Source organism: Ochotona princeps, chromosome 2 (genome assembly GCF_030435755.1).
Source record: "Ochotona princeps isolate mOchPri1 chromosome 2, mOchPri1.hap1, whole genome shotgun sequence".
NCBI lineage: Eukaryota > Metazoa > Chordata > Mammalia > Lagomorpha > Ochotonidae > Ochotona > Ochotona princeps.
The window spans coordinates 133,398,651-133,469,519 of NC_080833.1; the positions used below are offsets into that span (position 1 = coordinate 133,398,651).

A 70,869-nucleotide genomic window follows, 5' to 3' on the forward strand; every position below is an offset into this window, starting at 1 on the left:
CTCAGAGACGTCTGTGAAGACTTCTCTGAACACAATGTGCAGCTAACTCAGAAAAAGTGGACAGGACAAATGCACTCAGTGGCACTGAAATATACAATATTACCAGCAACAACAAGAAGAGAACACTGTCAAAATATGGAACCATGGGTAGATGATGTAGCCTTCAGTGTCAATATCCCACATGAGGGCTGGTTCAATTCCTAGCTGCTCCATTTCCAATGCAGCTCTCCACCACAGTGCCTAGGCAGCAGCAAAACATGGACCAAGTTGTTAAACCCCTGCATCCAGTGCTAGAACCTGATGGAGTCTCTGGCTCCTGGCTTTGGCCTAGTGCAGCCCTGGATATTGCAGTCATTTAGGAATGAACCAGTTAAGATATCAAAGTGTAATGTTAGCAAAAATGTGAGATGCTATGACTGGCCAGAACTGATCAAAGAATTAGCCAACCCAAAAAGTCAACATGGATTGAACAGAGGGTTCATGGAGGAGTTCAAAGAGGATTTATAGGTTAAAATCCGTATACTTGATTATGTAGTAAAAGAGAAGCCAAAAGCTTCCATGGCAAAAATGAGGATATATTTTTCATATCACTTAACTGGAAAACAAACTCGCTTCTTCTTACAAACATCTTGTTCTGCTGAGCACCTCTCATCTCTTTGCTTCCAGCTCCCTTTCAGCACAACAGCAAAGGATTCAGATGCAGGGGAGCTTGCTGAGCCTCTGTCCTCACAGTCCCAAACCTGAGTTCGAGGCCTCAGTAATTTCTAGGCTTGTTGTCATCCTGCAGCCAAGATTCTCTTGTGACAACAATAGGACCTACAGTGGTCACCTCACCTCTGAGAGTTCTTTAGGCTACATCAGTGGATTTGCTACATGTTAATAGATTTTTTTTCCTCTGTGATAACACGAAAGAGTAAAATACACAGAAGAGCAAATTGAGCTTCGTGTGTGAGTCATGCCCTTGACATACATGAAAATGTCATCTGAGTTTCCAGAGGACATATGTGGAATATTTAAGTTTATTATTCTAGATCCCTCTTTGAGACTGATCATCCCTACACCATTCTTGCCCAGTTGCCCCAGAAGTTTCCTGTGGAGGTTTGTTACAAATGAGGTATAGCTTCACAGAAAGCAGGCATTTTAGTCTTTGGCTAATATTTTCATTTTCATTCAATAATTGATTTGTTATATAGTTTCCTCAAGCTATACTCTACACTCAAAGAACTGCACATATTTAACCTATAAAACTGGGTGAAACTGGACCAACAAAGTCAACTCCCATGTACACCTTACAATAGTTTTCATCTTGACTGAGTTGCTTTCCCAGGTCTTTTGCAGTAAATAATAACTGCATAAATTTCTGGGATAAGGTGATGTTTTGGTAGGTGTATGCATTGTGTAATTAGCATTTATAACACCTAAAATGATTATTCTTTATGCTGAAACATTTAAAATTTTGAAAGATTTATTTATTTTTATTGGAAAGGTAGATATAAAGAGAGGAAATATAGAGAGAAAGGTCTTCCAAGCACTGGTTCACTCTCCACGTATGCACAACAGCCAGAGCTAAGCCAATCTGAAACCAGGAGCCAGGTGCTTCTTCCAGAACTCCTACGTAGGTGCAGGGTCCCAAGGCTGTGAGCCATCCTCTAATGCTTTCCCAGGCCACAGTCAGGGAGCTAAGCAGGAAGTGGAGCAGCTTGGAATGAGCCAGTGCCCATATGGGATCCCAGCACAAGCAAGTAGAGGATTCAGCCACTAGGCTGTTGTGCTGGGCTGAAAACATTTAAAATTAATCACAATGAGAAATCACTTCACTCTTCTTGGCATAGGTATTATCAAAAAGACAAAACAGCAAGTAGTGGTGATAATATGGAAAAAAGGAAATCCTTGTACATTGTTGGGGAAATGGAAATTAGTTAAGTAAAACAGTATGGAGTTTCCCAAACTTAGTAAAAGAACTATCATATAAGCAATTCCACTCCTGTGCATGGAGCTGAAGGAAATAAAATAATTAGGTCAAAGAGATGTCAGGCTTATTGCACTATTAATCACAATAGTTAAGACATAGAACCCACTTAAATGTCCATCAATGGATGAAGGGGGAAAGAAAATGTCGTAGGAAAACAGAATTGGGGACATCAAAAAAGTTTGTGGAAAACACGCATTAGTTATCTATTTGAACTATTTGAGGTACTCTCACACACAGCAGAATACTGTTCAGACATAAAAGAGAAAGCTTGTATTTGCACCATTGTCTTTTGTTTGGACAGCTAAAATGGCTTGGTAACTGTTATCCCATGACCCCTCCAATGCCATGTCCACACTGCAGAGCCATCTCCCTAAAATACAAAGCAAATTATGCCACTATCCAGCTTCCGTGGCTCCCACGGTCCTTCCATGTATCCTTCCTTCGCTCCAACTTGATCACCAAATCTTGCCTCCTGTTTTCTTTTTTTTAATTAATTAATTAATTTTTATTTTAATTACATTGCATTATGTGACACCGTTTCATAGGCTCTGGGGATGCCCCAACCCCTCCCCGCTCCCTCCCCCCATGGTGTATTCCTCCACCTTGTTGCTGTATTACATTTTTCTGGTTTTGTTGTTGTTGTTGTTGTTGTTGTTGTTGTTGTTGTTGGCTTACATTGCATTATGTGACATGGTATTATAGGCCCTGCGATTCTTCCCGCACCCCGTGATGTATTCCTCCACCTTGTTGCATCACCACAGATCAAATTCAGTTGAGATTCTTTCATTGCATGAATCTACCAGGCAAAAGTCCAGCATCTTATTGCCCAGAAAAGCTCATCAGTTTCTTGGGGAGACCATCTCTGGTCTGAAGGTAGAGCTGGCAGAGTGGTTTTGATAGTTCCACAGCACTGTATTGCTGCCACTCTCACCACTCCAGGCACAATGCGGTCGTTGGAAAATCCACTGATTGATATAGTCCATCCGATAGTCATCTGTTGCCCCGTTTTTTCATTGCCAACATATAGCTGAGGTGATTGATTGATTTGCTCTGTCCTCTGTCTTTTGATGTTTAGCGTTCAGAGACTGAAAGCTCCATTGGGAGGATCCCAGAAGAAACTTTGTGTGATTTGTTCCCAGACCAGATTCCCGTATGCACCAGCAAGCACAGGGCCCAGCACAGTCCATCGTCCCCATCAGCTGGTGGTTGCAGTTGCTGGGTTGGTTCCGCCTCAACCCTGTTTTCCACTGGAAACAATGGGTGTTTGCTGTCCAGCCAGGTTCTGCCCATCACATACTGGGCCCTTGTGTAAACCAGTGGCCCTTGCGTAAACCCAGCCTAGTCAAAGCGACCCACAATAATCGCAACCAGGCCCGCTCTCCACCCTGGCCCGCCAGTATGTGTAGCAGACTAGTCCTGTCTGACACTTATCCCCTTCTGCTCTCATACACATTAATGGGCCTCAAGACCTTGTCCCATCTATCCAGTTTAACTATCCAGCCTTCACGGATGATGCTGAGAGTCACTCTGACTAGCTACCCCACCCCATTCTAGTTTTTGCGCCCTTCCATGGGGGTGGTAACCCAAGAGGGGGATGTCCCCTCTTTCCCTCCCAGGCCACTCCCACATTCTGCGCTCTTCAGGTGGTTCTGTAGTTTAATTTGACTGAACTGGCCCCCAGTGCAAGCTTCTGCCAGCGGATGCTGTGGTTAAGCCCCAACAACCCTCACCCACTCTAATTGTAGATTGCACCAGTAGAAACAATCACCCCAGCCTGTTTTTTCCCTGGTCTGGTCACATGAGCCACAAGAACCAGAATGAGTTGAAGGCTTGTTGGGAAAAGACACTATTCCTACTAGGAGAGAAAGTGAACTGAGCAGCGCTGGCTCATGGACCCACTGGTTTGCGTGAAATCTTGCCTCCTGTTTTCACCCCAGCTTTCTGAGACATTCAAACAAAATTGAGAACCACTTGTAATCCCAGTGTTCTCAACTAGGTGCCTAAAGTGGACAGGTAGAGCATCCACTGAAAATTCCAATTTTATGTTACAAATGAATTCTTCTTTCATCACCAACAGCACTTGGATACTATGAATTATCCACCTCCTCACTTGGGCCCTGCAGCCATTGATCCTTAATAACATCACAATGTGGTTAGACTAGAAATAGAATATGCTTAGAACTGGATAAGGCCTGCCTTTCCTCCTGAATGCACAAGGCAGTCCCTATGGAATCTCAACTGGTTGGTGTAATTAAAGACAACTATTTTCATGATGACCTACATGATCACCTGCACTTTTCATCTGGTCAGTATCTCCTTTGAGGCATTTTCCAGTATATTTAAAAACCATTTTCATGTCTTCCGTCTTTTGAATAATCTTAGCTATGTTTTTTAAAATATATTTTTACGGCTTGAATAAATCAAAGCTCTTATTTCTTCCAGCTACTAGAGATGAAAATTTTGATACCAGAGGCTTGGAGTGGAAAAAGAAGCATTGCATGCTTCACTTAAACCTTGTATGCCTTCATTCAGGCAGATGCTATTGGCAGGGAAGAGGAAGGGGAAAATTCATTGAAAGTCCTGTAACTTCTTCTTGACTGACGCCATGGATGCTGGGTGTGTGGCAGGATTGGGTCTCTCTCAGAAGACCCTAGGAAGGTTCCTTAATTCACTGAAAACCAATATAGCACTGGATTACAACCAAGATATCCATGGGTGGAAGAATGAAACTTCAGCTGATACAAAGCCCTTCATTCTAGGGGCCCTTTTCAATTATGATTCCAACTTAAACTAACTCCCCTGGGAAAAAAGCTTCAAGAAAGTCTTAACTCACTCTACCTCCTCATACAGGCAATGCATCTGGGTATTTGTTTATATGTGGACACCCTCACTTTCACAAAAGATCCTTTTTTTTTTTTATTGATTACATTGCATTATGTGACACAGTTTTATAGGCACTGAGATTCCCCCAAACCCCTCCCCAAACCCAACCCATGGTGGATTCCTCCACCTTAATGAATTAATACAGTTCAAATTCAGTTGAGATTCTCTCATTGCAAGCATCTACCAAGCATAAAGCCCAGCATCTTATTGTCCAGATAAATTCAACGGTTTCTTGGGGAGACCATCTCTGGTCTGAAGGTAGAGCTGGTAGAGTATTATCCCATTCAATTAAAAGCCCCGACATTACATCACTAACAATTTATAACATTATGGGCCGCAGGGGAGAGCATCTTGCTCGGATCCCGATCCCAGCCAACGTGTGCTCACGCTGAGCTGGGCCCGGGCCCACCTGGATCCAGGGGCTGCTTCCTCTCCGGTGAGTACTCCGAGGGGGAGTCTCTGGGACTGGGTGGGTCCGGGGTCACCCACCACCCTCATTGGGCAGCGGACGGGATTGGGGTGGGGCGCAACCTTGGGCCTGTGGGTTTAAACGTCAGTAGCCAGGAGGCTACTGGGGGCCACAGGGAAGAGCGTCTTGCTCGGATCCTGATCCCAGCCAACGTGTGCTCACGCTGAGCTGGGCCTGGGCGGCCAGTGCACCATTTGGTGCCAGGCTGTGCCTGCTGGCCACCCGACCGGGGCGTTCTGGGGTAATGGATGTCCGAATCGCTGCTTAGATAGCTCTAGGATGACCCCACTGTTTCTGGGATCTGAGTCAATCCTAAAGATTCCCAAAGCCAGTAACTCTTCCTTTGACGAACTTCTAATCACTTAATAATGCTGAGCTTTGAACACCTATCATGCAAAAGATAAGCTCCGGCTTGTCTAGCAGGATATTTTTTTGCCTGACATGATGATGGTTCAGGAGACTGGTCACATTAGGCAGGGCCATAATATTAACTAGCACTCTAGAACCTTATCCTGGGGTGGATTCTGTGCAGGATGTGTGGGCCACACCCTGTAGAAAGTTTAGCCTCACTGGTAAACCTAAAAGTTTGGGTGGTTATAGACTAAGCTAGGTATGACCAAGGAGCCTGCCATCAATCACAGGTAAAGGGACCCACCAGGACTGGACTGGGCAAGGCAGCAGCACCCAAATGTGCATCCTGAATAGGTTGTGGGGTGGGCCAGGCTGCAACATTCACCAGCTCGTACAAGGCCAAATGGGAGGCCAGAGTACACCGGGCACTGGCCTAAAACCCAATGGCATGTATGTAAACGGGGTCTGGGAGTGGATCAAGTGGAGGAACTTGGGAAGCTCCCCTGGCGAGTCATAGCTCTCGCTGGTGAACACGTGGTCCAGATCTGGGGGTCAGGCAAGCAGGGCATAGTAGCTCCAAAATGTGTAAATTGGTAATGGAACGGAATGTACTGGGCAGGACTGAGCAAACCTTTGCCTAAAAGCAAAACTAGAAACCAGCATGGAGCACAGGTCATACCGAGCTAGGTTCTTGTACCTAATGGTCCTCAGAGCAACTATGGGCAGGTGCATGATTTACGGCTAGGAACAAGCCCAATCGGGGAAGTAAGGGGACACCCTAACAGGGTTGAGGTTCCCACCAAGGGGCGTGTGTGCTGGAATGGGGGCTGGGTTCTATCTCGGAAACAGTTGTAGTCACCCGAGGCACTAGTGTGGGCTGGGATTGGATGCACCAGGCCAGTTCAGATCCCAACACCATCTGGTGTCATGGAGAACCAGGGTAGATGTGGGACTGACTAGGCTGGGTCTCAATCCCCTTCTGAGCCATGTGTGAGCTGTATGTGGGTATGGACGAGCCATGGCCGGGCTGAAACATCCAACAACAAGAACCAGAATGGGGTGAACGCCAACCAGGAAAAGCCACTGTTCCTGCTAGGACAGGAGGTGAACTGAATAGGGTTGGCTCAAGGACCCCCTGGCATGCGCAAAATCTGCCATTGGGAGGGGTTCTGATGGAGGAGCCTGGGCAGCTCCTCTGGCAGGACACAGTCCCTGCAGTTAAGCGCAAGAAGCATGATAAGAAACAGCCCAGAATAGGCCATGGAAAATTTCCCACTGGCACACATTCGACATGGGCCAGGAGCAGACCAGGCTGAATCAGTTCATGTCATCCACTGGCAAATCCGATCACCAGAACAGAGTGTGGGATGTTCCGAGTTTGGTCGCGACAAAATCAGTACACATTATGGAATGCCAGGGCGTGGTTGCCTATACTGGATATGAATGCAGCACCCAACCAGCACACGTGAGATCCAGGAAAGAAGGGGCAGAACTGGCAGGGGGATTAAGGGGCTGGTCCCCTCGCCGGACAGCTACTCCCACTGGGGTAGAGACAGACCAGACTAAGCAAGGCTACAACACCTGTGCGCTGCATGTGGACTAGATCAGGTAAAAGTCAGGCTGGGCTGATTATTCCTGTGGGTGCAAGCATAAATTAGAGTGGGTGAGGGATGATTGGGCATAGCTGCAGCACCAGCTGGCAGTAGCTGGCATTGGGGACTAATTCTGTCAAGTCAAATCACAGAACCACCTAAAGAGTGCATAAACCGGGACTGAGAGAGACCTGGGAGGGAAAAAGTGGGTTCCCCCTTCTTGGGTCACGATTCCCGTGGGAGGGCATGAAAACTAGGACAGGGGCTGGGATGGCTAGACAGAGAGGCACTCAACAACATCCGTGAGGGCTGGATGGTTGAGTTGGTTAGATAGAACTAAGCTTTAGCATCCATTGACAAGAACAAGAGCCAAATGGGATGAGGGACAGACTGGTCTTCTGCTACACATACTGGCAAACCAGGGTAGGGTGTGGGCCTGGTGGGGGTTATTGTGGGTCTCCCCGGCTAGGCTGCAGCTCCCACTGGTTGATGTAAGGACCGAGTATGTGCTGGACAGAACCAGACTGGACTGCAACACCCATTGGTTCCAGTGCAACTCGGGAATGAAAACAGAACCAACCCAGCAAGTGAAACCACCAGCTGATCGGGGTGATGGACTGTGCCGGGCCCTGTGCTTGCTAGAACATACAAGAAACTAGTCTGGGAATACCTCAAAGTTTCTTTGGAGATCTCCCCAATCGAACTGCTGGACTCAGAACTCTAACCAGGAAAAGACAGAAGACAGAACAGGTCAATCATTTATCTCAGCTATATGTTGGCAGTGAAATACTGGGGCAAACGGTGACTTTATAATGGACCATGTCAAGCAGTGGACAACCTCATCGAGCGCAACTGGCAGCAATTCATAACTGGAGAACTATTAAAACCATTTGAGCAAGGATCTCAGAGCATGCCGCACATCCGGGACTTGGGTTGGGTGGGAAACTGGGTGGGGCTTCTCCTTCAACATCCCCCTTTACCTCAGATACATGATGGAAACAACATGGACATAATACTATTACCCACTTCCCTATACCCCCTGAACCTTTTTTTTTTTACCGTAATTAACTATGTAAAAATTGTCAACAACAATACAATAAAATAGATTATATATATATATAAAAAAAACATTATGGAATTAGTTGACATGACGTTGAGTATCCAATATGTTAAAAGAGAAAAAAAAAAAGAATGCAAGTTCTGAACCACATCCTGTGAGTTCTACATTGACGTTTTCAATTATTAGTTTATATACAACAGGGTTATATACACCTTAAAATGACTATAGATCACTTTTCAGTTGTCTCATGTCTGTTTTAATTTTAGTATTTAGCAGTTTATAGCCTTGAAGCATGATTTTGCTGAACCTGGCTGTTTTTCAGGTAGTCTAACTCTATAACTCTAACAAGACATATGTCAACAGTTTAAGTGAACAGTTTTAGGAGGGGTGTGCAGAGAAATCTTCAATACCCCAGTGAGGAACAAATAATCTTTGTGTCCCACCCAGTGAGTTTTAAGTGCATCCCTGTTGACCGTTTCCTGTCTGTTTCTAAGTTTTCCTCGTTGTTATCTATGTATTCCAATTTTGTTTGTTTGTTTATTTGTTTGTTTTGAGGGGTTTCTGGAGTGATCCTGATGGTCGTTATGAGAGAGGGTGGGGACCCAAGGTCAGAACCGGGAAAGGACCAGAGTAAGCTCCTCTCCCTAGTCCAGAAGGAAGTTTACTGTTCTCCTGTTTCTGCAGACTGCTCAGTGCTCCTGGTTGTCGTTCCAATGACCTTGGATCCTGCAAGTCACAAGTTGGGCTTCTTCCATCCCATGTGGTAGATCCAAATGGGGGTGGGTGGGTGACCTCAGAGTTCTTGGCCTCCGAAGGCACTCCAATTCCTAGTGGTCTCCTTGGCAGTTGGGATGTAGTCCTCGGTGCTCGTACTGATAGTCCTTGGTGAAGATCTGGGAGTCTTCAGGCTTGGGATACAAACCTCCTCCTGTATGCCTGCTCCACTCTGGGGTCCCCCCCACACTTTATGCATACGACCTCCTGTTAAGAGATTGTTAGCATTGCTCCTAATTCCTCCCATATGCCTTTGTAGCTTTGTTATTGTCTCATGCTGATTCGAGTCTGTTGTCAATGAGTTACCAGTTATGATCCTCGTAGGCTATATTTCCCATCTTCCTTACACCTTCTAGGGTGATGTAAGATTTCTCTGCTCTCCCTCCCCATTTCCAAGTAGCATAGGGTCTTACAAGCATATTAGGTTTTACAATTCTTTGATGTAGATCATAATCAATCTAACTTATATCGATTGTTGGTTCATTGGTTACTCCACTATGTCTTATTTCATGAGATACAGGCTGTTTGGGGTTGAAATAATATTACTGTTTTTTGGATTGGCATCATTTCATAATAGCCACATAAATAATAACAACAACAACAACATCAACAGCAGATTATAGCACCCTGAAAAAATAATGTGCCGCTGAGTAACCAACACATGCATGACAAAAAGGAAACACAGAAGTCTCTTGGGAAAAATGATGCCATTGTATGAGCATGTGATGAATTCTACTAGAGAAAAGAGATTTCTTGGAAGCAATCAAACCAAGATAAAAACATCAAAACACAAGGGATACGGCCAAAAAAGCAAATATACAATCAAAAAAACAGTATAGATTGGACAGTTGGAGTTACACTTTCAATGTCGGCTTCCTTATATGAGAATATATGGTATTTGTTCTTTTGTGATTGACACATTTCACAGAGTATAGTGGTTTCTAGTTGGGACCACCTGGTTTTAATAGAATAATTTTATTTTTCTTAATAGCTGAATAATACTCCATTGAGTAGATGTACCACAATTTCTTTAACCACTCTTCCTTGGACGCACATCTGGTTTGTTTCCATGTCTTTGCTATTGTAGATTGTGCTGCTGTAAATATAGGATTACAGATCCCCTTCTCACATGTAGATTTCACTCCTTTTGAGTATATTCCTAGGAGCGGGATAGCTGGGTCATATGGCACGTTTATTTGCAATTTTCCAAGCACCCTCCATACTGATTTCCACAGTGGTTGTACTAGTCTAAACTCCCACAAGCAGTGAAGCAGGTTGCCTTTCTCTCCACATCCACGCCAACAGGTGTTGTTATTCGATTTCTGAATGTAGGCCAGTCTCACTGGAGTTAGGTGGTTCCTCAACGTGATTTTCATTTGTATCTGATGGCTAGGGAGCCTGAGCATCTTTTCATATGTCTGTTAGTCATTTGAACCTGTTCTTTTGAGAAATGTCTGTTCATTTCTTTTGCCCATTTTGTTACAGGTTTTTTTTTTTTTTTCACTTCCCTGGGTTTCTAAATCTCTTTGCAAATCCTGAATATCGGTCCCCTATCACATGTGTAGTATGCAAAGATTTTCTGCCTTTCTGTTGGTTGCTTCTTCACTTTGTTAATTGTTTCCTTTGTTGTACAGAAGATTTTTAGTTTGATGTAGTCCCATTTGTTCATTTTGGATTTGATTGCCTTTGTTTTAGGCGTCTTTTCTAAGAAGTCTTTCCCTATTTCTATATCTTAGAGTGTTCTTCCTATGTTTTCCTTTAATAGTTTGATGGTTTCTGGAACCTACTCCCAAATGATTCTAATGGATGATACCTTGCCCAAGACCAAGCTATAGTGTATAGATGTACTGATAATGGTCATTATTTTGTACAGCAGAAAAAATGGTTTCCACATTTTGATGCTGAACACAGAAATGAGGCAAACAACCTTTGTTTCTTTCACTATCATTGACTAAGGAGGACAATTGGCCTCCTGGCAGCAGGAGTATTGGCCATAGTGATGTTGGTCCCATAGGGAGGCTTTGCTTGCCACACAGCAACAATCCAGAATCGTATCCATATCTTTGACAACCTTCTAGACAGTGGGAGCAAAATTAGCTACTTACGAAAGTCCTATTTCTCTAACAGTAATGGTCAAGGACAATGCACTAGATTTAAACTACTTCCTGGCAGAGCAAGGAGTGGGTGTGCAATATTACACATCTTGTGTACCTCATACCTGAGGACACAGAAATCAACTTAGAATACAATCTTGGTAATGGAGGAAAAAGTACTGTATGGAATGAAGGAAGAAGTATCCTTCCTATGATGACCTGGTGCATGCCCCTGTTGGGTAAACACACAATGTCACCTCTAATCCCAAAAGTATGTTATGGAGTTAAGAGAAAAGTCTGAGGCCAGGTCCAGGCCCTCAGCAAGGAAAAAGACATCAAAAGCTTATACAAATGCCAGAACTTGAGAGGTGAGCACTATGTAATGAGCATCTGGTGGTTATAGATTATAAAGTTGCTACCTATGTTCTAGACCCACCAAGAGAGAAAAGCCACAGCAAGTCCCAAGTTTTAAGCTGTGCACCACCAAAACCAATGTCCAGTTTGAGCCTGCCAAAGTGAAACCATAAGCTAGTCCTGCTTGAGTAGACATCACCCAATTAGAATAAAGAAAGCCTTATTATCCCAGGACACTTATTGAAAATCAACATCTTGCTAAAGCAATTTACCTTGTCGTCTCTAATAGGAAACTTTTGCCTTAATAAATGGTACACCTGCATTTATTTCCCAGTCTATGTATTGACTTAAGAACCCACAAACTTCACATATAACCATATTTTACCAGTTTTTCTCATGTGTTGCCTTTTCAAGAAAGTACCTTGGACCCTTCTACTTTACCCTCTAGACTATCATTTCTAAAAAAATGAATCTTGAGTCTGTTGCTCATACAATGCAATGTTTTTAGCCATGTGAGAGCTATGTCCACCTTTAACTAACATCTGTGATGTATCATGTCAACCCAGAATTCTGTATGATCTGTACCCTTGTTAGGGATGTGCTCAAGTACAATATCCCAACTTTCACCTCAGTGAAGGGGCCCCATGATCAAGTTTCCCTGTGAGGTACTGGAGACCATCCTCCTGGCATTTTATGCTTAAATGAAATCCCAACTGGTCATGTAACTGAGTAGTTTGGTCTTACAGTGAGCTCTGAAATTTGACTTTGGCAAGACTCCAGGTGAGGCATTGGATAGAGATTCTGCAAGCTACTTTTTTGAACAAGCTACATGCAATCTTGCCCTCACTTTTACTTATCTCCCAATCTAACCCATGCACATTTGCTTCAGGCCCTGGGAAACAAGTATACTTGTACTATTTCTAAACCTCCATGTTTGGGTACCTGATTCTGATGGACTGGATCAAGTCCAAGTCTCCTGAAGAATGTACCAGACACTTTAATTCGTCCCAGAGCCCCAGACTATAGCACAAACACCCAGGTTACAATTATGATGCTGGAAACATCTTGAGGTATGAGATCAAGTTCATTGGAATGTCAATGAGCCCTCCATAAACACCAAAGATATTCCTAAACCAAACATATCGCTCAGTAATTTAGAATCCTGTCAGCATAGGCAGCAGTTATAAAATTAGCAGAGGAAGGGCCCGGTGGCACGGCCTAGTGGCTAAAGTCCTCACCTTCAAAGCCCCGGGATCCCATATGGGCCCTGGTTCTTATCCCAGCTGCTCCACTTCCCATCCAGCTCCCTGCTTGTGGCCTGGGAAAAGCAGTCAAGGATGGTCCAAGGCATTGGGACACTGCACCCGCGTGGGAGACCCGGAAGAGGTTCCTGGTTCCTGGCTTCAGATCGGCGCGCATCGGCCTGTTGCGGCTCACTTGGGGAGTGAACCATCGGACGGAAGATCTTCCTCTCTGTCTCTCCTCCTCTGTGTATATCTGGCTGTAATAAAATGAATAAATCTTTAAAAAAAAATTAGCAGAGGAAGCAAACTATATCCCAAGCACTACTGTTGCCATACCTCTATTCCAAAGTAGTTTTGTTAGTACAATGATTCACAAGTGCGAGAATGTGCCTCTCTGGATTGCTCTGTGGTGTGAAACATTTCACAGTTCATACTGTGTTTAAAAAAACTGCTTCAGTCCAGTAATCAGAAGCAATATTGATTTTGGTGCAGAGTGGCAGAATGGATAACAACTCCTCCAAGAAAATTCAGACAGGAATGTTTACACATAGAATTTACATTGTAAGACATGCAGCTATCGGTTGAGACCTACTATAAAGCACCAACCCGAGTAGTATTGAGCATACACATATAATGGAGTCATACACATAAAATGGCTGATAACCATTACTTAGAAGATATAGCCATGGCATACAGGTGCTATATGCACAAAACTGCTACTTTCTATGGACTCTCTTGTGCTGCCTCTGTACGCTATCAAAATTAAGCCAAGCCCTCAGCATACCACTGTGTGAAGGAGGCCAACTTTCAGATAACATTTTCTTGCTATTGTAGAAAAGGCAGCGATTCCATCAGGAGCTAGGCTTTTCCTGGTGTAGCACTTGTTTCCTGTTAATACATCTTCCATGCTATTCTCTGGGGGTTCTTGCAGTGCTCAATCTACATAGAAAGAAGAATGTTATTTATGGACTGTGGTCACAGTCAAAGTGTACTGAGAGTATTGCTGATATCTGTTAGTCAAGCAATTCCTCTCCACACCAGGTATCGTCAGATACCATTCAGAATGCCAGAAAAGAGAAGTCTTCACTGCAGACACTACAACTTTGAACTTACCTTCTTGAGGCTCTATGTCAACAGGAATGTACAGATGAATTTCTAGTAGGCTGCATGGTGACAGGATCCAAGAGGACATCATCAAAAGCACTTCCATCCCTTCAACCTGTTACTGAGTTATTGCACTCAACCTTATTGCTAGGTTAACTTACAATTCAAACAAAGATGTTGCAGTATTATTACATTAAAAGTGAGAAAGAACATGAATAGGGCTAATGTGGTCCACTTGAGTATGTCCTCATATCCTTGATCCATTGCAGCTGGCCCCATGAGCAGACGCCATTGTCTGAACACCTTGTGCAAACATAATTTTCATGGACTTCAGATGAAGATTTTGTTCTCACCCATGAAGTATGGAGACTCAGGCCAGCTGTCCTTAGCCAAAGCGAATGTATGGGTAGCTCAGGAGGAGTATCAGTTGTGACTCCTAGATCACCTTCAATGAGAGGAGACACCATTTGGTTTCTTGTTTTACTTGAAGTGAAGGCAAGTAAGATGTGGATTTCCATGCTTCATGGGCCTCAGAACAGACTGCGCTGACATGGGACAACTCCAGACACCACTAGAATTTCATAAGTTTCCGTGTGCCATTTTCAACAATATTTCAGTATAGTTGGGCTATTAAGGTAGCCCTATGTGAGGTTCCCTATTTGGCGTTGTGGCCAATTAGACATCATTTATCTTGCTAAATTGCTCATATAACCCTAGTCCCTTCCTATGCAACATTTCTTTCCTTTGAAGTTAGGCCCACACTAAGGTCCAATTCTTCTTGTGGCTTCCTATAGTTCTCTACTTAGTTTTCCTCAGATGCCTTTTCTCCCTTCTCTAAATTCTAGAACAGTTAACTAGTCCCCTATTTTTTTTAAGGATTTATTCATTTTATTACAGCCAGATATACACAGAGGAGGAGAGACAGAGAGGTAGCTCTTCTGTCCAATGATTCACCCCCCAGGTGAGCCACAATGGGCCAGTGCACACCAATCCGAAGCCGGAAACCTGGAACCTCTTCCGGGTCTCCCACGTGGGTGCAGGGCCCCAAGGCCCTGGGCTGTCCTCGACTGCTTTCCCAGGCCACAAGCAGGGAGCTGGATGGGAAGTGGAGCTGCCGGGATTAGAACTGGGGCCCATATGGGATTCTGGGGCTTTGAAGGTGAGGACTTTAGCCACTAGGCCACGCCGCTGGACTCATAGTTCCCTAATTTGCAGACACACCAACCATATGGAATCTGAAGCACCTGTTAAAGGCTGAGCTCAAGAATTACCTTGTCAGGGGGTACTTCTAAATGCTTAGAGTTTTTCCAGGTAATTCATAGTCAAGGATGAGTTTCTTGCCAGAGGGTAGGCAGGTCTGACTTATTTCATACAACAACTTTACCTCATCTTGATTGGATGGGCTTCTTTCACTCCTTGAATTTTACTCACCACCCTATTTTTCCTTGTGACTCATTTGTAACCCCAATTCATGTCTTCACCTGTGCTATCACACAACACTGACTTCTGTTCTCTTGATCTAGGATTAACTCATGAGGCTGTTGCATATAGCTATCTACTAGGTGGTTGTATGCTAACTTGCAACATGATGACTGCCATTTGAACATTGTGACATTCCTCTGATAGTCTGCTACAAGTTACTACTTAAGGGTGCCTACCATTTAGCTCAACTATTTAACAGAAGTCCAAACATAGTGGCTAACCTCTCTGAACAATGCTTCTTTAATTAAGAACCTATATTCATAGATATCAAATGGGGAAATTAGCTGAGAAGGCAACATGGGCATGAAATTCTATGATGGTCTTGCCATGACTCTCTACAAGTCTGTTACAGAAACAACCTTTATACTCCATTTTAAGTCATGTATTCTTTGACAAATTCTCAGCCTCCACATTGTGTTACAGAAGAACAGCTTCCTAAAATCTTTGGTGATATTCCAACACGTCATCACCATTAGGAACCTTCAACAAGAAAGGCTAAACATAGTACCATTGGCTAAGATTAAAGGACAATTCTTTGGCTTGCCAATAGAAGTCAAATACACAAACTCCAAGTACAAAGGCTGAAGAGGTTATGTTTTACCAACAGCAGCTTTCCATTTCTTTACTTTCCATACAGCTATTCTCAGTGTTGTACGGTGTCACCTGCCCCCAGTCACACTTTGGACTCAGGTTTCTAAGATTCTTTTTTCATGACCTGGTCTACAATAGTTTTTCTAGAATCATCTCTGGAAATCAGGTTAGCAACTTCTATGAGACCCCTCTTTGGCTTTAGTGGCTTGTCCACTCCCCTTGTCTACTTATTCAGTTAATTTCTGTAGGTAGGCAAATAGGATACAAGATAAACTATTGCCATCTAGACCCATGGCTGGGAATGACCAAGGAGAAATGTAGAAAAGATTACTGGAATTTCCCCCCTATAAAAGCAAAGGTGTTTGATTAGAGAGTGGAGGAATCACCTGACATCCTCAAGCTAGAAGCCTGGTGTATTTTTACTATGTGATATCTTCATGAGATATTTCTCACCAACAGGGATCTCACTGAGGATTCAAATGGGAAATGAGGAAGTCAAGTTATCCCTGTTTGCAGATGACACAATTGTATCTATGGGAGAACCAAAAGACCCAGACTTTGGAGCTCATGTCTTTTACAAGGGGGTAGAATACAAAGATCCACGAAGAGAAATTGATGGGCTTAGTATGCACAAACAACCTATGGCTGAGAACAAACTTGTAATAATAGTCCCATGGAGAATCAAGATGGCAGAATAAGGTAAGGACACATTAAAACAGATGGAGAAACATTTAATCAGCATGAAAAAGAGAGGTCACATTCCAGGAAATAGGACAGGACAGAACAACGGCAGAGGGGTACCTGGAGACTGACAGACACAGGAAAGCAGCTAAAACAATGATGTTGTGTTGCAGGAACTGATACTCCAGCAGCATTCATCTAACAGCAATCTGAGCTCCACCAGCAGCCGGAACTCCACCAGCAACCAGGTGGAAAGGGACTTTCACTGGGAGCTTGGGAGATGAACCCAGAGAACTGTCTGTCATGCTGGTCTGTTTGATTTGACCAGGAGCAGAGATAGAACAGCAGATCCCAGATAGGCAGTGTGAGAACAGGGTGGATTTCGCAGCCCAATCATCCCCCTAGAGCCGAATTGCATGCCATTTTTATTAAGAAGTCAAAGGCAAGGGAAAGTACTGAGCATATGCTGAGCTGGGTGTGAACTCATTTCTGAGATATTGAACTGCAGCAATGCAACATTTTACACGTTCCACCCGAGATAGGTCTGGCTAGTCCTCAGACTTGACAGCCAGCATATCAAGAACTCTAACAGTGGCACATCAGATGCTATTTTTCACACTGTGGCAATAGCTTTAGGACTGCAGGGGACAACAGTGAACTGCACATGTGCTGAGCTTGCAAGACCTCATTGAGGTCTGTGGATTGCACCGGTCCCACAGAAAAATAATGCCGACTGTGGCATTGCCTGTGTCAATATAGGTCCGAGTAGCACCCAGTGCTAATGGCCAACAAGATCCGGCAAGATCTGCACCATCAAAAACCTAGCTATATAGCACACCTTGTGTCTCTCTAATCCTGGGACCTGCTCCAAAGGGAAGTGGGAGAAAGGCTGCAGAGTCGACAGTGCAATCTCAGCATGATATCACAGGACATGGAGATTGGTGGGCCAGAAGCTGGGGCTATAGAGTTCTTTGTGGAAATCTAACATAAGAACCCAGACCTGGAACTTGCTGGAGAGATTGGCACAACTGACTACAAGCAAAGAGCTCTGTACCAACTGCAATAAGTAAAATTGAACTGTAGACCTGTGGGTGACATGGCTTAGAAACCTGCACCAAGGAGAAGAATCCGATAACTAGAAGTACAATGACCAAGAACAAAAAAAGACACAAAGGCAACATCAATATTCCTGAAGACTCCCCTGCAAAGGAGCAAAACCCTATTCCAACCTCAAAGTTAACTGAGGAAGACATTGAGAAAATGGGGGACACAGAATTTGGAAAACTTAATATAAAACTTCTGATAAACAATGAGAAGCACAAAGAAGAGTTCAAAGAATTTAAGGAATATGTTACACAAGAAATAGCAGCAATAAAGCAAATCAAGGCTGATACATAAGAAATTAAGAACACAGCAGAGCAAAGTAAAAGTACAGTGGATAGTCTCCAAAATAGAAGGAAGCAAGCAGAAGAAAGAATCTTAGGATTGGAAGATATTTCTTGTCACCAGTGGGAAGCAAACAAAAAAATGAAACAGAGAGGGATCAGGCCAAAAAAAGTATTCAAGAAGTAAAAAACACTATTAAGAGTCCTAATATAAGAGTTATGGGAATCCCAAAAGGTGCAGAAAAAGAAACTGGTTTTACAAATGTATTTAATGAAATAAGGGAAAATTTCCCTAATCTGGAGAAAGAATAGGGAAACAACATCCAAGAGGGGCACAGAACTCCCAACAGGCTTGAACAAAAGCGATCCTCACCAACACACATGATCATCAAGCTCCCTTCAATAAAACATAAGAAAAAGATACTTACATGTGCACGTGAAAATAATCAAGTGACATACAAAGGAATTCCAATTAAACTCACAGAAGACGTCTCACAGGAAACTCCACAGTCAAGAAGAAAATGGAGTGACATATTCCAGATTTTAGAAGAAAAAAATTGTCGGACCAGGATAAACTATCTAGCAAAACCTTCTTTTGTTTTTGAAAATGAAATAAAATTCTTCCACGGTAAATAAAATTTAAAACAAATTTCTTCTTCCAAATCTGCCCTACAAATGATACTTCAAGACAGTCTCTTGACCGAGAAGAGGAATAGACCCAACAAAACCAGAAGACTATAAATCAATGAACAAACCATTTATAAAATGACAGGACAAAATTACCACTCATATTAATCCAGAATATAAATGGCTTAAGCTCAATCCAACATCATAGAATAGTCAACTGGATTAAAAATCAAAACCAAATTCTTTGTTGTCAAGAAGAGACACATTTCACCAACAAAAATCAGCAAAAACAATATCGCATGGGTTTTGATGTTTTCTGTTAGTTTCATCTCTTCAAAATATTTCTGATAAAATTATTCAATGACTCACAGATCATGCAGAAGAATCATTTTCTTCAACAAGGACTTTGATTTATTTGCATTTCTTCAAACCTTAGCCATTCACCAGCATGTTATGTAATTCCACAGGGCTGTTAATTTCTTTTCATTTCCTGAAGTAGATTTTGTTTTGCGGCTTTTCAGTTAAGGGAATATAGAGCAGTTATGCATTGGAGACAGTCGTATATAGTAACATGTGGTTTGAGTTCATGGCATTGCAAATTTCTATTTTTTTATCATCGATTTTCTATTGTGACTTTATTTAGGGAGATGTACAGCAACTGAAATGGACACTAATATATCCGGATGTGAGGTTATAATGTAGTATGCATATTTACTTCCAGAAAAAGATGGATTAACTATGAAAAGGGCTCATTGTATTTTGACAAGGGGATGTTGGACTCTCAACAATTGTCAATGCCCATAATGATGGACATTAGACAGTGCATGAAGAAATATACTTTAATAATGGTGTAGGAAAACTTGGGAGGGGGGGAAGGGGAACTGCAGGAGGCAATAAAGGTAATCCCAGAGGTTTAGCAAACAGTGCTTAGAAGGATAATAGTAGTAATAAATAAAAGCTGAAAAAGAACAGTCTCATTCAAGACAGGGAGTACCACCTTAGATACATAGGAATAAAACCTAAACAAGGATGTGGAAGACCCAAGAATTATTCAACGTTTAAAGAGACACTAAAAGATGGAGACATGTACCATGTTCCAGGATCAGTAGAATCAAGACGGGAACATGGCCCTGTTACCAGAAGTCATACACAGATTGAATGTGATCCCACTCAATATCCACTAACTCTTGGCGTGGATGTGGGAAGAAAAGTATTCTACACTCTGCACTGCTGAGAGTGGAGTTAGGGTAAGTGCAGCTGTGGGAAATCACCCCAGGTCTCTTGCCTGCTACCTAGGGGGTGTGACCTAGAGCTTATCTGCCCTGAGGCATACCTTCCATCCCTGTAGAGGGACTGTGACCTCTGACATGATTGGAAGGTCAACGGGATTAGGCGTGCCTTTTAGCCAATCAAAGTGTCCTTATTGGGTGGAGGGACTACCTGAAAACGCCCTCCTACCCTCCCTTTGTGTAAGCCTTTATAAACCTTGAGCTTGTGCTGGATAGACAGGACATTTCTGACCAACGGTGAGGGCGAGCTGGGGAAGATGGCGGACGTTCTCAGCGTCTTGAGACAGTACACCATCCAAAAGAAGGAGATCGTGGTCAAGGGGGACGAAGTCATCTTTGGGGAGTTCTCCTGGCCAAAGAACGTCAAGACCAACTATGTGGTGTGGGCGGCTGAGAAGAAAGACCAGCCGAGGGAGTACTACACGCTGGAATGCATCCTGTTCCTGCTGAGAAACGTGCACCTTTCTCATCCCGTTTATGTCCGCCGTGCAGCTGCTGAAAATATTCCTGTGGTTAAAAGACCGGACCGCAAAGATCTGCTTGGCTATCTCAACGGGGAAGCATCAACGTGCGCAAGTATTGACAGAAGCCTCCCCCTGGAGCTAGGTCTTCAGCGATCTGCTCGAGTCAAAAGAGCTGCAGATGAAGTTCTAGCAGAAGCCAAGAAACCGCGCCTTGAGAATGAAGAATGCATATGTCTGGATAGAGAGAGACTGGCTGCTCGTTTGGAGGGCCATAAGGAAGAGGTCGTACAGACTGAGCGGATTAGGTCTTTGTCTGAAGACATGACGGTGGAAAAAATTGCTGCAATCAAAGCCAAAATTATGGCTAAGAAACGAGCTACTATCAAGACCGACCTGAATGATGCTCTCACTGCCCTTAAGCCGAGGAGCTTTGTAGATGCTGAGGTAGATGTGACCCGAGAGATTGTCAGCAGGGAGAGAGTGTGGAGGACACGCAACACGATCTTACAGAGCACAGGAAAGACTTTTGCAAAGGATATTTTTGCAATTCTGCAGTCTGTGGAGGACCGAGAAGAAGGGCGGGCACCTGAACGCCGGCGACCAGCTCCAAATGCAGCCCCAGTGGATCCCACAGTGCGTTTGAAACAGCCTATCCTGGCCGCATACGACAGATACGATCAGGAGAGGTTCAAAGGAAAAGAAACGGAAGGCTTCAAAATCGACACTAGGGGCACCTACCACGGTATGCCACTGAAACTGTTAACGGAGGGTGCATCTGCCCACAAGACTCAGACACCTGCAGCACAGCCAGTACCAAGACCGCTTTCACAAGCAAGACCTCCCACGAATCAGAAGAAAGCTTCTCAAACTCCCATCATCATAATTCCTGCAGCTACCACGTCTTTGATAACCATGCTCAATGTAGAAGACCTTCTACAGGATTTCAAATTTGTCTCATCCGATGAAAAGAAGAAGCAGGGTTGTCAACGAGAACATGAAACTCTAATACAGAGAAGGAAAGAGCAAATGCAACCAGGTGGCACTGTAAGTAGTGTCACAGTACCTTACAAAGTACTAGATCAGCCCCTTAAACTTATGCCTCAAGATTGGGACCGGGTTGTGGCAGTGTTTGTGCAAGGTCCCGCTTGGCAGTTCAAAGGGTGGCCGTGGCTTTTGCCTGATGGATCACCAGTTGACATATTTGCCAGAATCAAAGCCTTCCATCTCAAGTATGAAGAAACTCGTCTAGATCCAAATGTTCAGAAATGGGACGTGACAGTGCTAGAACTCAGCCACCATAAGCGGCATTTGGATAGACTAATTTTCTTGAGGTTCTGGGACACACTGGATAGATACATGGTGAGCCATAAATCTCACTTGAGATTCTGAATTACTTGGTTCCCTCTTTTCTGGAAATCTGGATTCAGAAACACGGATATACGTTGCTGCAAAGACTGAGACTCAAGCTTTATGAATTTATCTGGAATCTGACCAATGAAGACGCTCACACATCGATCTTGCTATAGACTTTGTTTGATGCTTTGTGCTTCAAAGGGATGCTGCTTCTCATCCAGAGAAGCAAACTTTTGGCTTCCAGATATTTTGTAAATATTAGCCTTCTAGTCTGTAGTTGAAATTGTATATTTTGATAGAAGTGTTTTTTTTTTTTTTTTTCTCATTGGCTATATTAGCATCACTTAAGAGTTGTTTCTTTAGAAAGTAGAAGCCGGAATATAAAGGTTGTACACTTAGAGATTGCAATAAAGCTTTCAAAACCATCTTGCTTCTGATGTCTTTTATTATTTTTCTTCAAAGAGTAGCTATCTGAGTGGAGCCAAGTCTCCGATGTGTTTCTCCTTTTTTTTTTTTTTTTTTTTTTTTTTAATTTGAAAGGCGGATATACAACGGGGTGAAGAGACAGAGAGGAAGATCTTCTGTCCATTGATTCACTCCCCAAGCTGCCCCAATGGCCGGAGCTAAGCTGAGTCGAAACCAGGAGACTGGAGCCTCTCCCAGGTCTCCCATGCGGGTGCAAGGTCCCAAAGCTTTGGGCCATCCTTGACTGCTTTCCCAGGCCACGGGCAGGGAGCTGGATGGGAAGTGGGGCGGCTGGGATATGATCCGGTACCCATATGGGGTTCCAGCTCGTGCAAGGTGAGGACATTAGCCACTTCTGATTTCTTATTTCTCTGTTATTCTGTTAATGAAAACACTATAAAATCAATGGTGTATTTCCAAAAGCAAGCAAAGGAATGTGACTTGTTGTTGTTTTTGTTGTTGCTTTTTCCTGTAAATGGTGAAATGGTTAAGGACTATATTCTGCAAGAGTTTTGTGTAAAATCACTTGTTTTTTTCTTTCTTCTTCTTCTTTTTTTTTGATGATTTTTACACAGTTTATTAGGGCACAAAGGCTCAAGGGCTACAGGAAAGTGGGCAAGACTATTGTTTCCTCTCCACATTTTTTTTCCTGTATCTGGGGTAAAGGAGGAGGTAAAGGGAGAGGCCCCTACCCAGTCTTTCACCCATCCCAGGTCCCTGATGTGGGGCATGCTCCGAGGGTCCTGCTCAAGTGGTTTGGATAGTTCAACAGTTGTGAATTGCTGCCAGTCTCGCCATTGCAAGCACGATGAGGTCGCTGAAGAATCCTCTGATTGACATAGTCCATCTCAGAGTCTCCGTTTGCCCTGTTTTTCAGGGATTACCTGAAAATGCCCTCCTACCCTCCCTTTCTGTAAGCCTTTATAAGCCTTGAACTTGTGCTGAATGGACGGGACATTCCTCACGAGCTGGTCTCTGGTGGTTCACGATCGGTGACCTTGGAGCCTGTTGGCAGACTTAAACCCCAAGATGTAGCAACTATGGGAATCCATATTCAGAGTTGGACAAGTCAACATTGATCTACCACATGACCTGACTGTCCCACTCCTGGGCTTATATCCAAATGAAGTCAAATTTGCATGCCACAAAGCAACTCATATGTCTGTGTTTGTAGTCCAGCCCCTGCTGCTGTTGTTGGCGAAGGAGGTAGCGAGAGCTGCTGCTGTTGCTGCGTGGCGGGCGCAGCGGCAGGGGAGCCATCACCGTGGTCAGCAGGAACTCTACAGGCACTGGCGGAGACCAGCCCGGGTTGCTGTCACTACCGCCGCCATGGCTCAGTACAAGGGCACTGCAAGCGAGGCAGGCTGTGCCATGCACCTGATGAAGACGCGAGAGAAGCAGCGTAAGCAAATGGAACAGATGAAGCAGCGGACAGCAGCGGAAAACATAAAATCCAAGGGTGACAAGAAGTTCTATACACACTACGATGCCGTGGAGGTAGAGCTCAAGTCCAGCGCCGTGAGGAGCGATCCAAGCAGCTACAGCTGAAGCTGGACAAGCTGCGGGAGAAGGAGCACAAGGAGGCCAAGCGGAAGATCTCTGGTCTGTCCTTCACTCTGGAGCAAGAGCAGGGAGTCATATATGAGGAGGAGCCGAAAATGGAACGGGTCACCACAAAGAGGAGGAAGTTAGGGAAGAATCCAGAGGTGCATATGAGCTTCTTGCCTGACCGAGAGCGTGAGGAACAGGAGAACCGGCTCCAGGAAGAGTTGCGACAGGAGTGGGAAGCCAAGCAGGCAAAGATCGAGAGTGAGGAGACTGAAATCACTTTCGGTTCCTGGGATGGCTCTGGGCACCGGCACACAGTCAAGATGAAGAAGGGCGACACGATGCAGAAGGCCCTTGAGGAAGGACTTCCGTGAGCTCAGCTCGGCTGGCGTGGAGCAGCCCATGTTCATCAAGCAGGATCTGATCCTTCCCCATCATCACAGCTTCTATCAGTTCATTGTCACCAAGGCCCGAGGAAAGAGTGGACCGCTCTTTATCTTCCACGAGCATGATGATATGCAGCTGCTCAGTGACGCCACCTTGGAGAAGGATGAATCGCATGCTGGCAAGGTGGTGCTGAGGAGTTGGTGTGAGAAGAACAAGCACATCTTCCCTGCCAGCTGCTGGGAGCCCTACGGCCCAGAGAAGAAGTGGGATACGTACACCATCCGCTGAGTAAGAAGCTGTGTGGCTTCAAATGCCCCAGGCCACTGCGGACCACTCCTGCATCTTCAGAACTCCAGATATCCCCCCTTGCCCTAATTCCGCTCCATTTCTTGTTTCAATAAGCAAGTACCCATCAAGGAAAGGAGAAAAAAAAAATGAACGAGAACTAACTTGTAAAGACAGTCCCATTCAGGATAGGGAGAACCACCTTAGATACATCGGAATAAAACCTAAACAAGGATGTGGAAGACCCAAGAATTATTCAACGTTTAAAGAGACACTAAAAGATGGAGACATGTACCATGTTCCAGGATCAGTAGAATCAAGACGGGAACATGGCCCTGTTACCAGAAGTCATACACAGATTGAATGTGATCCCACTCAATATCCACTAACTCTTGGCGTGGATGTGGGAAGAAAAGTATTCTACACTCTGCACTGCTGAGAGTGGAGTTAGGGTAAGTGCAGCTGTGGGAAATCACCCCAGGTCTCTTGCCTGCTACCTAGGGGGTGTGACCTAGAGCTTATCTGCCCTGAGGCATACCTTCCATCCCTGTAGAGGGACTGTGACCTCTGACATGATTGGAAGGTCAACGGGATTAGGCGTGCCTTTTAGCCAATCAAAGTGTCCTTATTGGGTGGAGGGACTACCTGAAAACGCCCTCCTACCCTCCCTTTGTGTAAGCCTTTATAAACCTTGAGCTTGTGCTGGATAGACAGGACATTTCTGACCAACGGTGAGGGCGAGCTGGGGAAGATGGCGGACGTTCTCAGCGTCTTGAGACAGTACACCATCCAAAAGAAGGAGATCGTGGTCAAGGGGGACGAAGTCATCTTTGGGGAGTTCTCCTGGCCAAAGAACGTCAAGACCAACTATGTGGTGTGGGCGGCTGAGAAGAAAGACCAGCCGAGGGAGTACTACACGCTGGAATGCATCCTGTTCCTGCTGAGAAACGTGCACCTTTCTCATCCCGTTTATGTCCGCCGTGCAGCTGCTGAAAATATTCCTGTGGTTAAAAGACCGGACCGCAAAGATCTGCTTGGCTATCTCAACGGGGAAGCATCAACGTGCGCAAGTATTGACAGAAGCCTCCCCCTGGAGCTAGGTCTTCAGCGATCTGCTCGAGTCAAAAGAGCTGCAGATGAAGTTCTAGCAGAAGCCAAGAAACCGCGCCTTGAGAATGAAGAATGCATACGTCTGGATAGAGAGAGACTGGCTGCTCGTTTGGAGGGCCATAAGGAAGAGGTCGTACAGACTGAGCGGATTAGGTCTTTGTCTGAAGACATGACGGTGGAAAAAATTGCTGCAATCAAAGCCAAAATTATGGCTAAGAAACGAGCTACTATCAAGACCGACCTGAATGATGCTCTCACTGCCCTTAAGCCGAGGAGCTTTGTAGATGCTGAGGTAGATGTGACCCGAGAGATTGTCAGCAGGGAGAGAGTGTGGAGGACACGCAACACGATCTTACAGAGCACAGGAAAGACTTTTGCAAAGGATATTTTTGCAATTCTGCAGTCTGTGGAGGACCGAGAAGAAGGGCGGGCACCTGAACGCCGGCGACCAGCTCCAAATGCAGCCCCAGTGGATCCCACAGTGCGTTTGAAACAGCCTATCCTGGCCGCATACGACAGATACGATCAGGAGAGGTTCAAAGGAAAAGAAACGGAAGGCTTCAAAATCGACACTAGGGGCACCTACCACGGTATGCCACTGAAACTGTTAACGGAGGGTGCATCTGCCCACAAGACTCAGACACCTGCAGCACAGCCAGTACCAAGACCGCTTTCACAAGCAAGACCTCCCACGAATCAGAAGAAAGCTTCTCAAACTCCCATCATCATAATTCCTGCAGCTACCACGTCTTTGATAACCATGCTCAATGTAGAAGACCTTCTACAGGATTTCAAATTTGTCTCATCCGATGAAAAGAAGAAGCAGGGTTGTCAACGAGAACATGAAACTCTAATACAGAGAAGGAAAGAGCAAATGCAACCAGGTGGCACTGTAAGTAGTGTCACAGTACCTTACAAAGTACTAGATCAGCCCCTTAAACTTATGCCTCAAGATTGGGACCGGGTTGTGGCAGTGTTTGTGCAAGGTCCCGCTTGGCAGTTCAAAGGGTGGCCGTGGCTTTTGCCTGATGGATCACCAGTTGACATATTTGCCAGAATCAAAGCCTTCCATCTCAAGTATGAAGAAACTCGTCTAGATCCAAATGTTCAGAAATGGGACGTGACAGTGCTAGAACTCAGCCACCATAAGCGGCATTTGGATAGACTAATTTTCTTGAGGTTCTGGGACACACTGGATAGATACATGGTGAGCCATAAATCTCACTTGAGATTCTGAATTACTTGGTTCCCTCTTTTCTGGAAATCTGGATTCAGAAACACGGATATACGTTGCTGCAAAGACTGAGACTCAAGCTTTATGAATTTATCTGGAATCTGACCAATGAAGACGCTCACACATCGATCTTGCTATAGACTTTGTTTGATGCTTTGTGCTTCAAAGGGATGCTGCTTCTCATCCAGAGAAGCAAACTTTTGGCTTCCAGATATTTTGTAAATATTAGCCTTCTAGTCTGTAGTTGAAATTGTATATTTTGATAGAAGTGTTTTTTTTTTTTTTTTTTTTTCTCATTGGCTATATTAGCATCACTTAAGAGTTGTTTCTTTAGAAAGTAGAAGCCGGAATATAAAGGTTGTACACTTAGAGATTGCAATAAAGCTTTCAAAACCATCTTGCTTCTGATGTCTTTTATTATTTTTCTTCAAAGAGTAGCTATCTGAGTGGAGCCAAGTCTCCGATGTGTTTCTCCTTTTTTTTTTTTTTTTTTTTTTTTTTAATTTGAAAGGCGGATATACAACGGGGTGAAGAGACAGAGAGGAAGATCTTCTGTCCATTGATTCACTCCCCAAGCTGCCCCAATGGCCGGAGCTAAGCTGAGTCGAAACCAGGAGACTGGAGCCTCTCCCAGGTCTCCCATGCGGGTGCAAGGTCCCAAAGCTTTGGGCCATCCTTGACTGCTTTCCCAGGCCACGGGCAGGGAGCTGGATGGGAAGTGGGGCGGCTGGGATATGATCCGGTACCCATATGGGGTTCCAGCTCGTGCAAGGTGAGGACATTAGCCACTTCTGATTTCTTATTTCTCTGTTATTCTGTTAATGAAAATACTATAAAATCAATGGTGTATTTCCAAAAGCAAGCAAAGGAATGTGACTTGTTGTTGTTTTTGTTGTTGCTTTTTCCTGTAAATGGTGAAATGGTTAAGGACTATATTCTGCAAGAGTTTTGTGTAAAATCACTTGTTTTTTTCTTTCTTCTTCTTCTTTTTTTTGATGATTTTTACACAGTTTATTAGGGCACAAAGGCTCAAGGGCTACAGGAAAGTGGGCAAGACTATTGTTTCCTCTCCACATTTTTTTTCCTGTATCTGGGGTAAAGGAGGAGGTAAAGGGAGAGGCCCCTACCCAGTCTTTCACCCATCCCAGGTCCCTGATGTGGGGCATGCTCCGAGGGTCCTGCTCAAGTGGTTTGGATAGTTCAACAGTTGTGAATTGCTGCCAGTCTCGCCATTGCAAGCACGATGAGGTCGCTGAAGAATCCTCTGATTGACATAGTCCATCTCAGAGTCTCCGTTTGCCCTGTTTTTCAGGGATTACCTGAAAATGCCCTCCTACCCTCCCTTTCTGTAAGCCTTTATAAGCCTTGAACTTGTGCTGAATGGACGGGACATTCCTCACGAGCTGGTCTCTGGTGGTTCACGATCGGTGACCTTGGAGCCTGTTGGCAGACTTAAACCCCAAGATGTAGCAACTATGGGAATCCATATTCAGAGTTGGACAAGTCAACATTGATCTACCACATGACCTGACTGTCCCACTCCTGGGCTTATATCCAAATGAAGTCAAATTTGCATGCCACAAAGCAACTTATATGTCTGTGTTTGTAGTCCAGCCCCTGCTGCTGTTGTTGGCGAAGGAGGTAGCGAGAGCTGCTGCTGTTGCTGCGTGGCGGGCGCAGCGGCAGGGGAGCCATCACCGTGGTCAGCAGGAACTCTACAGGCACTGGCGGAGACCAGCCCGGGTTGCTGTCACTACCGCCGCCATGGCTCAGTACAAGGGCACTGCAAGCGAGGCAGGCTGTGCCATGCACCTGATGAAGACGCGAGAGAAGCAGCGTAAGCAAATGGAACAGATGAAGCAGCGGACAGCAGCGGAAAACATAAAATCCAAGGGTGACAAGAAGTTCTATACACACTACGATGCCGTGGAGGTAGAGCTCAAGTCCAGCGCCGTGAGGAGCGATCCAAGCAGCTACAGCTGAAGCTGGACAAGCTGCGGGAGAAGGAGCACAAGGAGGCCAAGCGGAAGATCTCTGGTCTGTCCTTCACTCTGGAGCAAGAGCAGGGAGTCATATATGAGGAGGAGCCGAAAATGGAACGGGTCACCACAAAGAGGAGGAAGTTAGGGAAGAATCCAGAGGTGCATATGAGCTTCTTGCCTGACCGAGAGCGTGAGGAACAGGAGAACCGGCTCCAGGAAGAGTTGCGACAGGAGTGGGAAGCCAAGCAGGCAAAGATCGAGAGTGAGGAGACTGAAATCATTTTCGGTTCCTGGGATGGCTCTGGGCACCGGCACACAGTCAAGATGAAGAAGGGCGACACGATGCAGAAGGCCCTTGAGGAAGGACTTCCGTGAGCTCAGCTCGGCTGGCGTGGAGCAGCCCATGTTCATCAAGCAGGATCTGATCCTTCCCCATCATCACAGCTTCTATCAGTTCATTGTCACCAAGGCCCGAGGAAAGAGTGGACCGCTCTTTATCTTCCACGAGCATGATGATATGCAGCTGCTCAGTGACGCCACCTTGGAGAAGGATGAATCGCATGCTGGCAAGGTGGTGCTGAGGAGTTGGTGTGAGAAGAACAAGCACATCTTCCCTGCCAGCTGCTGGGAGCCCTACGGCCCAGAGAAGAAGTGGGATACGTACACCATCCGCTGAGTAAGAAGCTGTGTGGCTTCAAATGCCCCAGGCCACTGCGGACCACTCCTGCATCTTCAGAACTCCAGATATCCCCCCTTGCCCTAATTCCGCTCCATTTCTTGTTTCAATAAGCAAGTACCCATCAAGGAAAGGAGAAAAAAAAAATGAACGAGAACTAACTTGTAAAGACAGTCCCATTCAGGATAGGGAGAACCACCTTAGATACATCGGAATAAAACCTAAACAAGGATGTGGAAGACCCAAGAATTATTCAACGTTTAAAGAGACACTAAAAGATGGAGACATGTACCATGTTCCAGGATCAGTAGAATCAAGACGGGAACATGGCCCTGTTACCAGAAGTCATACACAGATTGAATGTGATCCCACTCAATATCCACTAACTCTTGGCGTGGATGTGGGAAGAAAAGTATTCTACACTCTGCACTGCTGAGAGTGGAGTTAGGGTAAGTGCAGCTGTGGGAAATCACCCCAGGTCTCTTGCCTGCTACCTAGGGGGTGTGACCTAGAGCTTATCTGCCCTGAGGCATACCTTCCATCCCTGTAGAGGGACTGTGACCTCTGACATGATTGGAAGGTCAACGGGATTAGGCGTGCCTTTTAGCCAATCAAAGTGTCCTTATTGGGTGGAGGGACTACCTGAAAACGCCCTCCTACCCTCCCTTTGTGTAAGCCTTTATAAACCTTGAGCTTGTGCTGGATAGACAGGACATTTCTGACCAACGGTGAGGGCGAGCTGGGGAAGATGGCGGACATTCTCAGCGTCTTGAGACAGTACACCATCCAAAAGAAGGAGATCGTGGTCAAGGGGGACGAAGTCATCTTTGGGGAGTTCTCCTGGCCAAAGAACGTCAAGACCAACTATGTGGTGTGGGCGGCTGAGAAGAAAGACCAGCCGAGGGAGTACTACACGCTGGAATGCATCCTGTTCCTGCTGAGAAACGTGCACCTTTCTCATCCCGTTTATGTCCGCCGTGCAGCTGCTGAAAATATTCCTGTGGTTAAAAGACCGGACCGCAAAGATCTGCTTGGCTATCTCAACGGGGAAGCATCAACGTGCGCAAGTATTGACAGAAGCCTCCCCCTGGAGCTAGGTCTTCAGCGATCTGCTCGAGTCAAAAGAGCTGCAGATGAAGTTCTAGCAGAAGCCAAGAAACCGCGCCTTGAGAATGAAGAATGCATACGTCTGGATAGAGAGAGACTGGCTGCTCGTTTGGAGGGCCATAAGGAAGAGGTCGTACAGACTGAGCGGATTAGGTCTTTGTCTGAAGACATGACGGTGGAAAAAATTGCTGCAATCAAAGCCAAAATTATGGCTAAGAAACGAGCTACTATCAAGACCGACCTGAATGATGCTCTCACTGCCCTTAAGCCGAGGAGCTTTGTAGATGCTGAGGTAGATGTGACCCGAGAGATTGTCAGCAGGGAGAGAGTGTGGAGGACACGCAACACGATCTTACAGAGCACAGGAAAGACTTTTGCAAAGGATATTTTTGCAATTCTGCAGTCTGTGGAGGACCGAGAAGAAGGGCGGGCACCTGAACGCCGGCGACCAGCTCCAAATGCAGCCCCAGTGGATCCCACAGTGCGTTTGAAACAGCCTATCCTGGCCGCATACGACAGATACGATCAGGAGAGGTTCAAAGGAAAAGAAACGGAAGGCTTCAAAATCGACACTAGGGGCACCTACCACGGTATGCCACTGAAACTGTTAACGGAGGGTGCATCTGCCCACAAGACTCAGACACCTGCAGCACAGCCAGTACCAAGACCGCTTTCACAAGCAAGACCTCCCACGAATCAGAAGAAAGCTTCTCAAACTCCCATCATCATAATTCCTGCAGCTACCACGTCTTTGATAACCATGCTCAATGTAGAAGACCTTCTACAGGATTTCAAATTTGTCTCATCCGATGAAAAGAAGAAGCAGGGTTGTCAACGAGAACATGAAACTCTAATACAGAGAAGGAAAGAGCAAATGCAACCAGGTGGCACTGTAAGTAGTGTCACAGTACCTTACAAAGTACTAGATCAGCCCCTTAAACTTATGCCTCAAGATTGGGACCGGGTTGTGGCAGTGTTTGTGCAAGGTCCCGCTTGGCAGTTCAAAGGGTGGCCGTGGCTTTTGCCTGATGGATCACCAGTTGACATATTTGCCAGAATCAAAGCCTTCCATCTCAAGTATGAAGAAACTCGTCTAGATCCAAATGTTCAGAAATGGGACGTGACAGTGCTAGAACTCAGCCACCATAAGCGGCATTTGGATAGACTAATTTTCTTGAGGTTCTGGGACACACTGGATAGATACATGGTGAGCCATAAATCTCACTTGAGATTCTGAATTACTTGGTTCCCTCTTTTCTGGAAATCTGGATTCAGAAACACGGATATACGTTGCTGCAAAGACTGAGACTCAAGCTTTATGAATTTATCTGGAATCTGACCAATGAAGACGCTCACACATCGATCTTGCTATAGACTTTGTTTGATGCTTTGTGCTTCAAAGGGATGCTGCTTCTCATCCAGAGAAGCAAACTTTTGGCTTCCAGATATTTTGTAAATATTAGCCTTCTAGTCTGTAGTTGAAATTGTATATTTTGATAGAAGTGTTTTTTTTTTTTTTTTTTTCTCATTGGCTATATTAGCATCACTTAAGAGTTGTTTCTTTAGAAAGTAGAAGCCGGAATATAAAGGTTGTACACTTAGAGATTGCAATAAAGCTTTCAAAACCATCTTGCTTCTGATGTCTTTTATTATTTTTCTTCAAAGAGTAGCTATCTGAGTGGAGCCAAGTCTCCGATGTGTTTCTCCTTTTTTTTTTTTTTTTTTTTTTTTTTAATTTGAAAGGCGGATATACAACGGGGTGAAGAGACAGAGAGGAAGATCTTCTGTCCATTGATTCACTCCCCAAGCTGCCCCAATGGCCGGAGCTAAGCTGAGTCGAAACCAGGAGACTGGAGCCTCTCCCAGGTCTCCCATGCGGGTGCAAGGTCCCAAAGCTTTGGGCCATCCTTGACTGCTTTCCCAGGCCACGGGCAGGGAGCTGGATGGGAAGTGGGGCGGCTGGGATATGATCCGGTACCCATATGGGGTTCCAGCTCGTGCAAGGTGAGGACATTAGCCACTTCTGATTTCTTATTTCTCTGTTATTCTGTTAATGAAAATACTATAAAATCAATGGTGTATTTCCAAAAGCAAGCAAAGGAATGTGACTTGTTGTTGTTTTTGTTGTTGCTTTTTCCTGTAAATGGTGAAATGGTTAAGGACTATATTCTGCAAGAGTTTTGTGTAAAATCACTTGTTTTTTTCTTTCTTCTTCTTCTTTTTTTTGATGATTTTTACACAGTTTATTAGGGCACAAAGGCTCAAGGGCTACAGGAAAGTGGGCAAGACTATTGTTTCCTCTCCACATTTTTTTTCCTGTATCTGGGGTAAAGGAGGAGGTAAAGGGAGAGGCCCCTACCCAGTCTTTCACCCATCCCAGGTCCCTGATGTGGGGCATGCTCCGAGGGTCCTGCTCAAGTGGTTTGGATAGTTCAACAGTTGTGAATTGCTGCCAGTCTCGCCATTGCAAGCACGATGAGGTCGCTGAAGAATCCTCTGATTGACATAGTCCATCTCAGAGTCTCCGTTTGCCCTGTTTTTCAGGGATTACCTGAAAATGCCCTCCTACCCTCCCTTTCTGTAAGCCTTTATAAGCCTTGAACTTGTGCTGAATGGACGGGACATTCCTCACGAGCTGGTCTCTGGTGGTTCACGATCGGTGACCTTGGAGCCTGTTGGCAGACTTAAACCCCAAGATGTAGCAACTATGGGAATCCATATTCAGAGTTGGACAAGTCAACATTGATCTACCACATGACCTGACTGTCCCACTCCTGGGCTTATATCCAAATGAAGTCAAATTTGCATGCCACAAAGCAACTTATATGTCTGTGTTTGTAGTCCAGCCCCTGCTGCTGTTGTTGGCGAAGGAGGTAGCGAGAGCTGCTGCTGTTGCTGCGTGGCGGGCGCAGCGGCAGGGGAGCCATCACCGTGGTCAGCAGGAACTCTACAGGCACTGGCGGAGACCAGCCCGGGTTGCTGTCACTACCGCCGCCATGGCTCAGTACAAGGGCACTGCAAGCGAGGCAGGCTGTGCCATGCACCTGATGAAGACGCGAGAGAAGCAGCGTAAGCAAATGGAACAGATGAAGCAGCGGACAGCAGCGGAAAACATAAAATCCAAGGGTGACAAGAAGTTCTATACACACTACGATGCCGTGGAGGTAGAGCTCAAGTCCAGCGCCGTGAGGAGCGATCCAAGCAGCTACAGCTGAAGCTGGACAAGCTGCGGGAGAAGGAGCACAAGGAGGCCAAGCAGAAGATCTCTGGTCTGTCCTTCACTCTGGAGCAAGAGCAGGGAGTCATATATGAGGAGGAGCCGAAAATGGAACGGGTCACCACAAAGAGGAGGAAGTTAGGGAAGAATCCAGAGGTGCATATGAGCTTCTTGCCTGACCGAGAGCGTGAGGAACAGGAGAACCGGCTCCAGGAAGAGTTGCGACAGGAGTGGGAAGCCAAGCAGGCAAAGATCGAGAGTGAGGAGACTGAAATCACTTTCGGTTCCTGGGATGGCTCTGGGCACCGGCACACAGTCAAGATGAAGAAGGGCGACACGATGCAGAAGGCCCTTGAGGAAGGACTTCCGTGAGCTCAGCTCGGCTGGCGTGGAGCAGCCCATGTTCATCAAGCAGGATCTGATCCTTCCCCATCATCACAGCTTCTATCAGTTCATTGTCACCAAGGCCCGAGGAAAGAGTGGACCGCTCTTTATCTTCCACGAGCATGATGATATGCAGCTGCTCAGTGACGCCACCTTGGAGAAGGATGAATCGCATGCTGGCAAGGTGGTGCTGAGGAGTTGGTGTGAGAAGAACAAGCACATCTTCCCTGCCAGCTGCTGGGAGCCCTACGGCCCAGAGAAGAAGTGGGATACGTACACCATCCGCTGAGTAAGAAGCTGTGTGGCTTCAAATGCCCCAGGCCACTGCGGACCACTCCTGCATCTTCAGAACTCCAGATATCCCCCCTTGCCCTAATTCCGCTCCATTTCTTGTTTCAATAAGCAAGTACCCATCAAGGAAAGGAGAAAAAAAAAATGAACGAGAACTAACTTGTAAAGACAGTCCCATTCAGGATAGGGAGAACCACCTTAGATACATCGGAATAAAACCTAAACAAGGATGTGGAAGACCCAAGAATTATTCAACGTTTAAAGAGACACTAAAAGATGGAGACATGTACCATGTTCCAGGATCAGTAGAATCAAGACGGGAACATGGCCCTGTTACCAGAAGTCATACACAGATTGAATGTGATCCCACTCAATATCCACTAACTCTTGGCGTGGATGTGGGAAGAAAAGTATTCTACACTCTGCACTGCTGAGAGTGGAGTTAGGGTAAGTGCAGCTGTGGGAAATCACCCCAGGTCTCTTGCCTGCTACCTAGGGGGTGTGACCTAGAGCTTATCTGCCCTGAGGCATACCTTCCATCCCTGTAGAGGGACTGTGACCTCTGACATGATTGGAAGGTCAACGGGATTAGGCGTGCCTTTTAGCCAATCAAAGTGTCCTTATTGGGTGGAGGGACTACCTGAAAACGCCCTCCTACCCTCCCTTTGTGTAAGCCTTTATAAACCTTGAGCTTGTGCTGGATAGACAGGACATTTCTGACCAACGGTGAGGGCGAGCTGGGGAAGATGGCGGACATTCTCAGCGTCTTGAGACAGTACACCATCCAAAAGAAGGAGATCGTGGTCAAGGGGGACGAAGTCATCTTTGGGGAGTTCTCCTGGCCAAAGAACGTCAAGACCAACTATGTGGTGTGGGCGGCTGAGAAGAAAGACCAGCCGAGGGAGTACTACACGCTGGAATGCATCCTGTTCCTGCTGAGAAACGTGCACCTTTCTCATCCCGTTTATGTCCGCCGTGCAGCTGCTGAAAATATTCCTGTGGTTAAAAGACCGGACCGCAAAGATCTGCTTGGCTATCTCAACGGGGAAGCATCAACGTGCGCAAGTATTGACAGAAGCCTCCCCCTGGAGCTAGGTCTTCAGCGATCTGCTCGAGTCAAAAGAGCTGCAGATGAAGTTCTAGCAGAAGCCAAGAAACCGCGCCTTGAGAATGAAGAATGCATACGTCTGGATAGAGAGAGACTGGCTGCTCGTTTGGAGGGCCATAAGGAAGAGGTCGTACAGACTGAGCGGATTAGGTCTTTGTCTGAAGACATGACGGTGGAAAAAATTGCTGCAATCAAAGCCAAAATTATGGCTAAGAAACGAGCTACTATCAAGACCGACCTGAATGATGCTCTCACTGCCCTTAAGCCGAGGAGCTTTGTAGATGCTGAGGTAGATGTGACCCGAGAGATTGTCAGCAGGGAGAGAGTGTGGAGGACACGCAACACGATCTTACAGAGCACAGGAAAGACTTTTGCAAAGGATATTTTTGCAATTCTGCAGTCTGTGGAGGACCGAGAAGAAGGGCGGGCACCTGAACGCCGGCGACCAGCTCCAAATGCAGCCCCAGTGGATCCCACAGTGCGTTTGAAACAGCCTATCCTGGCCGCATACGACAGATACGATCAGGAGAGGTTCAAAGGAAAAGAAACGGAAGGCTTCAAAATCGACACTAGGGGCACCTACCACGGTATGCCACTGAAACTGTTAACGGAGGGTGCATCTGCCCACAAGACTCAGACACCTGCAGCACAGCCAGTACCAAGACCGCTTTCACAAGCAAGACCTCCCACGAATCAGAAGAAAGCTTCTCAAACTCCCATCATCATAATTCCTGCAGCTACCACGTCTTTGATAACCATGCTCAATGTAGAAGACCTTCTACAGGATTTCAAATTTGTCTCATCCGATGAAAAGAAGAAGCAGGGTTGTCAACGAGAACATGAAACTCTAATACAGAGAAGGAAAGAGCAAATGCAACCAGGTGGCACTGTAAGTAGTGTCACAGTACCTTACAAAGTACTAGATCAGCCCCTTAAACTTATGCCTCAAGATTGGGACCGGGTTGTGGCAGTGTTTGTGCAAGGTCCCGCTTGGCAGTTCAAAGGGTGGCCGTGGCTTTTGCCTGATGGATCACCAGTTGACATATTTGCCAGAATCAAAGCCTTCCATCTCAAGTATGAAGAAACTCGTCTAGATCCAAATGTTCAGAAATGGGACGTGACAGTGCTAGAACTCAGCCACCATAAGCGGCATTTGGATAGACTAATTTTCTTGAGGTTCTGGGACACACTGGATAGATACATGGTGAGCCATAAATCTCACTTGAGATTCTGAATTACTTGGTTCCCTCTTTTCTGGAAATCTGGATTCAGAAACACGGATATACGTTGCTGCAAAGACTGAGACTCAAGCTTTATGAATTTATCTGGAATCTGACCAATGAAGACGCTCACACATCGATCTTGCTATAGACTTTGTTTGATGCTTTGTGCTTCAAAGGGATGCTGCTTCTCATCCAGAGAAGCAAACTTTTGGCTTCCAGATATTTTGTAAATATTAGCCTTCTAGTCTGTAGTTGAAATTGTATATTTTGATAGAAGTGTTTTTTTTTTTTTTTTTTTCTCATTGGCTATATTAGCATCACTTAAGAGTTGTTTCTTTAGAAAGTAGAAGCCGGAATATAAAGGTTGTACACTTAGAGATTGCAATAAAGCTTTCAAAACCATCTTGCTTCTGATGTCTTTTATTATTTTTCTTCAAAGAGTAGCTATCTGAGTGGAGCCAAGTCTCCGATGTGTTTCTCCTTTTTTTTTTTTTTTTTTTTTTTTTTAATTTGAAAGGCGGATATACAACGGGGTGAAGAGACAGAGAGGAAGATCTTCTGTCCATTGATTCACTCCCCAAGCTGCCCCAATGGCCGGAGCTAAGCTGAGTCGAAACCAGGAGACTGGAGCCTCTCCCAGGTCTCCCATGCGGGTGCAAGGTCCCAAAGCTTTGGGCCATCCTTGACTGCTTTCCCAGGCCACGGGCAGGGAGCTGGATGGGAAGTGGGGCGGCTGGGATATGATCCGGTACCCATATGGGGTTCCAGCTCGTGCAAGGTGAGGACATTAGCCACTTCTGATTTCTTATTTCTCTGTTATTCTGTTAATGAAAATACTATAAAATCAATGGTGTATTTCCAAAAGCAAGCAAAGGAATGTGACTTGTTGTTGTTTTTGTTGTTGCTTTTTCCTGTAAATGGTGAAATGGTTAAGGACTATATTCTGCAAGAGTTTTGTGTAAAATCACTTGTTTTTTTCTTTCTTCTTCTTCTTTTTTTTGATGATTTTTACACAGTTTATTAGGGCACAAAGGCTCAAGGGCTACAGGAAAGTGGGCAAGACTATTGTTTCCTCTCCACATTTTTTTTCCTGTATCTGGGGTAAAGGAGGAGGTAAAGGGAGAGGCCCCTACCCAGTCTTTCACCCATCCCAGGTCCCTGATGTGGGGCATGCTCCGAGGGTCCTGCTCAAGTGGTTTGGATAGTTCAACAGTTGTGAATTGCTGCCAGTCTCGCCATTGCAAGCACGATGAGGTCGCTGAAGAATCCTCTGATTGACATAGTCCATCTCAGAGTCTCCGTTTGCCCTGTTTTTCAGGGATTACCTGAAAATGCCCTCCTACCCTCCCTTTCTGTAAGCCTTTATAAGCCTTGAACTTGTGCTGAATGGACGGGACATTCCTCACGAGCTGGTCTCTGGTGGTTCACGATCGGTGACCTTGGAGCCTGTTGGCAGACTTAAACCCCAAGATGTAGCAACTATGGGAATCCATATTCAGAGTTGGACAAGTCAACATTGATCTACCACATGACCTGACTGTCCCACTCCTGGGCTTATATCCAAATGAAGTCAAATTTGCATGCCACAAAGCAACTTATATGTCTGTGTTTGTAGTCCAGCCCCTGCTGCTGTTGTTGGCGAAGGAGGTAGCGAGAGCTGCTGCTGTTGCTGCGTGGCGGGCGCAGCGGCAGGGGAGCCATCACCGTGGTCAGCAGGAACTCTACAGGCACTGGCGGAGACCAGCCCGGGTTGCTGTCACTACCGCCGCCATGGCTCAGTACAAGGGCACTGCAAGCGAGGCAGGCTGTGCCATGCACCTGATGAAGACGCGAGAGAAGCAGCGTAAGCAAATGGAACAGATGAAGCAGCGGACAGCAGCGGAAAACATAAAATCCAAGGGTGACAAGAAGTTCTATACACACTACGATGCCGTGGAGGTAGAGCTCAAGTCCAGCGCCGTGAGGAGCGATCCAAGCAGCTACAGCTGAAGCTGGACAAGCTGCGGGAGAAGGAGCACAAGGAGGCCAAGCGGAAGATCTCTGGTCTGTCCTTCACTCTGGAGCAAGAGCAGGGAGTCATATATGAGGAGGAGCCGAAAATGGAACGGGTCACCACAAAGAGGAGGAAGTTAGGGAAGAATCCAGAGGTGCATATGAGCTTCTTGCCTGACCGAGAGCGTGAGGAACAGGAGAACCGGCTCCAGGAAGAGTTGCGACAGGAGTGGGAAGCCAAGCAGGCAAAGATCGAGAGTGAGGAGACTGAAATCACTTTCGGTTCCTGGGATGGCTCTGGGCACCGGCACACAGTCAAGATGAAGAAGGGCGACACGATGCAGCAGTTGCTGCAGAGAGCCATTAAGCTCCCACCTGGAGGAGCTTGCTAGAGGATGCTGAGGCAAATCCACATCATAAAGCCATATTAGAATCTCATGTTTTAGGTAAAATCCATTTAAAGTGTATCTAAATTTGCTAGGAGAAAACCCAAGAGGTTGGCGCGGGTGATTGGTGATGAAAAAGTGGCTCCGTGGTTAATAGACTCAGGCCCAATTCTAACCAAGGAAGCTGGACTAATACACAGAGAAATGAAAGTGATCCCTAGTTTCTCTCATGTCAGAAATCCAATGGAATAGCTCTCATAGAAGATCGTCACCTTCTACATAAGGGATGAGTCAGATCCCCAAAATGACACCTGTGTCCCAAATTGTCATTTCAGAGCACAGGAGCTGCTCATTTGTGGAGTCAAATCTGTGCAACACCTACAAGAGGAGCAAGTGGAAGTCAGAGGAACCTGGATTCACATAACCTCTTGCTGGGATGAACAGAAATCCTCTGAGTCTCATTCTCAATTTCCGGATGAAAATATCATGTAACACTTAGGGAATGAAGCCTAACAACATTTTCCGATTAGCTCCACTTAACTCAAGGTCATTGCTAGGCTTGATGACTTGCTGGAACAAGGGATCATCCTTCTGTTTGTAACACTCCCTAGCCTGCTCAAAAACAGCCATAGCCTTTGGTGTTTCAGCCCTGGTCCTCCACTGGCATCCAGTGGTGAGAAATGGGAAGATAGAAATACCAGCTCAAGTCCAGCAGCACAAGAAACCCAAGCACTGATCCAGGAAGGTGGAGCTCAGGCAGGTTGCATGACTCCCAACAGAGCCCACAGTGAGGAGTGGAAGAAATGTGACTGCAAGCCCACTGTCAGCTGAAATCTGCAGAGATGGCGGTTTCCAATTCTAAGCAGGAAGATAGTGTCATTCATGATCAGGTGCCAGGGGCAAGCTGTCTTCTCTTAGGTATCATGTTAAACAAGGCACCAAATCAGGGCCAAGGATTCATTCAAGTGGAACCCACTATTTTATAATCCAATTAGCATTTCCAAAGGTCTTGACAACTAGTGGCAGGTTTGTTCACTGAGCCTCCTTTCTGAAGCCCTGAGCCCCAGGTCTGTGTCCTTCCATTTGCTTTATTTGCATGGTCTAAGCTTTCTGTCTCCCACCTCCTGCAAAGTAAAAATGATTACACAGACTTGCTTGCTTTCCACAAAGGAGATAATCCAGGTCTAGCGGTCACTCCCTCCTGACAGAGAATGACAGGTGTCCCTGAGAAACAATCACAGTGGCCAGAGAGACAGAGAGCTTTATTTTGCTTCACCTTTTGCCTGGCACTGGATATCACAGTATATGATAATGTTACAATGTACAGACTTCCTTTCTAGGAGCAATCTGAAAGAATTTCATCTTAGGGCCCACATTGTGGCTTATCAAGCTAATCCTTAGCCTGCAGTGCCAGCATCCTACAGGGGCACCACATAGGACACCTGAAAGCAGCTCCTGGCCCCTGATTCTAATTGGCTCAGCTCTGACCTTACAGCCATTTGGAGAGTACACCAGCAATTGGAGGGACCCCTGCCCCCTCTCTTTCTTGCCTCTCTCTGTATATCTGCCTCCCTCTCAAATAAGAATGATTAAAAATGTTTAAAAAGAATTCTTTTTTGGAAATATCCAGGAAAAAAATTACATAAAAACCACCTCCCCAAATTCACAAAACTATCACATACTGACAATTTTCATTGAAGTCAATGAGAGTCAAAAACACCCACTGCAATGTGGGTGTAAATTGAGGTTTACAGGATTCACTAAACCACAGTTCTTCTCACCTGGGGTCAAGTCTTTAATGCTATGTTTTCCCTGCTTATCAACAGCACCATTTGTACAAGCCTCATTTATGTTCCCTTTGACTACCCAGTACTGCCCTAGTATTAATGAAAGAGAATATTTGCTTTTCTAAGCACAGTGTGAAGAGATTTGGTAATAAATGCTGACTCCCTTGGGAGCTCAACCTGGGCTCACTAAGCTGAATAGATGGTGCACACACCCAGGTGCAGAGCAAGTGAGTCACCAGCAGGTGGCGTGGGTTGGATCCATTTTCTAGATGGTCAGTGATTCCTGGTAATTCCACTTTCAACTCCCAGTGACTGACTGGAAGAGGTCTCCAAGTGCCGTTTAAGCCCCTCTGGTCACGATCAGAAGAATAAGGAAGATACTTTTTTCTAGCAAAAGCTAAACTTCTAAGGAATATTAAAATTGCAGAAGTCTCCTCTTTTTTTGCCCTTTCCATTGTCCTCTGTGTGCTCTGGCTGCAGACTCTTGGGTCCCTTAGAAACAGAACTGCTACCTCACCGTGGCCTCTAACAAGATGATTCTGCCATCTTAAAGGGAACAGCTTGTGTAACTTTGGGAAAAACATGGCAAGCCTCTGGGGTTGGTTTTCTGACAGCACTAAAGTCAACATAATGAAATAACAAATGCTACTTTCTGTCCTGCTTTGCAATGTGCATGCAGTACCTGCTGCTAAGGCAAGAAGGGATCCTGACTGGTCCTGCCCATTTTTTAAAAATGTTGATGACCTTTATATAGTTGACTATGGCTCAAAGGGTCAAGGGCTACAGGAAAGTGGATAAGGCTCTTGTTTCCACATTTCTTTCTTCCTTCTTGTATCTGGGGAAAGGGGAGAGACAAAGGGAGAAGCCACACCAACTGTCCCCGATGTGAGCCATTCTCTGAGAACACTGCTCAAGTTGTTTCAATAGTTTGACTGTTCTGAATTGCTGCCAATTTTGCCATTCCAAGCACGGTGAAATCTCTTACACTGTCAGGCAGAGTCCACGTTAGCACCTCCACTTGCTCAGATTTTCGCTACCAACACTTGGCTGGAGTAATTGATCCAGTTGTTCTATCCTCTGCTCTAGTAGCAGGTGTTACAAGTAGGCTCCAATGTACTATCATATCCTTCATGTCCACCTGCATTTGCTGTCCACTTCTGTGTCTGAGCCTCTGAAGAGGCTCAGCTTTACTCCATGGTCAGACCATGGAATGTGCAAATCTCATCCTGGTTGGGGTTCTGAGTTCAGTTTGATTGGGGTGAACCCCAAGAAAACTTTGTTTGAGATGATTCCAGACCAGATTCTTGTGTGAGCTTGCCAGTACAGGGTCTGGCACAGATCATTGCCTGAATCAGCCTCTACATATGCCGGTGGTTGCAATTTCTAGGTCAGTTTTATTTCCAGCCCTGCCTTCTACACAAACCAATGGATTTTGGTGCCAAGCCCGATCCTGTCCACCATACGTTTGGCCCTCACACAACCCAGTGGGAGCTACAGCCTCTTCAGAGCAATCGGCAGTAACCCCCACCAAGCCAGAACCCTCTGACATGTTTCCCGTGCTTGCCAGTATGTGCAGCAGACTGGTCCAGTGTGTCCCGCATCCCATTCAGTTCTCACATGTCAATGGGCATTGAAGCCTAGTTCAACTCTGGTGCCATTTGGTGTGTAGGCCACATAAAACCAGGATTTGCTCCCCTCTGTGTCAGCCGTGGTCATGGCCAGTGCCCCAAGCATTGAGTCTAACCTGGTACTTCCAGCAGCTGCCATGCAGATGGAAGCTCCCTCCACCCAAGCCCCACGCCCCGCCCATTTTTGAGATGGAAATACTGCCAAGAAAGTGAATCCAAGATAAGCATTTGTGTCACTATGTGACACTGGAAAAGGTTATTTTATTCATACAAGCACTCATTTGTTCAATTAAGAGAAAGGGAAGAGGCTCCCACATACTGATTCAGTGCACAAGGGCCCACAAGTGGCAGGCATGGCCTGGGTTGAATGTGGAACCGGACCTCCATCCAGTCAGTGGGGACACAAGTACTTGAGCCAGCTCTGCTGCCTCCTAGGCAGATTTGTGGTGTAGTTTTCCTTCAGGCTCCTGAACATGACCACTGGGACACTCTGCTGCCACAGCAGTACCTCACAGGGCTCCAGGTCCATCTCTTCATCTTCACCCAGCTGGATCTCCTCAGGGTTGTCCTGCTGGGCTGTCTCGGCCAGCTCCTCACAGGCAGCATTGCTCCTCCCAAACAAGATCTTGCTCTGGGATCGCTGGGACTTGTCCCGCTTAGCCTGGGCTACCAGCTGCCTGGCCCTCTGTTCCAGCAGCCTCATGTCATCCACACCACTCTACCCCAGGGCCAGGTCAGACATGGTGCCTGTAGCACTGCCCAACACCTTGAGCATGTGGAAGGCCATGAAGTTGATCTGTGTATTGTAGATGGCCTCCACACTGCGGTGGACCTGCAGCATCTTGTGGATCATGTCCTCATTGCCCTGACATGCCTCGAACTCCTTCCAAGTCTTCCAGAAGGCACTGGTCAACCTTGGGTCACAGATTTGCGAGCAGAAGCTGTAGATGGAGTGGGCCTGGTCAATCTCCCTGAGCTTGCACTCCATCTCCGTGAACTGCAGGCACATCTCCGGGACATGCTTGTCTGACAGCACCTTGATGGCCTTCTGGTAGATGCTGCAGGTACTCATGAACCTGTAGATCTCAGCTGCCCTCTTGATGTAGAGTTGGAGCATGTTGTGCAGGCTCAACAGCGAGGGTTGCGTGCTCATACATGGCCATGGCGTGCAAGGCCAGGCCCCACTCCTCCTCCAGCTGTGCATACAACAAGTAGAGTCTTGCAGTATTTGGAGGGCAGCCATCCAGCACCTGTTCAAAGAGGTCCCAGGTCTGCTCCAGCTTACTGCCCCCTTACCGAGTGATGAACTTGGCCAGGTAGAAGCTCCAGATATCGGACATGTTGGGCCACTCAAACAGTGAGATGCCACGCTCATAGGCCTTGAAGCTGTCCTCAAAGTACTTATGCTCCTCCAGGAACACGGCATAGCGGATAACCGTGAGGGGCATGGCGATTCTCAGGTCCAGAATGCTGTCATACACTGCCTTGGTGGACTGGAAGGTGCTCAGGCTCTCCTCCAGGTCGACGAGCATTGATCATAGCTTCAGGGACTAGTACACGCATCTCTGCAGGGTCTCTGAGCTGTTGAAGTAGTCAGCCGGGGGGGCAGGCAGTGCTGTGGCCTTCCTCAGCAGCCTCAGTGCCGCCTTCTAGTTCTTGTGCACAGCTCCAGCTCCCCACACTGGTCCCGCCCACTGGCCAGGTTGTCCAGCTGCTTGAAGTTCACCTTCATGGCCTTCTCCAGGATTACACGGGCATCGTCCAGCTACCCACTGTCTTCATAAAACTTGGCAAATGCAACCTACAACGTGTAGGCCTTGCCCATGGCCTAGAAGGGGTCCACTGTCTGCACGGCCTCCATGTATGTCTTGATGATCTCACCAGGATGGCCTTCATGCAGAGCCACGCGTTTATGCCACTCTTATACTTTATTCATGTTCTGGTGGATCAGAATGCTGTTGGGTAGCAGGGGCTGCCAGTCGATGAGCTGTTCAAAGCGGGCCAGGGGCAGCTCCAGGTGCATGTCCTCATCCTCCTTCTCACACCCCAGTTCCGAGGCTGCCTCCATCTTGGCAGAGATCAAGCTCTCCTCAAACTGGGCGTAGCTGTCAAAAACCTGTGTGAAGTTTCTCACAGTCATCACGGTCTTGATGGCCTCCTCGTACACTTTCCAAGCCTTCTCAAAGTGGCCGCTACGGCTGTAGTAGCCAGCAAGTACTAGAGCTTGAGCTTGCCCAGGTGGTTGGTGAAGCAGGTGAGGCCCCAGCGGATGATGGCTTCCATGTAGAGGGAATGCACCTTGTTAGACTTCTGCAACATGAGGTCACACAGCTCGAACCACAGCTGGTACCTGGACTTGCCGGCCTTGGACACAAAGTGTTCATCATTGACCACGGTGGCCAGGCACTGTGCCTCCTCGTCCAGCCGATCACTGCCCTTGAGGTAGTCAATATATTCCTCAGCGTTCTCGGGTCTCACCTTGAAGAAGCACCTGTAGACTCGCATGGCTGTCTCAGGCAGAGGGTGTGAGCCCAGGAAACACAGGTACAGGGGCCAGAGGCGGCAGTGCTGTGTGATGCACAGGGCCGGCAGGGTGTGTTTGAAGGTGTGGTGTGTGTGATGCAGCCCTGGTCCATCAGGAGCTGGCAGTAATCCAGCCACAGTGGGGGCATCTTGTGCATGAATACTAAGACCCTCTCGTGACAGTTGTTGACATCCTCATAGGCGGGGTCTGTCACACAGCGGTGCTTCACCTGGGCACTCCACTCCTTTAGGTAATGTGACCAGAGCTTGTAGCTGCCAGGCAGGACATTGAGCGCCGGCTCATACAGCTGGTTGAGCCTGGGTTTGGAGACCCCCTGTTTGAACTTGATGTAGCAGAGCCAGGATTTGATGCAGTACTTGTTTTGTGTGATCTCCTTTTCAAAGGGAAGATCCTCATCTGATGCTGATTTCCCCAGTTGCTGCATCTTGGGATTTTAAGTCCGCCAACAGGTCCCGAGGTCACTGGTCCTCATGCAATGGTGTTCTTCTATTGAAGAACCACCAGAGAAAAGCTGGTGAGGATTGTCCTGTCTATTCAGCACAAGTTCAAGGTTTATAAAGGCTGATGGAAAGGGAGGGTAGGAGGGTGTTTTCAGGTAGTCCCTTCACCCAATAATGTCCCTGTGATTGGCTAAAAGGCACACCTAATCCTCTTGAACAAACAATCCTGTCAGAGGTCACAATTCCTATCAGGGTTGGAAGTTACAGTTTACCTGCAGAAGCGCACACTCAGGTTGTTGGGCAGATGCAGGACGGCTCTGCAGGGCAGCATCGTGCTGACTGCTTCTCCCTCCTCAGCCACCAGTCGCTGACCCTGGTGGCCTGGCTGGCCATGTACGGAGGCTGGACTAGACTGTACAGTGCACGCACTGCACAGTGGGCTTCTGCTGCATGCTGAATTTGCCTGGGATGCTGCAGCACAGGAGACCATGCGGGCCTGAATTGTTCCGGGAACACCTACGGGAGTGGTTCTGTTGTGTCCAAAATGGCTTTTCAGGCAGTTTCCTGAGCTGGTGAAGACTGCTTTCGATAGGAATCAGTGAATGACCTTGATGAGGAGAGCTGTGTTTTTCACATGGGAAAGGTGAGGGCTGGGGAGGGGAAGGCACAGGCAGAGGGCACGACACCTGCGGGGAGTCAGACCCGTGGGGAGTTGGTGCATCAGAGATGAACACGCTTTGCTTTCCCATTCAGAGGAGCCAAGTGCTGAGCCTGTTAACACAGCACAGCAGAATGCACAGGAAGTCCAGGGACCTACAAGAAAGACAGGAAGAGACCTGACCATGACCCACCACCACTGGTCATTCAGGGCCAATGGAGCCCAAAGAGCCACTGCCCCCTGGCCACAAGCCGCTACAGACATGTGCTTGGCACCTAACTCAGCTAACCCCTCAATGGCCATGTGTCTTTCCGCAATGCCCCTTTGACATGGAACATGCCTGTTTTTCCCTGGGCTGGGGCCTCTTGCAGAAGCAGCCCATCCCTGGTTTACAGGCTGCCCAGCACTGAGCGGCCCAGCCCGTTTTCCCACCATCAGTTGGCAAGCTAGATGCAAGAAGGAGCGCCCCCTCCCAGGGGTCCAGCCTTCTCACATCACCAGAGAGGGGCAATGACTGCTGACCACATGTGAGCGTGGGCTGTCCATGGCAAGCTGCCCCCAGCACTGCAATTGCAGGGACATTCCAGCAGCTTCTGAGAGCTGTTTTTCCTCATGGTCCCCTGCCACAGCATCGCCACTGTGACCACAGTACTAGAAAAGTCTGTGGAGACTGCAGAGTCTCTAGGTGTGAGTGAGCAGGCCCCAAGAAAAAATTAAGAACTGTATGACTAGATGCTAAAGAATAGGGGAGGAGGGTTCCAGGACAAAACCTGACCTGTTTTATTTTTTGAGATAGTTAGATATAAAGAGAGAGACAGAGAGAGATCTTCTATGCTCTGGGTCACTCCCCAGAAGGCAACAGCCAGAGGTGAGCAGGGCTATGGCCAGATCTCACACGTGGGTGCTGAGGACCAGCGACTTGGACCATCCTTTGCTGTCCCAAGCACATTAATAAAGAGCTGGACTGGAAGTGGAGCAGCGAGGACTAGAACTGGTGCCCACACAGGATGCCATTGTCATCAAGTGCTGCCCACACCTTGATCCCCTGAAGCCAGTTGTCGTCATTCCCACTAATCCCCTGGCACAGCTGGCAGTGGGGAGCAAGAGTGAGAAGGAAGCACAGCATCCCTGTAGTCTCAACATGCGGGCCCAGCTTCCCCGGAAGTCGAGATGCCCAGCTCCAGCCCTGGCACGACAGGCATTTTGTGAACTCCAGCTCAAGTAGCATCTTCCCCCTGCAAGTTCCAACTGAGATGCTGACTTGATGGCTCAGAATTGCTGGCTAGATCTTCCACTGAAAATTAAGGTCACTGGGAACAAAAATAATTCTACTTGATTAATGATCATTTTTAAACAGGGAGCAAGAACTTTAAAAAAAAAAAAAAACTGTTACCGGCAAATTGAATTAAAAGAATATCATTAAAATGTCCATATTACTGAAAGAAATTTAGTTTCAGTGTGATTTCAATCAAATTACCAAAGCCATCCTCCTCAGATCTAGAAAACATGATACTCAAGTTCCATGGAAACACAAATAACACAGAATAGCTAAAGAAATCTTCAACAACAAAAAGCAAGCTGAGGTGTCCCAGTACAGAGTTCAGATGCGCTCAGAGTCATCACAATCCAAACAGCCTGGCACCAGACAAAGCAGCCACATGGACAGTGGGACAGAAAAGAAATCCCGGAAATCAGGTCACACATCTACAACCAACACTTGACAAATGAAGTCAGTAGAAGACAGTATCTTCTACCAATGGTGCTGAAAAACTGGATCTACACATGCACAAGAGTGAAACGAGGCTCCTCCTGACAGCTTACACAACTAATGCAAGCGGATGAAGGATCCACACCCTGACACCGTCAAATCATTGGAAGAAAACATTGAGGAAACACCCCGAGACACAGACACAGGCAAGACCCTCAGATGCACAGGCAGGAAAAGCAAGATGGCAATGGGATCGTGGTGAGCTAGGAAATATCTGCACTGCAAAGGGAACAGAACCACCGTGAGGCAGCCACCAGCACAGGAGGAAATGCATGCAAACTCTGCAGCCGACAGAGAACTAACATCTAGGACCTATGAAGAGCTCCAGAAAGTCAGCAGCTGTCCAGGAGTACGTGGGCAGTGAGCATGCTGGTCCGCGGGCCCATGGAGCACTTCTCCAAGAGGGCTGTGTAATTATATGAACGATCAGTGAAGTTGTTTTAGCAGGCACCAAACCTGGCCTATTCCAAGGGCTTACCAAGGTCTATCTTGGGCTTTTCCATGTCCTTTCCTTAATGTTTCCTACTGCTGTCTAATCAAAAACAAATAACTCAAGAGAGAGAGAGGAGGAGGAAAGAAGGGAGGAAAGGACCCAGCACATTAGCCTAGTGGCTAAAGTCCTCACTTGTATCTGCTCCACTTCCCTTCCAGCTCCCTGCTTGTAGCCTGAGCAAGCAGTGCATGACAACCCAAAGCCCTGGGACTCTGCACCACACGGGAGACCCAGAAGAGGCTCCTGGCTCCTGGGTTTTAATCAGCTCAACTCTGGCCGTTGCGGCAACTTGGGGAGTGAAGCAGCAGATGGAAGATCTTTCTTTGTCTCTCCCTCACTCTGCAAATCTGACTGTCCAATAAAAATAAATCAAGAAAAAAACAGAAAGGAAGGAGGAGGGGATTGAGAGAGAATGACAGACAGGTGGCAGAGAGGGGAAGCAGGGAGGGAAGAGGAAGGAGATACTTAGGTGGGCAAGGCTCGGGTTTTCAGGGGGAAATGGGGATTGGAGCAGTAGCTCTGGCCTCCCTGGAGTGGGCTGCAGCACCTCCTCTGGGATGGCCTTGCTGCATGCTCTTTAGGGTCACCACTGGCCTTCCATCCCTACTCCATGGGCTGACCCAAAAGTGAGGATCCCACAAAGGGGTCTTAACCTCTGATGCCCTAGGACATGTGGGAGGGACGACAGTGAGACAGGGCTGCTCCCTGCCTGGCTCAACAGGCCCACAAACCAACACTGGGCAGCAGGCAGTCCTGACTCCCTGCTAGGACTTTTTCTAAACACACCATTTAAATCCCAGAAATGATTGAGTCATGTCAGTTGGCTTTCTCTTTCTCCACATGAGTGATGTGTCAACACTCTCAATCTGCTCTAGTTAGGCCCATCAGAGCCTGGGTACAATAAGCACAAACAACAGGCTCCATGGAAAAAACCCCTCTCTGCACCAAAGTAAGCACACACCCCTCCCCGCACCTCTGTCAGGGTTCACAGCACACACCCCTCCCCACACCCCTGTCAGGGTTCACAGCACACACCCCTCCCCACACCCCTGTCAGGGTTCACAGCACACAACCCTCCCCGCACCCCTGTCAGAGCTCACAGCACACACCCCTCCCTGCAACCCGTCAGGGCTCACAGCACACAGCCCTCTGAAGTGTCTCTTCTAGACCCTGAGAGCAAGTTGAGCAGGCTGAGAAGCTTATTCCAGGGCTCCAGGTGGGACAGGGAAAACCAGAGTGTTGACCATGGGCTGCCAGGCCTGGGCTTTTGTCATCCCAACAAAATGGCCCACCTCTGACACAGGCTGGCATGTTGGGAGCTGCCAGGGTCTGTCAATTCTGGACTCAAGCATGGGCACCCACTCAGACAGCCATGCCCTGAGCACTGTCCTAAAGGCCTGATCTCCCTGCTGCCTTGTGCCCCCACTCCCTGGGCCCGCTCAACACCTGCCTCAGACTCTCCTGCAGAAGTAAGAACTGATGCCTTCTTCAGTTGGCACCCCGCACTCTGAGGGTGAGGGGCTAGCCCAAGGTGAAGTCAGAGAAGCCCATGTCTCCAGGAGTCAGGTCCAGGCCCTGGTCTTCCAGTGTGTCCTCTTCCACTCCTTTCCCAGCAGGGGGCACCAGGCCATCACCTTCCCGAGATCCCTCCTTCCAGGTCAGGCCCCAGGGCTCCCAGCTGGGCTGGCTAAGGCAGGATGTGAATCCCCTAAGGGTTCAGGCTCAGAACCTCCTGGCAGAGGACACCTCCACAGGACTGGGAGGGCATGCAGGGAACCCCTTGTTGTTGCTGAGGATCCGCTGCCCAGAAAGGGATCAGGGAGGCCCCATGTGTCAAAGCATCATGAAACCCAGGAAGTTAAATAAAGCTTTGACCAATGCAGCTGGGGGAGGAGTAATACATGACTGTAGGAATAGTTCAACCCTACCCTTGCCAGAGGTGTGACTGCAGCCCCCTCCCACAACTGGCCTCCAGCCATAAATATCCACCTGATGCTGAGAGGACCCGCAGCAAGCCCTGCAGGCCCTACCTGGAGGCAGGCAGGAAAAAAAAAGACACAGGAAAATGGTTGCAGGCAGCTTGGACCCAGCATGCTAAGCAGGACCACCTCAAGCCACCAGAACCCACACCTGCTCTCCTCACTGTCACAGCCCCGGGCCACCGCTCGGTGCTCACAGGAGAGAAGAGACACGCAGCCCCCAGATGCCAGCCTGTGCTGCATAGCTGCTCTCTTCACTCTGCCACAGCTTACAGCCCTGGGTTGCCCACTTGGTGCCCCCAGACCCCACCTGCACAGACCCGCTGTCACACTCTACCTTCAGTAAACTCTGCTTCCACTGAGCCAGCTCTGATGGACTTCTGTCTCACCAAGGTCCAGGACTCTCCTAAGGCAGCGGGTCACACATCCTGGCTGGCCCGTACCTACTGGCCATGTGACCTCGGGAAGCCATGGTGCTGGGGTTGGGGGCTGCTCCTGCCCTTGCTGGTATAGCTGGGACTCATCTGCTATCCCCCACCACCATCATACTCACACGTCATGTTAGCTACAGTGCCAGGCCAACAGTTCAGGCGCAGCTCATTTCTGGAGCTGGCCTCTGTTGTGCCGGCCACGACGACAGGGTTTCTGGATGGATTCAGTACCCGTGGGGCAGCCGGCAGGTCCTGGACGGCGGGCAGGCGGGGTCAGACCTTGGAGCAGCCGGCAGGTCCTGGACCGCGGGCAGGCGGGGTCAGACCGCGGAGCGGTCGACAGATCGGCCTCGGCTTGGGGCAGGTGGGCTTAGGCGGGGCTCCTTTGACCACAACGGCCAGATATGCCACAGGCGGGCAGCGAACAGGCGGAGGTGGGGCTGTCAGCTCTTTCAGTCGTAGTTGGTCACAACCTAGAACAGTGTTACAGCTCGGCGGCTCCGGCCAATGGCAGGCCGGTCCGCGTAGCTCTGCAGGCGCTTCCTCTTCGGACCGGCGTTACAGCTCCACAGTCAGGGGCGACCTAGGGCCGTCCCCGCCACTGCTGTGGTCAAGGTCACGTTCCGCTGCTGCTTCCCTCCTTCGCGGTCGCTGGAATCGCCGTTCGGAGCCCCTTTCGCTGCTACCACCTCCGCTGCCGCCACCCCCTGGGTGCCACAGCCGCCCGCCGCGGACGCAGTCAGCACCGCGGTGCCCCGGCTGCTGCTGCAGTTGCCGCTGGCATCGTTGTCGCCACCGCCGCTCTTTCCCAAAGAATCACCAGGAGCCAGGAGTCGTCAGGAGCGTTCATTTGACCATGGCAGGGTCTCCCAGGAACAAGACCCGAGCCTCCAAATCTTAGGGTACTTATACAGAAATCAGCCAATCAGAGGGTTATTTTTTAGTATCCTTCATTTGTATAAGGGACCTTCACACTATTGGTTAGTTCAAGGGGAGGTGGGGGCTTCCTATCGAGGTGATGGGACGAGTGTCACGTAGGCAGGTGGACCCCCGCAGAGTACCTGGGCAATTGCCCCTAAACCGTCAGGCCTGGGGTCACATGGCCTTTCAGCTGAACAGAGGCAGGAATACAGCACCGAGCAGGGGCAAATTATTGCAGGGGCAAATTATTTAGATTTTTAACCGTTCCTCAGCCTCCATTTTGATCCATCCTGCTGACATTGCCAGAGCAATCGCACACTTCAGAGCGGGTTTCCTGGATGAGCCTGGGTCCCGGAGCCCGGGAAGAGACTGTCACCGCTTTGTGGAGGACAACACAACAGAGTTCCTGCTCACAGATACACCTGTGCCTGCAGGGATCTGCCCCACACCGATGGCCTGCGTGGGGTGAGGGGCTCGCTGACTTGGTCCCTGAGGGTAGTCAGTAGACCAGCAAAGTGGGCTGGGGTGTAGGAGAGACTGTTGCAGTGAGGAGGTTCAGGAAATTATGATCTCATGGCCTAGTTCAAAGGGCCTGGACTGGGGCAAGCAGGGACGGGGCAAAGGTGATTAAGTGTTCACAGAGAGCAAAGTAGAGTGGAAGTCAGGAAGATGCAACTTCTCTGCAGATCCCTTTGCTCAGTGAGCATCCGGCCAGGCCACCCAGGCTGTAGCCGCTGGCGGAGCACAGCAGGGGGGCCAGAGCAGCACCTCCAGGCCCCAGCTGCCTGACCCCTTGACAGGCACCAGTGCTTGCCCTGGCCCAGGCCCCAGGCAGAGCGGCAGAAGCACTTCCTCTGTGCTGAGCTGCCCATCTCACCATCCTGCTCTGGACGCTCCAGCCTGCCAGGCGTGCACTCCAAGCTTGTTCCCCTTGCAGGACGGTGGCTGAGGTGCTTGGCAGGTTATCTGCTGTACACTTTATGCCAGCTCCCAAGCCCTCATTACCAAAGCAGAGCTCTAAACTGAGACGGGGGCCGGACTATAAGTCGCAGTCTGGGCCCTAGACAGGCCTGGCAGTTACAGGCTTTCCTGGTGCGAATCAGGGGGCACTCACTGAGTCCCTTCCACTGACTGGCACGTAGTGAGGAGCCACGAAAGGCTCGTTCACAGAGCTGTCCCTCTATGTGGGCCTTGGTGCTGATGGGACAAACATTATAAACGGACACAGACCTGACTTTGGAAATCTGCAGCCAGGACTTGGGCCCCTCCCAGTGTGCTGGACAGGGATAAACCCTCCTGGCAATCCCTCCAGATATAACACCTGCAGGGAACTCTGCTCACACCACAGGGTTCTGCTCACACCCACAGAGGCTCAACTCACACCATAGGAGGCTGTGCTCACACAGGGTCTCTACTCACACAGTGGCTCTGGTCTTACCACAGGAGGCTCTGCTCACACCACAGGGAGTTCTGGTCTCAGCACAGGGGCTCAACTCACACCACAGGGGCTCTGCTCACACCATAGTGGTTCTGCTCATACCCACAGGGATTCTGTTCATACCCACAGGGGCTCTGGTCTCACCACAGGGGCTCTGCTCACACCACAGTGGTTCTGCTCATACCCACAGGGGCTCTGTTCATATCACAGGGGCTCTGGTCTCACACAGGGGCTCTTTTTCATCTCTTTTCCAGCTCTCCAGCTCCCCTTCCAATGGCCTTGCAGGACACCTCAAGGGGTCAACAGTAAGATAGGCACCAAGTCTCCTCTTCAAAGTGTCTTAGCAGGGTTCTGTCACCTCCCCCACACAAACCCATGATGTGTTTCTCTGTGGTGCCCACATCACGGCTCAATATAGAGTGGAAGCTCCTGGCAAAAGCAAATGCATGGACAGTTATTCCAGAGTCCTAAGAGGAGCAAAGGGACACAAAACAAGTAGAATGACAGTGGGATGGGGCAGGGTACTACTAGGCGTGCAGGGAGGTAGCTCCAAATGCTGAGCTGTCCCAAGTACAGCTGGGGAAGACTCTGTGGGTCTACTCAACCTGCCCTGCATAAGCAGAGTGAGGAGTGTGGAGTATGCATTCACCCACCATTACCCTGGGGGAGGGAGACAGGAAGGAGGAGGGGGAGAGGGGAGGGAAGGGCTTAGGAAAAAGGGAGGGGAAGGGAGGAGGAAGAGGGGAGGAGGGGGAGGAGAAGGAAAGGGAAGAGGGAGAAGAGAAGGAGGGAGAGGGGAGGAAAGGAATGGACATGACGAAGGAAACAAGAGAGAAGAGGAAGGGAGGGAGGGAGGAGAGAAAAGGGGCTCTTGATGTAGGGCAGGGGCATAGCACAGGTTCACTGTGCACTTGGGCTCCCCTCTGCTGGGAGTCCTTCCCATGACACCACAAGGGCTTCCCAGGAAAGTCTAGGCACCTGCTCCCCGCATACCATGTGCTGGGCCACTCACCCCCAGCACCAGCCAGAGCAATCAGCTCTTGTACTGACACTCTGGAAAGATCCAGTGTTATCCCCAGTCCTCTGGAGGGCACCAGTCCCAAGGCAACAATAATCAGGCAAGTCCGAGTTGCCATCCCAGAGGAAGCTGGCCATGACCACCAGCCTCCCCTTTCTTTTGTGAAGGCAGGAAGGGCAGCAGGTTATTCCAGCAGCCGGTTCCTGGCTGCTCTGCAGGGACAGACCTGGAGGAGACACTCACAGTGTGTCAGTCCCCACTGCAATGGGAGAAGTCCCAGTTCCAGGGATATGGCCCAGGTTTGTCTTCTGCTCAGCAATACCAGTGAGGTTGCCACCACCAGGGCCTGGCCAATTCCCTTGAAACACTTCCATGACTATTGTGGGCTGTCCATCTCTCTGTGTGTACTCTGTGTGCAGGTATGTATGTATGTGCGTGCCTGTGTGTGCAGGTGTATGCATGTGCATGTGTGTGTTAGGGTGTGTGCATATGTGTGCATTCTGTGCACATCTGTGTGTGCATGCTCTGTGTGCCTGTATGTGTGCTCTTTGTGCCTTGTGTGCAGGTGTGTGCATGGATGTATGTGTGCCTGTGTCTGTGTATGTGAGGGTGTGTGCCTGCATGTGCATGCTCTGTGTGCCTGTGTGTACATGTTCTGTGTACCTGTGTGTACATGCTCTGTGTGACTGTGTGTGCATGCTCTGTGTTCCTGCGTGTGTAGGTGTATGTTTGCATGTGCATGTGCAGTTGTATGTGGATTCTGTGTGCCCGTGCTGAGATTGCCATCTGATCTGCCAACCATCCTTTAGAGCCCAGCTCTGAGTTTGGGACTTTTTGGGGGGAGCTGGGTTCACCTGTTCCCTCTTTGTCTGCAGAAGGAGCAGCTGGGGATGGGCAGGCTCCATCATGGTTTGACTCAGTCTCCCCTCGCATTCATTCTCTTTGACCCAGGTGCTGGCCACGCTCCTGCCCACCAGTGGGGCCTCATGTTCACTCCTAGGGACAGACACTGCTTCCTTGAAAGTATTGAGGCTCTGTCTGTGACTAAGTTGGTATAATGGTGATTACAATTTCAATTGGATTTATTACTGAATATTTATGAGAGTTACATTAATTTTCTTCCATTTTAACAGAGACGATAGAAATTAGCATTTCCAGGCTGGCACTGTGGCAAAGTGAATAAAGCCTCTGACTGTTTTGGTAGCATCCCATACTGGTGAGGTTGGTGTCCCACTTGCTCCACTTTCCATCCAGCTATCTGCTAATGAGCCTGGGGTAGCAGCATAAGATGGACAAAGTGCTTGGGGTCCCAACATCTGCTTGGGAGACCCAAATGATGCTTCTGACTGCTGGCTTTGGCCTGACCCAGTGCTGACCATTGTGACTATTTAGGGAGTGGACGAGTAGATGAAAGACCTCTTTGTATCTGTTTCTCCCTTTCTCTGATTTTCAGATAAAACAGATAAGTATTGAAACAAAATAAGCCACATTTCTGTGGACTGGTCACTTGATGCCCAAACAGCTTGTGCACTGCTGCCAATCTGTCTGCCCACACGCTTTTCCTTTTAACGCTGTGAGGACTTGCTGGTGGTCTCATCTTAGTTCCAGAGGTCAGCATGGTGTTGCCGCAGGGGCACTGATTCTAGTGGCCAGCTGCAGGCTTTTCAAATGCTAGGGAGCCCTCACCAAAGGTCGCCTGGCCAGCTGCAGGCTCCATGGATCCCCGAGAGTCCTCACCAAGGGGTGAGCATGATCCCACCAGGGGATCCCCCTTGGAGAATATCCCAATGCAGATGGCACATGATGGTGGTAGCAAGGAGCTCTTGAGCCTGCTTTGATGGGGGAGCCAGAGGTGGGACCATAGCAGGGAGTGCAAGTGTGGTGGGCTCTGGCAGTCACCATCCCAGGAAGCCCTTAGCCTAGAGCAGCTTGTCTCTGCCATCTGTCCCTTACACCTTTCCTGTTGTGGCTATTCCATGTGCAATCACAGGGTGGTGGTGGGGTGGGGGAGGTCAGGCCTAGGGATCATCCACAGAAGCAGTAGTGGTCCCATGTATCGGGGCAAGGTCTTTCTGGAAGCCAGTGGCTAGGGCATGCAGCCCACAGCAGGTGGCAGACTCAAGGCAAAACCGAGGCCCAGCCCAAGGTGGACAGGCACCAAGCACTATGAGGGAATACTGAAAACAGTTTTGAAGGGAGCTCAGGGGGTATGCAGCCAGCGTGGGTAGGAGTGGGTCTTGCTGGGGACACAGCTGACCCTGCACCCTCCATGGGCCTGCTCCATGCACCATGGCTGCGTGCTCTGCTATTGCCCACCAGGACCCAGCATCCCCCACAGCCCTCTTGGGTGAATTCTCCTGGGTGGCCCCCTCCTGGGTGAGTTGGCCTAGGTGGCCCCTCCTTTGTGGCCCTCCTGGATGGTGGCCTCTCCTGGGTGGTCTGCTGGGTAGGCCTTTCTGGTTGAGTCCTCCTGGGTGGTCCCTCCTGGGTGGCCTTACATGGTAGGCCCTCCTACATGGCCCTCCTGGGTGGGTCCTCTTGTGTGGCCCCTCCTGGTTGAGTCTTCCTGGGTGACCCCTCCTGGGTAGTCCCTCCCTGGGTATCCCTGCTAGGTAGGCCCTCCTAGGTGGCCCAAATAGGTGGCCCTCCTGGGTGTGTCCTCCTGGATGGCCTGTTCTGTTTAGCCCTCCTGGGTGAGTCCTCATGGTTGGCCCTCCTGGGTGAGTCCTCCTCAGTGGTTCCTCCTGGGTGGCCTTCCTGGGTAGGTTCTGCGGCCCTGCCTTGCTCAGGTCCTATGGGTGGGATTCATCTGTGTCAACATTGTGTCCACAGTTGACGCCAGGACCCTGCTCCAGTTCCTTCTTTCTGGGCCCTTGAGTTGGGTCATCATGGCATATACATCCAACTTCACCACAATGAGTAATTGGGAGGATTTATTCTGACTTAGGAGAACGGTTCTGGGCAAGGCCATTACAGACTTCAGTGTCAAATGTGTAAGGTGTTCTGTCACCAGAAACAGGCCCTTTGCTGTGAACCAACAGGCATTCAGGACAGTCACAACATACCTAACATTGTTCTGATTCTGCCTCCATTTAGGCAGCTACTTGACTTGCATTTGTCATTTTGTGTCCATTGTGAGGGTGGCTTAAGGGCCAGTTCCCCAGGAGTTACACTGGGTGTCCAGAGAGCTTGGCAACACCACAGACAAGTCCTACTGCTGAGCTTCTGAAAGCAGCATCCCCCAGGAGCAGCCCTGCCAGGCACCCCCCATCCCAGCCATCCCACCAGCAGTTGCGTTTACACCAGAGACCATTTGCTGGAGGGCTCCTCTGCCAACTGGGGCATCCTGACACCAAGGCATACACCATGCCATCCACTCCTCTTGCACACCAGGATCCACACATAGCCAAGGGACACTCACTAACAGAGCCACAAGGCATGCATACCTTTCAGAGATCCACACATAGCCAAGGGACACTCACTAACAGAGCCACAAGGCATGCTCATCCTTCAGAGATCCACACATAGCCAAGAGACACTCACTAACAGAGCCACAAGGCATGCACACCTTTCAGAGATCCACACATAGCCAAGAGACACTCACTAACAGAGCCACAAGGCATGCACATCCTTCAGAGATCCACACATAGCCAAGGGACACTCACTAACAGAGCCACAAGGCATGCACATCCTTCAGAATGCTGCTTCTGGAACAGCCTTAGTGGCTGAATCCTCACTTAGCATGTACCAGGATCCCATATGGCTGCCAGTTCATATCCTGGCTGTTCCACTTCCCTTCCAGCCCCCTGCTTGTGGCCTGGGAAAGCAGTGGAGGAAGGCCCAAAGCCTTGGGATCCTGCACCAGCGTGGGAGACCCAGAAGCTCCTGGCAACGGATTGGCTCAGCTCTGGCCATTGTGACCATTTGGGGAGTGAACCAGCAGGCCGAAGATCTTTTCTCTTTACATCTTCTCTGTAAATCTGACTTTACAATAAAAATTTTACAAAAAAAAAGTGGCTGCTGCTGCAGAGTTCCTTAAACCACACAACCATTTTGGATGCTGAAATTTCATCTGTCAGTGAGCAACGCACCCTGCGACACAACTTGGTGGTTCTCCTGTTCTGGGGAAAGGCCTGGACATCAAGGGCGATGCATGGCTTGGTGCTGGACCTCGCGCCACGCAGAGCAGTCACCCCCAAGGCTCCCCTCCTGGGTCTCCAGGAAGCCCCTCACTTCCTGCAAAAGATCAGAGCTGGGTTCCTCCCCCAGGATTCCTGTTTGGAGACCTTGTGCTCAGGGTGCACGGTGGCAGCACAGCGCAGCAGAGGCACCCAGTGTCCTCTTAGGGGATTGAGGACTTTTCCTGTGACCTTGGTTACGGAGACAGGGCGAGGCTGGTCTGGCCCCTCCAGCGTTCTGCCTGTCACATGACCACCCCCTCACGCAGGCTGTGACTGTGATGTCACCCACCTCACCAGAGGACACACAGACGGGGTCTCTAGTCCTGGACACCACCCAGCACGAGATTTTGTCATAGCCACAGAAGGTGGACTATTACTCTGATGTGTTCAACTGATGGATGAGAGGAATGCGTGTTAATGACGCTCCTGCCACCCGCCATAAGACCTGTGATGTGTCCCTAACCGTCACGGGTCTATTTTGCTTTCACACCATAAGTATGATTCCCATCTGATCACATCTGCTGTGTGGTGAAGGAAACCTCTCCCTTCCCTGTCCCCCATCCCTCCTGCCTACAAGGTGCAGCCATGCATACCTGGTCTGGGTAGTAACTTTCCACTCTTCACACAAAAACGCCCTGGGCCCTTGCACCTGCTCTATCTCCTCAGACTCCAGGACCCAGAGTCCCAGGCCTGGGCTATGCTCACATACCCCAGGTTAGGCCAGCCGACCACCAGCTGCGCCATGGAGCCATCTCTGCTGCCAGACCACAGGTCTCTGGCTGTCTCCTCTCTCACTCCATGCTCCTGCAGAGCCTGTGGAGGGACAGGAGAGGAATGAGAAGCCAGGAGGAGCCGACTGGACGAAGGTGGTCTTAGGATCAGGGGCCAGCACAGAGTGTCTTCCACATCACTTAGATGGAAGGATGCCCTGACATGTGAGCCCTGAGGCCAGCTCCACCTAAAGAGACCCGAGAAGAGGAGTGTGCCATCCCAGCAGCACCCAGAGGGGCACTGCTGGCCAACCAGAAGCCACTGGAACCAAGACAGCCCCAAAGACCATTTTCAGATGACAGCAGGCCAAGCACGCCGAATGTCAGGAGCCCTGGGGCCACTTCCCTCCTTCTCTCAGCAGCTGTGGCTGCCTCATTCCCCACGCACCCATGGAGACAAGCTTCAGAGGCCATTTCTCACTTGGCTCTTGGAGTCCTGTTGGTGGTGGGCAAGAGTGTGGAGGGGCTGGATACGTGTGTGATGGAATTCTGCTACTCTGTTTAGGAGAGAGCTGGGTGGGCAACTCCCTTCAGGGACCCAGCCCTCTGTAACTGCCATCCCTTATGGACAATCAAAGAGACTACTGAGCCAAGGAAGTACCTTTTAGGTGGCTTTTCCAGTCAATGGTAAAATTAGCAAAACTAAAAACAAACAAACAAACAAACAAAAACAGGGAGTGCAAGCTAGCTCATTAGCTCGGTAATTGGCTCCCGGCTCTCCCCAGAGAGGCTTGTGCAGCCACGCGCTGATCAGTGAACAGACCATGGCGAGTTCTTCTGGCTTTCCCAGGAAGCAACATCCTGTTTTCCACACCAGCCGGCCCACACTGCCGGGCAGTGTGCCCATCCTGTGATCACTCACATCTGTCCCTACATTCTTCCACCCTGTCATCCTCTTCTCCATGCCTGGACGGTCAGCAGCACCTGGGACATGGCCGTCAGCAGAGACTGTGCTCATTACAGAGGTTTTCTTATCGCATATTTCCACAATTCCTGAAAGAAGCACAGAGCTGCTTCCCTGGACTGGCCTCATTTCCTGGCAGCTCGGCCCAGTTTCTCTCCTGTTTGGCACTCAGGTGGCATCACAGCTACGTGGGCAGAGCTGGACAGCACTGTCCACAATTTTTCCACACCTGCCTGGATTTCTCTCCAGACATGTTGCAATTTGGGGAATAAGTGTCTAGTCCAAGGGTCTTGGGGTACTGTGGCATCTCTGAATTTGTATTCTAACTTTGGGACTGACTGATGGAATGTTCTTAGTGAGACCTGTACTTCTGGGTGCCAGGACAAAGTTGATATCTCTCTGGGTGCCCAGCCATCCAGGAGAGCAGCAGGAGGTGGTCTGAGCCTGTGGGAGGGCAGCAGGAGGTGGTCCAAGGACTGTTGGAGGGCAGCAGGAGATGGTTTAAGCCTGCAGGAGGGCAGTGGGAGGTGATCTGAGCCTGCAGGAGGGCAGCAGGAGGTGGTCTGAGCCTGTGGGAGGACAGTGGGAGGTGGTCCAAGGACTGCAGGAGGGCAGTGGGAGATGGGCTGAGCCTGTGGGAGGACAGCAGGACGTGGTCCCAGTGCTATGGGCCTGCACCCATATTGCAGGCTGTCATGGAGCCCAGGCCCTGGCTTTTGCAGACATTTAGTGTGTCAAGTAGTGGATGGAAAATTGTGTGTGTATTTTTGTGTGTAAATCTCTCTCTGCATCTCACCTTTCAAATAAAATAAATATGAGAGCTAGTGAGAAGGACAGAGGGTTAGGAAAGTAGAATTGACAGTCAGGAGAACTTGGGAGTTCCCCTGGATCACTGCCTGCCTAGCCCATATTGGAGGCCATAGGCACACGGCACACTGTGCCCTTGGCTAACAGACCCTAACATCACCTGGGCATGCAACAAGAGCCATGGGCTGTATGACCCAGTCTCTCTTCCCTACTCTGCTAGGACTTCCTCTGTAAACAATTCTAAGAGGTCAAATGTTACATTCAACCTGCTTTTCATCAAGTAACAAGTTTGCCCTGAAACACAGCTTCCTCTGCTGCCTGACCTTTAACTTTATTGGATGGTCCAAAGAGAGACATATCTACAAGCCTGTCAAAGTGTCATTGTTGGGTGGAAGTACGGTTGGGACCACCCTTCTGCCTGCCCCCTTTTCCTACCCGACATAAGCTTGTGACTTCTCTCCAATTAAGGAACGTCCCTCACCACCAGTTTGTCTCCAGTGTTTTTGCTGCAGAAGAACACTGCCACCTCACCCCTTGGTGGTCTTGGGGCCTGCTGGACAGAAGACCCCAAGAGAGACAGATACAGGAAATCTGGACTCTGACAAACAACTCCCTCTGTGGTGGGCATGTCCACTGTAAGCTGACTCCTGGTGTGTCTGCCCCCACACTGCACAACTCGGGTGAGCCCCCCAGCTTCATGCCCTTAGCACCCACCAGGGAGCCTGGATGAACTCTTGGCTCCTGGCTTTGGTCTGGCCCAGCTCCCATGGATGTGGGCATTTGAGAAATAAGTAGTCAGCACATGGAAGAGCTCTCAGTTTCTCCTTCCTCTTTCAAACACATAATAAATCTTATTTTTTAAAAAGAATCCAAAGCACTGCTTGCTCAAGCACTCAGGGTGGACTGATTGCTATTCTTCCCATGAATTCACCCTCATGTCACAGGCACCCTGAAACTGCTCAGCCTTCAGGGCAGCTCAAAGGAGGAGACATGGGGGAAGGGTGCCTGCACAAGCACTCCAAGCCATGGCTGCATTCCCCAGCCCTGTTCCCCAGAAGGTGCCAAGAGCAGGCTTCCCAGGGCTCAGTAGAATGGGAGCCTGGAGGGAAGGGGCTGCCAGTGTTGAGGGTCTCTGCAGCCCTCTCTCACAGGGCAGTGGGAGGAGGTTGCCTTGTGTTCTGGGGTCAGTCATGCAGCTCAGGTCAGGTATACAGCCCGGGTCAGCTCTGAGCCCAGAGTGCTGTCTCTTCCAAGGGTAATCGTCAAGGGAAGTGTTTCATCAAAGTGGTCAGCAATTTCCTTTTCCCCTTTCCCTGCGGTTAGCAAATGGAAAGTGCGTGCAAGCTAGCAGGCTCTCTCCCAGCCCTCAGACGGGAAACTGTTCTGGTTGCTATTTTAAACACCTTCCAGGGCTGGGAGTCGCTGTATATATATATAAAATAGTTTCAGCCTCAGTTTTGCATGAGGCTGTAGCAAAGTGTGACCACAAGAAACAAATGCTCCTAGGAGAGGAAATGGCTCCGGGAGAGGTACAGAGATAGGCATGGCTCAGAGCAGAGGGGCCAGCGGTGCAGTGCGCAGGCATGGTACTGAGGTAGGTGATGCGGTGCACAGGCACGGTGCTCAGGCTTGCCTGTCTTCAGAGGAGCCTACCTGGGCCCGGTGCCCACCGCGTGTGACCTGGTACAGGATCGGCACTTCCCTGTTGCCGCCCCTCCCCTGGGGATCCGGGGGAGAAGCGGGCATCAGCCAAAGGACCATGCGTGCTTGGAGCCCACGGAGCCCACAGACCCTGCATAGCAACACCATGTACCCACTCGTGGTCAGGAGCTGTCCATGTGACTACTGCACGGTTGTCTGCTATGCCCAGGCAGCCGTGAGCACGGGCGGTCTGCAGCTCCTGCTGTGGCTGTCTCCTGTGCCCAGGCAGCTGTAGGCATGGGCAGTCTGCAGCTCCTGCTGTGGCTGTCTGATGTGCCCATGGGGCAGTCTGAGCATCCTGCTGTGGCTGTCTGCTGTACCCAGGCAGCTGTAGGCACGGGCAGTCTGAGCGTCCTGCTGTGGCTGTCTGCTGTACCCAGGCAGCTGTGAGCACAGGCGGCCTGCAGCTCCTGCATGGCTGTCTGCTGTGTCCAGGCAGCTGTGAGCACGGGCGGCCTGCAGCTCCTGCATGGCTGTCTGCTATGCCCAGGCAGCTGTGAGCACAGGCGGCCTGCAGCTCCTGCATGGCTGTCTGCTGTGCCCATGGGGCAGCCAGGAACAGCCAGGCAGTCTGAGACTCCTGCTGTGGCTGTCTGCTGTGCCCAGGCAGCCATAAACAGGGGCAGCCTGTGGCTCCTGCATGGCTGTCTGCTGTGCCCACTTGTGGTTCAGGAGCTGTCCTTGTGGCTCCTGCATGGCTGTCAGCTGTGCCCACTTGTGGTTCAAGAGCTGCCCTTGCGGCTCCTGCATGGCTGTCAGCTGTGCCCAGACAGCCGTGAGCACGGAGGGCTGCAGCAGAAGGTTGTACCTGCTTGCAGTCACCCACGCCTGCGGCTGGACACTGTCCAGGGGGTGAGGTACAGAAGGGCCCTGTGGAGAGAACCGCTGCTCAGCACCACCAGCTGAGGTACCTGCTTGAAATGCAGGGTGTCGGTCCTGATCAGGCTGGGCCAGGGCGTTTCTGGCGTGCTGGGTGGTGAAACCTTCTGAGGGCCTGCCCTCCATCCAGTTTCCAAGTGCGGCAACTGTGAAGTTCCAGCAAGTGGTGATGGTCGCTGAGCTGCTATTCTACATGCATGTGGAAAAGCCCCAGACACAGGGTTAGAGCTGGTCTTTGCTGAAGCCTCTGTCCTCCCAGAGTTGTCCTGGCCGAAGCCTGCTGGATACTCAGGTCCTCCACACTGTCAGTGCTCAGGGGTGGTATTGCTGACCTCAACTTGCTAGAGGGTTGTGTCTCAGTCCTGGTGTTACGCTGGACTTGGGCTTGTTCAAGGGCAGACCAGGGGTAGGACAGAAAGGCCCACAGCACCTCTGTCATGGCACAGCCTGTGTCCCATGTGTGTCTGCAGTCAGGTGACCTCTGACCTCGTCTCTGCAATAGCTGTCCAGGCTCTGGGCTTTCTGGTGACCACGGAGGCTGCTCCACTACATGTGCCTGTGGGCTGCTTCTGGAATAAGATGGGCTTTACAAAATAGGATGTCACGCATGTGGTGTTAGGGCAAGGCACAGGACGCCTGAGGAAAGCCACCCTTGGCTGGCCCAGCCCCTGACCCTGCCCTGGGACAGGGAGGTTGCTGACAAACCCCAGCTTGGCTGTGCTGCCAGATATAAGGGCTACCTGCCTTCAGAACCCCAGGGTGCTGAAGTGGCTGCAGACCCACCTGCCTGACCTGCCACTGTGCAGAGAATGTCAGGGATACCTGTCCCTCACTGGCCTGTGGTCATGCACTCTGACCTCCTGTGCAGACACAGCTGGACCCTGAGCCAGGCTGGCGTGCTGTGGGCACAAGGGCAAGTGGCTGAGCCTGGGAGGAGCTCCTTACTCTGTGGCCTTCCAGGCTCCAGCCCCAGGGAGTCCCTGTGAGGTCCCTGAGGACTCAAGGACTCAGCCTGGGAGGTGAGGTCAGCAGGTGAGGTCAGCAGGCCTCCAGCTCACCATTCCCTTGTGCAGCTCATCTTTTCTTTCTTCACATAAAACAAACCCTAAATGGGCATGGGTCTGCACAGTGCCCACCAGCAAAGCCCTTGCTGTGAACCACACCCAGGTCTATCCAGGGTCGGGCCTCAGAATGTGCCTGCTGCTGGAAGGCCCTCCTCAGGGTGGGTGGCCCATGTCCCACTCCCCGGGCACCCTCCCTCCCTGCATAGACACATGCATAGGCCAGCAGAGAGGCCCTGTGTGCACCGGCCCTCAGCCAGGAGCAAGGCTGCATCCAGCCCCCTGCTGCTCTGCAGACTCTCCTGGCACAGTGACTCCCTCCTGGAGAGGTTGCCTCGACACCCCTGAGTGTCAGTAGGCACAACCCAAAGACCTGCTTCAGTCCCGAGCCACTGGCCCAGGCAAGGCCAGTGCCTTAGGGCAGGCCTTAGGCTGTGTTTGCATCCATGGCTCAGTGTGTGGGTATGTGTCACTCTGTATCCATGTGTCAGCACATGTGTATCTATGAGCCGGCATGCGACAGGAAGCCGGGTGAGTGTGCAGGCTGTGAGCCCAGCTGCCTGCTGTGTCTGAGATGAAACTCTCCTGCCCCTGCTGGCCTGTAGCGCCCTCCATGCCAAGCCCTGCCCCCAAACCTGTTTCTCAAGTCTGATCCTGCTTGGGGTGCTCACAGGTCAGAAGCCAGGAGGCCCCACCTTTGGATCTGGCCCTTTCCCATGGACCCTTCAAAAAGCCACAGGCTGCAGTAAGGCCCGCAGGGGTCTGCTGCCATCCCCCAAGTTTCTCCGTATCAACAGGACCTTTCCATTAGGCTGCAGTGAAGTGAACACAATTTTTTATGCAAGTCTTTGACAGGCTGAGTGCATTTTTGAAACTTTATCGATTTCTCCTGCTCTACATAGCTTTGTAATTCTAATTATTTTTTATTTGATCTCTCATCACAGGGGGAGTTACTAAGCTAAAACTTTATGATCCAGTTCTACCAAAATTGTTCTTCATAAACTACTGTGTTTCAAGCAGAGGGGGTGCAGGGTCCTAGGTTCTGCACTTGATCTTTCTTCTTTTTGTAGCCTATGAGTGATGAACTGAGGTAGAAATTGAGCATTTGGGAAGCCTTCAAAGGCCTGCTAACTCATCTTTTGAAGGAAATGGAAATCCCCCAATCAAGCACAAATCATGCACAGAGGTTGGGATTTTTTGGAGGATAATGAACCATGCAGGTTCCTGTGTAATTGAAAAGAGTTGAGTATACTCTCAGAAGTGCTCATGAGCAAAGGATCAGAGGCAGAAACAGATGTGATGGAAAGTCACCTCCAGGACCTCATGCTTGCCCAGGTCCTTCCACAGGCCTAGGAAAAAATCCCCTGAGAGCTCAGTGATGGAAGCTTTTCCAAAATCCCCAAAGTGTGACATTAAACACAATCCATTCGGGTGCCACTCTTTATTCAGCATTCCAGTCCTCATATAACATTTTAGGTAGATGGCTGCAGGTGCTCATGGATAGCAGCTGGATCTGGATCTGGCCAAGGTGAAGTGAGCCTGGGGATCTCACAACTATTCCAGGCTAATAGAACATGTTTTTAGGATTTGTCATTGTTTCTGTACCAGCTACGGCTCAGTTATGGCTAGGTGATCCGGCCATAGCTGGTGTCCAAGAATATATTTACCCAAAGGACTAACTCACTAACACCTTGGCTCAGGATGTGGGCAAATGGTCCCTCTGCAGTAAGATTGCACCCATCTCTAAAGTGACCTTGGCAGGGGATGTGAGAACATGGTTAGGAATGTGTGGAAGCAGAGGCTCGTCCCCAGGCATTCTTACAGTTGTTGGACATGTGAAATTCAAAGCTCAGAGCATGATCCCCATAAATGTCTCATCAAAATAAAAGTATCCTTCTATCCAAGGCATATGCAGTAATGATGCACATCTAGTGATATATCTGCCAGACATTTTCAGGATATGAGCCTGCAATGCAACCACAGCTGTGACTTATGCGGGTGAAGGTACAACTTCTATGTCCCCAAAAGCTAATTGTAAAGCAAATACTATCAACTCTGCTATGGGAGAGTTATATAAAGAATATTACCAAATCATCAAAATAGAAACAAGATATCAAAGAGTATGCAAGCAAAAGATATACAGAAAAATACAATTTTGATATGAAGTAACTTAATTACAATTACAGGCCATATTTGTGTTTGCTTGTAAAATACACCTGATTTGTTAAAGTTTCTTTATCACTTTAAATAAGTATTCTTACTTATGCTGTACTGGTATTTCTAAGTTTGCTTGCATGTAACTTTATATTTCTTCCCAATTTAGATTACTATTTTTTTATTTTGGCCAGTTTTGACTAGAACTTTTAATATTACATTGAGTAGGAACAGTACAAATAGGTAGAGTGAAAGAAAGAGCATAAAGAGAAAGAGAGAGAGGGAGATGGAGAAGAGGAGGGTGCAGTGGGGAGAGAGAGACCCTGCATCCACATGGGAGACAGGAGGAGGCTGCCGGCTCAGAGACTTGTTCTGGTACAGTTCTGACTATTGCAGCCATTTGATAAGTGAATCAAAGGATCGAAGATCTTTTCTCTGCCTCTCCTTCTCTTTAGAAATTTGCTTTTCCAATTAAAAAATTGTTAAATCTTCTGAAAAAGTTCTCAAAATAAACCTTAAAAACCTTGGAATAAACTTAACCTAAGACATGAGAGATCTCTATGATGCAAATTACAAAACATTAAGGAAATTAAAACATCCAAAAAAAATAAGACATTAAAAGATGGAGAAATTGGGCCCGGCGGCATGGCCTAGTGGCTAAAGTCCTCGCCTTGAAAGCCCCGGAATCCCATATGGGCGCCGGTTCTAATCCCGGCAGCTCCACTTCCCATCCAGCTCCCTGCTTGTGGCCTGGGAAAGCAGTTGAGGACGGCCCAATGCATTGGGACCCTGCACCCGCATGGGAGACCTGGAAGAGGTTCCAGGTTCCCGGCATCGGATCGGCGCGCACTGGCCCGTGGCGGCTCACTTGGGGAGTGAAACATCGGATGGAAGATCTTCCTCTCTGTCTCTCCTCCTCTGTGTATATCTGACTATAATAAAATGAATAAATCTTTAAAAAAAAAAAAGATGGAGAAATTTACCATGTTCTTGAATCAGTAGAATCAATATCATTAAAATGTCCATATTACCAAAAATATTATCCAGTTCCATTGTGAATCCTATCAAAATCCCAACAGCATTTTTGTCAGATTTGGAAGGGCTAAACAAAGGTATATCTGAAACCACAAGAGACCACAAAGCCAAAGCTATCTTAAGGAATAAAAATATACCTGGATGAATCACAATTCCAGTTCTCAAGATACACTACAGGGCAGTGGTCATCAAAACAGTCTGGTACTCATACAGAAACAGAAGACAACCCCAAAAGAACAGAACAGAACAGAAACCCCAAAAGTGAACCCACACATGAACATACAATGAATTTTCTACAAGAAAACCAAATTTAACCCAGGAAAAAGTTTTTACTCTTCAGCAAATGCCATTAGGACAATTGGGTAGCAACATGCAGAAGAAAGAAGAAAGATGACCTGGGCCCGGCGCGATAGCATAGTGGTTAAGGACCTCGCATTGCACATGCTAGGATACCATATGGTCACTGGTTCGAATCCCGACGGCCGTACTTCCCATTCAGCTCCCTGCTTGTGGCCTGGGCAAGCAGGTGAGGATGGCCCAAAGTCTTGGGACCCTGCAACTGCATGGGAGGCCAGGAGGAGCTCCTGGCTTCGGATCGGCACAGCACCAGCCATTGCGCTCACTTGGGGAGTAAACCATTGGACGGAAGTTTTCCACTCTGTCTCTTCTCTCTGTACATCTGCCTTTCCAATATAAATAAATGAATCTTTAAAAAAAAAAAAAAAAGAAGAAAGATGACCCCCGCCACACACACACACACCCCTTTCATATTATGCAAAAATCAGCTCTACATGGATCAACAACCTAAATCTGCATCCAGAAACAGCAAATTATTAGGGGAAAACACAGGGGGCACCCTACAAATAAAAGCATTGGTAAAGAATTCTCAGAATAGTTACCAAAAGCACAGTCAAAGCCAAAATAAATAACTAGGACTGTATCAGACTAAAAAGTTTCTGTACAGCAAAGGAGATGATCAACTAAGAGAAGAAGCAACTAACAGAATGGGAGGAAATCTCTCAACACTACACAACAAATGGGGCACTAATGTTCAGGATTTACAAAGAGCTTCAGAAACTCAGCAACTGAAAAACAAACAGTCCTGTCTAGAAATAGACCAAGAAGTGAATATTTTTCAAGAGAATAAATTCAAATTGTTAATAGATACATGAAAAAATCCTTGGGCTTCCTAGCTACTAGGGAAATAGAAATAAAAACCACATGGAGTTTCTGACAAACTCCAGTGAGAATGGCCTGCATTCAGAACTCTACTAACAAAACTGCTGACACGGATTTGGAGAAAAAGGCACCTACTACATATACATAGTGCAGCTACTATGGAAGTCACTATGGAGAGGCTAGCTCAGAGAACTGGGGAGTGGTGTACTGTGTGACCCAGCTAGCCTGCTACTGGGAATACATCCAAAGGACATGAAATATGAGTGTGAGGAAGTGATCTGCAATCCTATATTTGCAGCAGCCAATGCACAACAGCAAAAATATGGAAACACTCCAGATGTCCATTGAAAGGGAAGTAGTAAAGAAACTATGGTACATGTATTCCATGAAATATTACACAGCCATTAAAAGGAATAAGATTCTACAATTTGGAGCAAAATGGCCCCAGCTGCAGACCATTATGCTCAGGGAAGTAAGACAAATATATATATACATATATATTTTTAAGATTTTATTATTATTGGAAAGCCGGATATACAGAGAGGAGGAGAGACAGAGAGGAAGATCTTCCATCCGATGTTTCACTCCCCAAGTGAGCCGCCACGGGCCAGTGCGCGCCGATCCGATGCCGGGAACCAGGAACCTCTTCCAGGTCTCCCACGTGGGTGCAGGGTCCCAAAGCTTTGGGCTGTCCGTGACTGCTTTCCCAGGCCACAAGCAGGGAGCTAGATGGGAAGTGGAGCTGCCGGGATTAGAACCGGCACCCATATGGGATTCCTGGGCACGTTCAAGGCGAGGACTTTAGCCGCTAGGCCACGCTGCCAGGCCCGGCAAATATATATTTTGTCTGTAAGGCAACATTCATGAAAAGCACAAGCAAATCAATATATAAGTGAAAAGCAATATTATATATTCCCCATTATTCAATCATGCTGGATAATAAAGACCAACATACTGGGAAGTGAGTTATATTGCAATAAGCCTCTCTACTCCAGAATAAAAAGAAAATTCCAAGTGAAACATTTAAACAAGCCACAGAAATATGATATTAGTTTGCATCTGTCTATATTTAAAATTCAACGATGTACTGAAGTAGCCGCATGTTATACTTGTAACTGTTACTAAAGGCCTGTACTGCTGTAATAATATGGGGAAAATGGTGGAAGCGAAAATGGGGAGAAGAATTTGGAATGCAAAAGGAGACTCCATATACTTACAAAAATGTGTCATGAAAAATAAAAAAAAAAAAGAAAAACCATCCCAACACTTTAAACAACGACTCTAATGGGTGAGATGTGGCTAACCTTCCTGAGATCCACCACTCGTCCTGTAGATGTTGAATGTAAGTGAGTGGTTGGTGAGGTGTAGCGCCCGATGCTGCTGCCTTCTAAGTTGGTATCCAGCTTCGGCACCAGTTTGATTCTTTGCTGCTTCATCTCACCTGCTCCTTAGCCTGTGAAATCAGAAGCTTGCCCAAGACCTTGGGTCACTGTCTCTTATGTGGGAGACACAAATGAAGCTTCTGGCAGTGGCCTGAGGCGGCCCTGGACAGTACGAGAGTGTAAGCCACACTCTCTCCACCTCTCTCTCTCCTCCTCCTCCTTCTCCTCTCTGCCACTCCCTCCCTCTAACCCTCTCATTCCCTCCCTCTCTCTCTCTCCCTCTCTTCACACCTGTCTCATTGCTTCTATGTTACAGGCTCTCTTTCTCTCACTCTAATTCTCTCTTCTCTGTAACCATGCAATTCATGCAACTAAATAATACAATCTTCAAAACATGAGGTAACTACTGAATGCATTATGTAAGGTGATGAACTTAAAATTACATTAACATACTAAAGAAAACTATTTTTTTATTTTTTGCAATGATATTTTTTATATTCTGACATAGTTGATTAGGGTGCAAGGTGTCGAGGGCTACAGGAAAGTG

The 70,869-nt window shown here is 48.4% G+C and overlaps 4 protein-coding genes and 5 pseudogenes across 4 annotated transcripts; 8 read left to right on the forward strand and 1 right to left on the reverse strand.

Annotated features, from left to right (window-relative positions):
• The first annotated feature begins 20,208 nt into the window (after positions 1–20,208).
• Positions 20,209–21,875, forward strand: LOC131479628 (parafibromin-like). The gene has a single exon (XM_058660982.1). The coding sequence runs from the start codon at positions 20,209–20,211 to the stop codon at positions 21,802–21,804; it is 1,596 nt and encodes a 531-aa protein (XP_058516965.1). The 3' UTR covers positions 21,805–21,875.
• Positions 21,876–23,562: 1,687 nt separating this feature from the next.
• On the forward strand, positions 23,563–24,456 carry LOC131479629 (protein FAM50A-like; annotated as a pseudogene).
• Positions 24,457–25,204: 748 nt separating this feature from the next.
• LOC131479630 (parafibromin-like) lies at positions 25,205–26,871 on the forward strand. The gene has a single exon (XM_058660983.1). The coding sequence runs from the start codon at positions 25,205–25,207 to the stop codon at positions 26,798–26,800; it is 1,596 nt and encodes a 531-aa protein (XP_058516966.1). The 3' UTR covers positions 26,801–26,871.
• Positions 26,872–28,561: 1,690 nt separating this feature from the next.
• On the forward strand, positions 28,562–29,455 carry LOC131479631 (protein FAM50A-like; annotated as a pseudogene).
• Positions 29,456–30,203: 748 nt separating this feature from the next.
• On the forward strand, positions 30,204–31,870 carry LOC131479632 (parafibromin-like). The gene has a single exon (XM_058660984.1). It carries the CDS (start codon positions 30,204–30,206, stop codon positions 31,797–31,799), a length of 1,596 nt encoding a protein of 531 aa, XP_058516967.1. The 3' UTR covers positions 31,800–31,870.
• Positions 31,871–33,558: 1,688 nt separating this feature from the next.
• LOC131479633 (protein FAM50A-like) lies at positions 33,559–34,452 on the forward strand (annotated as a pseudogene).
• Positions 34,453–35,200: 748 nt separating this feature from the next.
• LOC131479634 (parafibromin-like) lies at positions 35,201–36,867 on the forward strand. The gene has a single exon (XM_058660985.1). It carries the CDS (start codon positions 35,201–35,203, stop codon positions 36,794–36,796), a length of 1,596 nt encoding a protein of 531 aa, XP_058516968.1. The 3' UTR covers positions 36,797–36,867.
• A 1,688-nt stretch (positions 36,868–38,555) lies between these two features.
• Positions 38,556–39,169, forward strand: LOC131478324 (protein FAM50A-like; annotated as a pseudogene).
• Positions 39,170–42,969: 3,800 nt separating this feature from the next.
• Positions 42,970–45,547, reverse strand: LOC131478327 (pre-mRNA-splicing factor SYF1-like; annotated as a pseudogene).
• Positions 45,548–70,869: the final 25,322 nt, after the last annotated feature.

Bases quoted from the DNA above. Each gene is read 5' to 3' on its own strand.
- LOC131479628 (XM_058660982.1), top strand. From the start codon at position 20,209: ATGGCGGACGTTCTCAGCGTCTTGAGACAGTACACCATCCAAAAGAAG.
- LOC131479630 (XM_058660983.1), top strand. From the start codon at position 25,205: ATGGCGGACGTTCTCAGCGTCTTGAGACAGTACACCATCCAAAAGAAG.
- LOC131479632 (XM_058660984.1), top strand. From the start codon at position 30,204: ATGGCGGACATTCTCAGCGTCTTGAGACAGTACACCATCCAAAAGAAG.
- LOC131479634 (XM_058660985.1), top strand. From the start codon at position 35,201: ATGGCGGACATTCTCAGCGTCTTGAGACAGTACACCATCCAAAAGAAG.